The sequence below is a fragment of the Oryza sativa genome, chromosome 3, assembly GCF_034140825.1.
Source record: "Oryza sativa Japonica Group chromosome 3, ASM3414082v1".
Classification (NCBI taxonomy): Eukaryota; Viridiplantae; Streptophyta; class Magnoliopsida; order Poales; family Poaceae; genus Oryza; species Oryza sativa.
The window spans coordinates 6,093,760-6,163,551 of record NC_089037.1 but is presented as its reverse complement, the minus strand read 5'-3'; the positions used below and the strand labels follow the sequence as shown (position 1 = coordinate 6,163,551).

Below are 69,792 nucleotides of genomic sequence, written 5' to 3'. Positions count from 1 at the left end.
TGTATGATACTACATCCGGTGGGCAACCGTTCTGGATCATCGTATCGACTAATCTCCCTGCGTCGAAGAACCTTCCCTGCTCGCAGTAAGCACGTAGAATCGCTGTGAAGGAGCGAGCGGTGGGTCGCGGTCCGTTCTCGAGCATGTGGTCGAGGAACCCCAGGGCCTCCTGCACCAGCTGGAAGTCGCAGAGCATCGAGATGACCCAGTTGTAGACGGCGGCATCCGGGGAGCAGCCCAGGGCCTCCATGGCGCGGAACACGCTGTCCACGAAGTCGAGCGCGTCGCTCGACGACCTGAGCAGCGCGGTGAAGGCGGAGGCGGTGGGCGGGACGCCGGACTTGAGGAGCGAGGCGAAGGCGGCGCGCGCGGCGAGGGGCCGCCCTGAGGCGGCGAGGGAGGAGATGAGCGTGGTGAAGAGCGGCGCCGTGGGGGCGAAGGGCAGGGAGCGGAAGAGGCGGAGGACCTCGCCGTGGCGGCCGGCGCGGGAGTAGGCGGACATGAGGGCGTTGTAGGCGGCGGGGGTGGGGGAGGCGGGCACCGAGCCGGCGGGCGGCAAAGGGGAGGAGGAGGAGGAAGAGGGGGAGGCGGTGAGGGAGGCGAGGGCGGAGAGGAAGGAGGAGAGCTTGGGGTCGTGGGAGCACCGGCGGGGGAGCGTGGGGCGGAAGGGCATAGGCGGCGGCGGCCGGCGGCGGCGGGGGTGTGGGGAGCGCCGGTGTTTGGCTGGCCGTGGGGGTTTTTGACTTTGGAGGGGTTTTGGGATGGCGTCTCGAACTGGGGCCGCTCTATTGTTTGTGGGCCGAGATGGCTTGCGAGTTTTGAGTATTGGAACAAGTCTACTCTGGGTACCTCACCTTTTGCCCCTGATTGAATCACCTCCCACAACCACAGTAGCAGATATAACGTCTCCTATATCTTCGAAAACTGGAGCAGATCGAGTCCATCGGCTGTTTGGATAGCATTTTTGTCCTACATGGCACTCATGGGACCGACATGTCAGTAAAAAAAAAACAACCCACATGTTAGTCCTAATCTCTTTTTCTTTTTAACTCACCTTTCTCTTTTCTCGTTCTCTCTCGCGCATACTGGGCGGTGGAAGCCAGCGGCCAGTGGGAGTTTCGACTTCGAGACCGCGACCGGAGAGCTCCTCCCCCATACACAGCCGGCTGGCGTCCTCCTAGGCGTGCAATGCCATTGGGAGTTGCTGCACCGACACCGCCGCTGTTGCCTGCTTGCTGCTATTGTTGTTGCCAGTTGAAGTAGAGCACACCGTATTAGACTCGTAGCTCCTCCGCCTGCTTCGCCATCTCTAGTTACTGCAGCAACGAAGACATAACCGCTATGCACATCTGTGCGTCCCATGAGCTTCATGTAGGACGAAACCACTATCTAAACAACCGAGTGACTTAATTTGCTTTGGTTTTCGAAGATGTAGGAGATGTTATACCCGGTTTGCGGTTGAGGGAGGCGATTCACTCAAGAGCAAGAGTTGAGAAAGCAAAATAGACTTATTCCTTGAGGATGTCAGCCTGGATTCAAAAGGGACCTTAGACTTAATTTGCTAGGCTTGTTCTTTTTAGCAAGGCGTGTTTGAAATATACTCGGCCCTATTTCTTCCGGGCCCAACCTAATACAAGCAGTCAAATTTTAAAATCGTGAATAATTTTGATATAAAAATAATAATTCGTGCAAAAACAATTTCATGTTGTTATACTTTTATATATCTTATAAACATATTAATTGCAAAAAATGACTATTTGACACGTTCGTTGAAGCTTACTAATATATTTTAAGCTAGCAAAATACACGTGTTTTACAATGGGAAGAAAAGATAAGGTAGTTGAGGAAAAGGGCATATGGCTATGTTTTTTTGAGGGGTTGGGAACCCCTCCCCTCCGCACGGAAAACGAAACGATAGATTATCATGTGATTAATTAGGTATTAGCTATAAAAAAAATTAAAAAGGGATTAATATATTTTTTTAAAGCAACTTTCTTATATAAACTTTTTATAAAACGCGTACCGTTTAGCAGTTTTAAAAACGTGCACGTGGATAATAAGAGAGGAGTTGGGAACATATAGGAATGAACACAGCCGGCTCAGCCAATGCAACCAAATTAAATTAAATAGAGGACACCAGAGCAACACTCACATACTGTTCCGATAATAACATGGTGAGGTGGCTCACCCAAGGGAAGCGATAGCCCGTGCAGGTGTCAGCTCAAGGGCTGGCTCAACTATGGGTGTGTTTAGATTGGCCAAAGTTTAAAATTTGGTTGAAATTGGAGACGATGTGACTGAAAAGTTGTGTGTGTATGAAAGGTTTGATGTGATGGAAAGTTAAAAGTTTAGAAAAAAAACTTTAGAACTAAACACACCCTATGATCGGATTTTAGTAGGATCGATCGTGTCGTATATATGACCTGGTTTCGAGGACGGAACGATTTAGTTTCAGATAGTGAAGTACCATGTTGCGTGATCGATCCCTTTGAGGTTTCCAATCCCACGAGCCACGGCCCACGGGCAAAAGTACAAACACTTCATATTATATATTTTAAAAAAATATGTAGTATAAGATTTTATTTTACCGCTCTAAAAAATGGAGTATATAAATGCGCTCCCTAACGCTCGTATATATAGAAAAAGATACACCGATCTCTGCCGATCGAGAAAAAGAAAATGGTTAACTCAAAACTCCTGTTCCCAGTCACATGGTCATAAAGTCATAATTAATCTCCGTAGAACCTTTTTCTCCGTTTACAAATGCATATGCGTGTTGTCCAATTAAAAAGAAGGGAGGTACGCATGCACTGCACTGACGATAGAACGTGATTGCTGTTGGTCGGTGAATGGAACCAGAACACACACACAGTACAGCCACAGGCCGGGTGCATATGCCAATCAACAATCACGTTGCAGAAACCGCACTGTTCCATGAACAGCTCCCCGGCCAGGCCTGCATCTTTCCCTATCGCGACAGCTAAATGCCAACTGAAAAACTAACAGGCGCACTCGCGCGATCTCTCACGAGCTAAGCGCAACGCGCGCGCCAACATGTACACGTACACCGTACGACCGCCACGCCGAATCGCCCGAGCTCTCGCTCTCGGTCGGGCCGGGACGCGGCCATGCTTTTGCATGGTCCACGGAATTTTGCACCCAACGAACGGACCGGACCGGCCGCGGCGCGCTCAGACGGATGCCGCGCGCGGAGGACCAACGATGCCAAGCGGCGCGGTCATCTGCTGATGCCGCGAGCGGTGGACCAACGACACGCCAAGCGCCGCGGCGCGGCCATCTGCTCGCGCAGCTGCCAAGGTTGCTAGGATCACGATACTAGCATAGTTCTGCTCAAAGTAATATCGTATCGTAGGATCGTATCGTAGTATCGGGATACTATGAGATTTTCTTTTTTAAGTTTAATTAATATTTATATTAATTATATATAGCCATTCTGTATAAGAAAAATGTAGTAATGATATATATCATGTAAATAGAGACATTTATCAAGAGAAACCACGTTGGTTTTGATATATTTAACTGATTTTTATATAAATTTGAGCATATTTAGTTACATTATTTTTAAACTATGTTATTTAAAATAATATTTTGTAGTATCGTAGGGATCGTAGAATCGGGATATCACCTAAGATTTTGTATGATCGTGTAGTAATGAATAGTAGGATCGAGATACTATGAAAATTAAGATACTAGATGGGATCAGTATCGTTTCGGCTTAGTATGATCATAGTATCGTAAAATACTAAGATACGAATCGGGATACCGACAACCTTCGCAGCTGCGGTTTTGCCGCCGGTCAGTTACGTACGTGTCCATGTCCGTGTCCGCGTGTACCAGCTAGGAGTAGTACGATTTACTACTATAAAGCTTGTGAGTAGTAGGTGGTAAACCGGTAAAACCCATAGGTCGACAATCGAGATGATTGCACCTCAGGTGAGCGTTGATTCACTCTCGTATAACGAAATCTCAACTGTAATGTATACTCCGCCGTCAAATGTAAATGTCAGGTTTGATTCTAAGAAAAAGGAAAACTTGAGCGACAATATTTTCTAATATATTTAACCTCACTTACACTAAGATCTGGAGTAGTATCTGTTTTGATCTTGATTACAGAGTAATGTCTATGTGAAGGAGTCATTTTTTGTGTTAAAGATACACTTTATAGATGTGTACGTGAATGCGATGTACGTCTTCCGTGTAATAAAGAAAAAGACGATCTACCTTATCAAAACCGAGAATTACGGAGTACTAGTATTCATGAAGAGAGAACTATACTTAAAGAAAGTGAGATCACGAAATGACCACGTCTATTCCTGGTCGGACGCCATGCCTGCAGGCGGAGAGCGAGATCGAGCGTCCTCTGCACTGCACGTATAGCAGGCGAGACTAGTACAGAGTGGCGACCCGACCGACCGTACGCTGGCGCGGATCGGAGAGGATAGATACAGCTCGGCGTGCCGGCTTTTCCAGCTAGCGAGAGCTACTCTAGTATGGCAGCGCAAATTTTAAATTTTGGTTGAAATTAGAGATGATGTGACTGAAAAGTTGTGTGTATAACAAGTTGATGTGATGAAAAAGAATTGAAGTTTGGATCCAAATTTTAGATCTAAACACAGCCTATATACTGTAGCGCGGTATAGTAGTACTTGACATACAACATCATGTCAGTTTCGAGATCGTCGTCAGTGAGCCAGCCAGTACATCGATCAAGCCATGGAGGGCCCGAGAGAGCTTAGGGCCTGCTTGCGAAACAGGGACTTATTTTAAGTCCCTGTCACATCGGATGTTTATACACTAATTTAGAGTATTAAACATACATTAATTATAAAACCTATTCTATAACCTTGGACTAATTCGCGAGACGAATCTTTTGAGTCTAATTACACCATGATTTGACAATGTGATGCTACAGTAAACTTTTCATAATTATGGATTAATTAGGCTTAAAAAGTTCGTCTCGCAGATTAGCTTTCATTTATGAAATTAGTTTTTTATTAGTCTATGTTTAATACTCTAAATTAGCGTCAAACATTCGATGTGACACGGACTACACACCCTTAGCCAGCCGTGCCAAATACTATATGCACATACACATGGCTAGCTAGCGCTAGCTAGCTCAAATTATTGGCTATATATATGTATATTTTCGTCGTTCTGTCCAGTCATGCACCCCTCTCCATCGATCGATCTCAACTAACCAATCGGCCGATGGGGAAACCGTAAAACTGCCGTGTCAATCGATGGCGTCCTTTGCCCCCCCCTTTTTTCCCTCCTTTTTCTACAGTTATCTGACGGTGACGATTAATTAATTAATGATCTCGACAGACGGCCAGGTACGTACGTACGTATACGTATGTGTAGAGGGGTAAACCGACAAGACGTACGTGTACATTCAGTAGAGGACTCGATTGTACATGCGTACGTACGTCGAGCTCGATCTATAATGTACGTACACATGACTGTACTACACATCACATACAGAGGTAAGCCGGCCGTAGCGAGTAATGGCCACACCGGCCACATGCAAGCTAGCTATTAGCTATAGCTTGGAGTATTATGTGTGAACGAACTCGTATAAGCACCAAGCACACTGTGACACACTGTACATATGCAGTAGCATACGTACTACTTACACTATACACTACCACGTAGTACACGGCAGTACCGCAGTTACCACCTGACAACATGACGACGCGCAACATATCTACACGCCTCCGCACGTACATACAACCTGTACCTGTTGCGACCCACGTCTCGTACCTACTCTACTGAACTCATTCCATAATATAAGAGATTATTTTTAATTAGATAAAATGGTAGGATGTCCCTATTAAATACTAGTTATCACATTTATCCTAAAATATTCACAATATAGTTAGGATAAGATTTAACCCATCTTAGGCTCCGTCCAGTTTTATTATCATAGAATGGATCAAATCTTATCCTATGTTATGATATTTTGGGACGAAGAAAATACTATTTCCTCCGTCCAAAAAAACTCAATCTAGGATAATGAATTTGGACTACCCTTTGTCGAGGGAGTAGTTGTTGCTTGATGGATAGTCGAGGGATAAGATTGGAAGAAATTTGAATTATAATTGATTGATGTGATAATTAATATACTAAAATTATTTATATTGGGTTAGACAGGTTAAGAGAAACGACAAAGTTTAGGTATAGTATTCCCACATGCTGGAAAAAACCTCTCTGCAGTCTGCAGCAATAGCTCTACCAGACTACCACACACTCCATTTATATGGAGCATGCATGTTCGTCAGAGGCTCAGAGAGCGAGCTATAACATGGTTGCATGCATGCGAGCAAGCAGATACACAGCTCGATCTTTGCCGGCCACCTGCTGCTGCTACCACAAACAGTCGTCTCGAACAGTGCCCGGACTATACGCATGCATGGAGCAGCCAAGCCGTGGTATGGTATATAGTACGGCCACGCTCCCCCTCCTGCAGCTGCACGGTCGGTCTGCATGCTACTCCCTCCGTTTAAAAAATAATCTAAAATAAGACGTAATATATTTTAAGATAATAAATCTGGATAATGTTTATATTCTTTATTATTCTGTGTTGATTTTTTTATGAAGAAAATAGCTACGACGACACGGCGATGGGCACGGTTCGGTTGAACGGAGGGAGTAGAGGAGATGGTGTGTGTGGTCCTGCAGGGAGGGAAGGGGGGTAGCTAGTGAAGGAGATGAAAGAAAGTTTCGAGATCTCGACCCCGACAAGCCTATAACGCCGTGCCCATCGGCCGCAGCGCCCAAAGCCTGTGACGGGGGATCAATTCGGACGCGTACTACCCCCGCGCCCGCCCACGCATTGATGGATCGATGCATGGATGGGGTCATACGCAGCAGCAGCAGCAGCAGCCAGCAGTTATAGGGTCCCCCTTACACAATGCGTGCATATGCATCGCATGCGGATTTCGCACCGCTAGCTAGCAGCTAGCTAACCGCGAGATCGATCGATCCATCACCCGATCGTTTGCGGCCGCGCGCGCGTACGTGGGGAGGCTGCGCAAGCGCAGCCGCAACGAACATGCGACGAGAAGGCCACGTATCGATCGCCTGCAGCCACGTCGCTGCAGTTAGGGCCTGGGTAGATCGCCTGGAAAATTTTTTCACCCTGTCACATCGAATATTTGGATACATGAATATAGTATTAAATATAGACAAAACAAAACTAATTACACAGATTACGTGTAAATTGTGAGACGGATCTTTTAAGCTTAATTGTTTCATGATATGATAATGTGGTGCTACAATAAATATTTGCTAATGATGAATTAATTAGGCTTAATAAATTCGTATCGCAGTTTATATGCGAAATTTGTAATTTGTTTTATTATTAGTTTACGTTTAATACTTTAAATATGTACTGTGTCCGTATATCCGATGTAACACACCAAAACTTTTTGCCTCTGGATCTAAAGACAGCCTTAGTTAGGTGACACCTCCGGTAGATGTCTCATGTCATGTCCGTGCATGCGCGTGTGCGTTCTCTCGTGCATTTTGAGGGGGAGAACGACGCACTACTAGAAAAAGCATTTTTGCAGGCGGACAAAATTAATTTTCACAGGCGGGAGAGAGGTCCGCCTCCACCACAACGACTGCGAAAATCATCCATCTTCGCAGTCGGGGCAACGGCCCGCCTGCGAAAATAGAAGAATCGAACAAAAAAAATCGCCGGCCTGCGCCGGGAGCCGCTGCCGCCGCCGTTCCACGCCGTCGGCGCCGTCGCTGGCCTCCCCCTTCCCTCCTCCGGCCAGATCTGGGAGGGAGGGGGGAGGGGAGCCGCCGCCGCCGCCTAGCCCGCGCCGTCGCCGCTCCACGCCGTCGGCGCCGCCGCCGGCCTCCTCCCTCCCACCTCCGGTCAGATCTAGGAGAGAGCGAGGGAGGGGAGCCGCCGCCGCCGCCCGGTCCGCGCCGCTGCCGCCCGGCCCGTGCCGTTGTCGTCGCCGCCCGGCCCGCGCCGTCGTCGCCGCCGCCGGCCTCCCCCCTCCCTCCTCCGGCCAGATCTGGGAGGAAGGGGGGAGGGGAGCCGCCGCCGCCCTCCTCCGTCGCCCTCCTCGGACACGCCGCCTCGCCTCCTCGCCGCTGCCGCCCTTCGCCGCCGCCGCCGGGAGCTGCCGCCGGGGAGAGTTGAAGTGAGGGGAGGGGGGAGGAGGAGAGGGGAGGGGAGGGGCCGCTGGTGAGGAGAGGTGAGGAGGAGAGGTGTGGAGGGGAGGACTGAGGACTTAGAAAAAATTGCCGCGCGCGTGTATTTATATTCAAGTCTATTTTCGCAGGCGGATCACTTAAGCGGCGCCTGCGAAAATGATTTTCACTATCGCCTCTTAAGTGCTCCGCCTGTGAAAATTATTTTCGCAAGCGCCGCTTAGGTGATCCGCCTGCGAATATTTTCGTAGGCGGACATCAAATTTCACCCCAATTTATATTTTTATAGGCGGTCATTTGGCTCTAAGGGTCATATCCGCCTGTGAAAATAAGACCCCTACATCGGGCAAAATGTCTTTTCTATTAGTGACGTACGCGCGGCTGCATTGCAGGGAGAGGGGAAGGGCTAGCTAGCGCTAGGCGGCTACTACTGTGGAGTATGTGGGATTAGCACGCGGATTGTTATGGGAGCCAATTACACGTACTGCGTAATGATGAAAACTGAATAGTTAAACGGGGTACGCGTAGTACTTGGCCGATTTAATTGGACAGTCGACGACGATAGATCAATTAATTGTTCGATCGATCCATGGACGACGGTCGGGCCAAGGTTGCATTAATGCATCAACAACGTCGCGTCGTACATTAGCTGCATAGTTAATGTCGTTATGTTTGTTCCCAACTTGTGGAATATGGGGGCCAAGCCGCCAGCCGGGCGAATTGGAAGTTGGAACTCTCAAGTCTCAACTCTCAACCAAGATATCTCCAATCTAGTAGCTAGTTTGATTTAACTCTAGTAAATCAAGTACGAGTACATCAACTGAGAACGATGCAAATGGGCAAGCCCTGTCAACTGTCAAGGAACATTAGTGGGTCAACATGCATGTGGATTGATTTATATATATTAATTAAGTGGGTTAACCCGTGTATTATCTATTTGTTTGTTGGTGGGTCAACCCATTTACACCCTTACACTGTAAACAGTAGGAATGGATGTGGATCGATCTAGAGGTAATATTTGATCTACTATAATCCAACTAAATTACTGCATGCTATCATCTCTTACATATTAATCGTAGAAAAGTGTTAGACCATTTAACTTAGGAGTCGTTTTCTTTATGGAGGTTCAATGCTAAATCATACTAGTATGCCACAAAAGTTAGGGTGCACACTCCATATTGTTGAGTGGCTTTGCCAAACTGCCATAAAGTGTATATGGATACCGTATCCTTTTGCCACACTAACATGAAATGACAAGTTTATCCCCACCTCCTTCCTCACTCTTCTTTATTTTCGTACCTCTTCTCTATTCTGATGAAGAAATAACATGCACTGCGAGTAGAGCGCTGGTGAGGGATAGTGGCTACGAGATATAGTGGTAATAAAAGATGATCACACACTGGCTAGTGGAGGCGGAGGAACACCAATGAGTAGTGCAACAACATTACATGAGTAGCTATGTACAGAACTGCGGTGATGACGTGTGAGCAATTATGATGATGGGCAAGCAGCTATAGAGCAAGTGAGCATCAAAGGCCAGTGCACAAGGGCTGCGATAGAACTGGTTGTGGTGTGACGATGATCAAAGTTGAAGATGAGAAGCCATGGAGACGAAGGAAAAAGACAGGGAAGAGAAAAATGGTAGTTTGGTAATTCAAGAGACAATGTGGTTAAATGAGAGGGGTATCCACCTCTAGACCTTATGGTAAATCTGCAAATACACTTTAACTTTATGGCAAATCTATCTGAGTATGCATCTCAAATTTGTGAGATATTAGCAATTTTCCCTTTCCTAAAATATTCTAGTCCAGTACTACCAAGATATATATGAATTTGAAAAGAGAAAAAAATTACCCCGATAATTAGGACAGGTGGGCACACGGCTAGCACCTTATCATGTGGATGTGGGGTTTGATGGGGGCTACAGGCAAAGTACCTTGATCGACCATGTCGCAGTCACAGCAGAGAGAAAGAAAGAGAGAGATAAGGGTTGCAGTGAAGTGCAGGTGCAGCTGTTGCCTGAACCAAGTAGGATGGTGTCCGTCTCTCACGAGCTATGGCATGAGGGATGCAAATCCACTGCTGTACTGCACCTGCAGTACGTTTCACTGACGTGTGGGTCTCATCTATTCCGGTCCAAATGTCAGTGGCACTTACTGCACATGCATTACAGGAGAGGATCGTAACTCTGGCCTGAGAAGGTGGATGGGAACTGCAGAGAGAGAGCAGAATAAAGAGGGTGTGTACCGTTACAAGAGGAGGAATAATTGCCTACGAGTCAGGCATTGCATCAGTAAAGCAAGCAACCACCGTTCTCAGTTTAAATGATCACCAGCTTCGTACACAAAGGTTGGCCACTGCCCGGTAAAATTAACATAGGGTTCATCATGGGAGCATCTAGCAACAATCAAACTCTATATAGCATTCGCAGTTGATCAAAAGGTGCTTGCTCCACATTTAGCAAAAATCATGATACCGCCGTTGATAATTTTTGGGAACTGACTGTACAAACATGCATTTTAATACATAGTACCATGTTTATTATGCCAAAATGTCCATAATATCACTTGATTATTGGCTTCAATCCTATGTATATGCTCACGGAATAAAATGCAAGGGCGGTAACGCTAGTTATGGAGTGAATTTCGTAAAACTAAATATACTTTATTAAAACCACACCAAAAAACTACAGAACTATGGTCCCTTTAAATCGTAGAAATGAAAAAAAAAGAAGAAATAGAAAAAACACCGGATTCTAACAGGTACGTAGGGGTGAAAACGGAGCGGATATTATCCGATCCGATCCGATCCGTTCCGAATCCGTCCGAAGTGAGGATATGGTAAGGGTCTTTAGATATCCGTCCGGATGCGGATATGGTATCGATAATATTCGGCGGATACGGATTATCCGCTATTTTAAGCGGATTATCCGATAAACGTTTTGGCGGATTATCCGAATTTCACAGCCCATATAACCACTCAATTTGGCCCATTTGACACGAGCATTTTCATCGTGTAAAGATTCAGTCCATCCATGTCCACCTTATTCATCAATCTATCCAGGAGTTCAGTTCATGACTCAAACGACGTCACGTCAACCAATTTTTTCATCGAGACTTCTCTTCTTCCAGTCCTCCCACGCCGCCACCTGACGCCCTGACTTACGTGTGGAACTTCTATGTCTTACGTGATACTGTTTTTTCTAACATTTGTGGAACTTTTATGTCTTGCGTGTTATGTGAATGCGATATATCGTGATGTCAATACTGTATGTGTCGATTACATGCTTCTGGACATAAGACAAGTCAATGTTAACTTGACATTATATTATGATGTGATCGGTGCTTTCATGAGTCATGTGAATTGTGATATTGGTACCTCATTGTTGCTCATTGCATAGATGATAAGATGTTATATCGATTGTATATAAATATCACATCCGATTATTTTCATCCGTTTCCGAGCCGAGTCCGCACCATTTCCGACATCCGAAATAATCCGCTCCGCATCCGCATCCGCACATTATCCGCACCGCCTCCGAATCCGATTAAAAAATATGGTATAGGATATGGTATGACTAATATCCGTCCGAATCCGATCCGTTTTCACCCCTACAGGTACGTAAGTGTAAAACAAATTATTGCAAAAAAAAAGAAATAATCGTTTGATTGGACCGTAGGAAAAACATATAAATCAAATGAGAGAGACACTCAAAGGAATTTTTCCAAGAGGTTGGACCTCTTGCTAAATTTCCTCCAAAACCAAGATGCAACGAGCCATTTCATAGAATTTTATAGTATTTCGAAAACTCTAATCCTTTGAATCAAAGGGCTACATAGGAAAAAAATCCTATAGGATTTCAACCATATGAAATTCTTACGTAAATTCTTTGATTCGAATCATTGTATCATATAAGGATCTAGTATCAAATCTATTACGATACAATATCATAAAACTAGTACATATTTAAACAACAATACCATAAAACTACTACATCTTTTCTATTGACTTCATCACAAAGCTACAGACGAGTACTTTCAAAGTTCCATCAGAATTAGGATGAAACCTCTATAATTAATATGTATGATGAATTATAGCTCTAAACCTATGGCCCATTTTTTCTGATTAAGATGCAAATCTTACCTCGGTTTCTGTTAGCAGACTTCTCAAACAACTTAACAATGCATTTTCATGTGAAAATTTTTATATAAAAGTTGCTTTAGAATATCAGATAAATCTATTTTTCAAGTTTAGAATAATTAAAACTTAATTAATCAAGCGTTAATTTCTTTCTTATTTTTCGTGTCCTATGTACTTAATCTTCATCTTCATTGAATTTAAACGGGCATAAGTCGATAATTTTAGCTTGGATAGAGTATTCGTAGTTTTGTAAAATTTACTTTAGATTTCCAGTAACTTCTATGTCTCATCTACTCGTTTTTACTACAACACTGCAGATTTATTTCCTTGCAGAGTTTTAGACAGTTGGATATATCAGACCGAACAGTCAAAACTAACAGTTTCACTTTACTGAGAGAAATTAACTACTATGTGCAAACATAAATGCCTTGTGGGATATTCACACACTTAGTTGTTGAGCAGTGTACGTGTAATTATATACTGGAGGCCCCATGAGTTAAATGATCAAGTTGCTGTTTTGGTAGGAACATATCTAAGGCGTAACGCAGTTAAAAGTCAGTACCACCTCCCTACTGGGCACATGCGTATGCATGCATGGGAATCCGTTGTGAATGAGAGGAATGATGTGCAACAATTCCCAACAGAAAGTGAGGAGCTGGAATGAGCAAATTGCACAAGCAGAAGTCTTTTAATAAACTTGCTCCATTGGACTACTAACAAAACTGACAAGGATTTATTTTTCCCCTCTCTCTCTTCTCTCTTTCATATGTATGGTCCCAACCTGTTGCAAAGCAGCAGGTTTCTCCGGAGGACAAGGATGGTGGCATTTTCCCTGGGAATGGCAGGAAGGTCCCTTTCTGATTAGCACAAGTAGCTATTGAGATCAAGTGCTGGTGAGATCTAGACCTGTAACCAACCACTAGGATTTGTATGTTTTTGGTTCGGGTCAAGAGAGCCCTAATCAATCGATTAGCGACAATTCTTTCTGTCCGAATCATTTAGTACGACTAGCTTGTAGCCATTAGTACAACGTACCTAGCACAACTTCGATCTCAGTCTCCGCAGAATATAATGAATATATATCTGGATGGTGCCGCTCCGCTGCTAAGCTCTGGATCTGAATTTCTACCTGCACAAATATTGATCCAGATTCATCACCACCATACTGTGAGCAGCTTTAAAATTTTCACACAAATAAGAAGGCATATATATATGTACGACGTACCTACACATAGGTGGTGTATATGTACCTCCTTGCATGCCGTAACAAGCGTAGCCCCCATAATATCTTTGAACGACCATGATGAGTAACTTCAATTCACTGCAAGCTTACGCTTCATTTTTCAGGCTTCAACTCCAGATCAAACTAGAATTGTGATGATGCCACATTATGATTTGTGTGACGACAGTGTAGTCACTGCTGAAAAAACTGACCAATCAATGCAATCATGCAATCTCGATCTGGGGCTTCGTCCCCAGCTGCTGCTGCCGACTATTCCCTATCCTTGGAAAGCTACAAACGATCTCCTCAAAGGCATGGCATGGAAAAGATGAGAAAAGTACTTACCTAATTGATGTTTCAACAAAGGTTATTATATACATCACAAAAATTAAACAAAGGATGTTAAGTAAGTAGCACACCTTTCGATATATATAGCAGCAGTAACGGACATTGATGCATGCAGAATTGCATAGCAGAACTCCAATTAATCGCCATGAAGGCAGTAAGGTGACCAGCCGGCCGGCGAGAGAAACAGCGATCTGCCTTTCTCCGCCATGAAAATCCTTTATCATCATATCTGGACATATAAATTGTAGTTCTCATATTTATGTTTCATGCCATTAGTTTAGCCATATATATAGTTTGGGAATATATGTATATATATATTCTTGGTTGCAAGATCTAGGCAAATTGCGTGTTCAAGCAAAGCAAGAGAAAATAACCGTACCCACTGGTGGAAACATGAAACACATGGCACTCGATTATATCCCTCTCGATTCTCGTCGTTTCCGTCAGTCATGATGGATGCTTATGCAGGCGTAGTTTAGCAAAGTGGAACATTCTTTTCTTCCTCCTGTAAGGCCAGGCACCTGCAAAGCATTTGCATGCATGTGTAGTCCGCTACTTCAGCTGACGAGCCTCGCTTTAACCATAGGGACAAAAAACAAAGTGAGCACTGATGAGTAGCTTGATCATAGCAAAAGAACAAAGCAGATCCTAGAATGATGAACCTAGTTATTACTACTATCTTGTTGCATCAATTGATGATCGATCAGCTGGCTGGAATCAAGCAAATATATAAGATAGGTGATGATGAGCAAGCTGAAATTAATTAATAAAATGGTTAATTAAGCAGCTTGTTGCAACTTTCAGATGAATAGTAGCAGAGGTGCTGCAGAGAGAACAGATATTTTAGGATGTTCCCATATAAGGTATAGCTTAAGAAAAGGGAAATCAAATAGTAGGATGAGAAGCTAAGACGGCCTGCACTGGCCTGTTTGGAGATCGATCGATGGAAGGCAGTCACGCAGGCAGCCAGTGTAGCCACAAGGCTACAACTAGATCTGTACGCAGGACCACTTCCAAACACAAGCCTGCAGCTCCAGATGTAAAGAAGCCAACAGCAATAAAGAGCCTCCATAAAACAGCCAGTACCACCCCCCACACATAGCTATATAGCGTCGACAGGCCCACGCTCAGAGCTTGTCACGTATTCACTGATGCTCACACATGCATCAAAGCCAGAGAAATGAAGAAAGCAAAGAAGAAAAAAAAGAGAGAGAGAGATGAGCAGAAGAATGTGGAGAGAGAGAGAAGAGGAGAGAAGAGAAGAGATGAGATGACCTTTGCTACCCTCAGAGACAGGTACTTGGTTGTTATGTGAGAGCCCAAAAGCCTCCTAGTGCAGGACTACTTGCCAGAGCTTAATGTGTACTATGGGTTTCCCAGCCCCTCTTCCACTCAAGAATTTACCACCATGGACGATGATGTATATATCCACACATCTCTTTTCTACACCCCCTCCCTGCTGGCCCTACCCTCCCTCTCCTAATAACTAACCCACAATGTAGTACTCCCTCCGTTTCAAAATGTTTGACACCGTTGACTTTTTAGCAAATGTTTGACAGTTCGTCTTATTAAAAAAATTTGTAAAATATGTAAAACTATATGTGTACATGAAAGTTTATTTAACGATGAATCAAATGATATGAAAAGAATAAATAATTACTTATCTTTTTTAAATAAGACGAACGGTCAAACACATACTAAAAAGTCAACGGCGTCAAACATTTCGAAACGGAGGGAGTAGTAGTATGGTGACAATTATCCTGCTCCATCAGTGCCCCATTTGCCTCAGCATGCAAAACCTATCACTCGTATACATTTGGCACTCCTGCCAGTGCTTTCTGCTCTTTCTATTCCCTCCCTCCCTTCTCCCTTCATAGTTCCACCCTCCTTCCATTCCTCTCTGCTGGTCAGGGACGAGAGAAACGTAAACCCAGCCGTGACATTATATTGCCTAGCTAGTTGATTAATTTGTTGCAAGAACTGGCTAGCTAGCTCGAGAAATTCTGTGTACCTGGCCGGGTGCATGGGCAGCGGCGGCGAAGGAGGTGGTGGAGCAGCGAGCGTACGGGATCAGCCGCCGCATGACTTCGCCAACGTCGCGTCCTTCTCCGAGTTGCCGTTCCTGCGGCCGGCTCCGGCGCCCAGGGAGAGCCCCAACAACTCCGCCATCCGCCTCTTCGGCATCGACGTCCCGCACGCGTCGTCGTCGCCTGACGGCAAAGCCTCCAAGGAATCCGTCGTCGTCTCCACCGCCGCCGCCGCGGCGTCCACGCATGGCGCTGCCGCTGCCGCCATTGCCGCGGCCGCCGACAGCAGCCGCAAGTTCGAGTGCCACTACTGCTGCAGGCACTTCCCGACGTCGCAGGCGCTCGGGGGCCACCAGAACGCGCACAAGCGGGAGCGGCAGCACGCGAAGCGGGTGCAGATGCAGACCGCGATGGCCGCTGCCGCCGCGGCGGCCAGCGGCGCGCACCACCACCACCACCACCACCAGCTGCTCGGCTACCCGCAGCATCATCACCGCTTCGGCTTGGCAGGCCCCACGGTGGCGGCATTGTATCAACACCCGTCGTGGCCGACGATGAGCGGCGGCGGCGGCGGTATCTCCTCAATTGGCCCTCAGTTCTATAGCGGGATCGGATCGGTCACCCAGCCGATCAACGGGAGCCCGCTGCCGGCGGGGCTCTGGAGGCCGGGCCCGATGGCGGCGCCGCCGCTGCTGGCCGGAGAGCGGCGGCCGGTCGCGGTGTCGACGTCGTCCGTGTTCCGAGGAGACGAGCCAAGAGCTTCAGCTTCTCTTGTGGCGTCCCAGACAGCTTCTTCCTCTTTGCTGCTGTCTCCGCAAGGTCAGTTCGCTTGTGAGCAGCCGCCGGCGACCACCGCAGCTGAGGGCGTGAGCTTAGATTTGCACCTATAATTGTTCTTTTTTCTTCTGTTGGTTTTAGCGGATTACTACGTACAATAACTGATTTCTCGCTACCTTTTCTTCCTTGCCTGGGAATGAGATTGCCCTTTACTAAATTCAGATGAATCGTGCGCCTTTTTTTTTTCTCCTGACACGTGCAAAAGAATTCCATTTGCCAAACTTTGATCCTTTTGTTAATGTGCATATATACACATGACAAAATAATTTGGGTACATTGTTAGGGTTTGAATTATCATAAATTACGTCCAATACAAAACGCCTATGCATTTGAAAATGTTTACTAAGTAGTTAGTTGAGGAACAGTCAGGTTTCATGCTGTTTCTAGACAATAAATGTGCATATTAATTCCTACGATGAAAGAGAACAGAAATTACAACTGCATGCATTAACCAATTTCAATTTCGGATTGCAAAAGCACCAGGGACAATAAAAGAGTAAGATTTTAACTGATCATATTTTTCACGGAATCGGTCACATATAAGTAAGCTGAAAGTGCACAATACTTTTTCAACAATTGAAAAAAAAAATCATAATGCATATACTTTTCATGCGGCCCAGTAAACTGCTGCAGCTTGCAGGGCCGGCCTGTACGTATGCACACGCTAAAAAACATGAAGGATATAGACACTGTAAAATTCTTTCTGAAGCGGGTGCAGAGTTTTTTGTTTTTTTTAATCCTCTGTACGTGCGTACCTATGGGCAACAGTTCTAGCAACTGCTGCTGCTTGTATGCAATGAGGCTGTAGCTTTATGTGTAGCTTTCGCATGTCGCTAGGGTCAGGTATATGCACAACTGCAGATGCATGATAAAGAAAGCTGCTCGAACGTATAGCTAAAGTACGACTCGAAATCATAAAAAAAGAAAATCAATATCATATATCAGTTGACTTGAGGAAGTTGACGGCGTACACTGTTGACTCTACCTGAAAGCTGAACTATATAGTTTAAATAACCTGTCCTAAAGAAAGATAGCATCGCCTGCTGTTTTAAATATGAGTTCTTTTGCCTGGGCAGTTATATTTATATTGCAAAAGTATAAAGTGTATGCACAGATGCAAAAAAGAAAAGCAAAGGGAAGTACACGTTTGATAAGAGGAGCAGAAGGGGATAAGGAATTCAGAAAGACCAGGCACATGAGAAATGGCAGCTCAATTGATGACAAAAGAAAAAAAAAGAGCTCATCAGAAGCCTGCCATAGTTACTGCTCTGTTAAAAAAAAAAACAAAACAAAACAATCCTAGCTATAACCTGGACATGTATATCAGTATATATCCAGATTCGTAGCTAGGATTAGGTTTTTTATGCGACGAAGGGGTATTGTCCACACTCAGCTCAAAAGTGGTGTTCATGCTAGATTATGAAAGCAATGGTACTCGGAGTGAAAGGCTGCTCTCGCTTGCTATCTCCTGCAACAGTGCAGCCTGATGTTGCCGTTGCCTAGGGTTTCGCTCTCAACGAGGCAAGAGAATGTCAGGCCGGGAGGACATTACCAGCAGTATATAAGCATCGTCTAACTGTTTTACTACTACCAGTAGTAGTTATTACTTCAAGAAATTTTATGGTACTTAAAAAAGAAGTACCTCGAGATATTTTTATATATCTCAAGATACTTAGTACTTAGAGGTAACAATTTTTACACTATAAAATAGGGTATCTGTTGGTACTTCTCAAGAATAATAAAATTACCTTATTAACATAGAGTAGGGTTTTTCTTACCATAAAAGGTGAACCTTAACTGCGTGGTTACTGAGTAAACCTAAGAAAAAACAGATAAATTGTACTAAAATTTTAATTTTTTAAAAAATATTTGGTCGATAGACTGGGCGGTTTCTGTTACCCACCTCCCGGCAGTAAAGCTCGGTTACCACACCGGAAAGGCGAAGTGTTACAAAAGAAACTAAATTCATGTGTATAGCATATAGGAATAAATAGCCAGGTTCTATATAGGAGTAAATGAGAGTACGTAGCTAGAGACTTAATTACTCCCTCTGACCCAAAAAAAAAGCCAAATGAACCTGGACAACTCTTTGTCCAGCTTCATTGTACTAGGAGGGGATCCCTCCTAAGTTAGTTTTATTTGAAACGGAGGGAGTAGACTGCTTCCACCTCCTCTGTTTTTCACGCACACGCTTTTTGAACGGTAAACGGTGTGATTTTGCAAAAAAAAAAAAACCAAAAGTTGCTTTTAAAAAATATTTTTAAAAAAAACTAATACTTAATTAACCATATGCTAATGAGTCGTTCCGTTTTACGTGCGCGAGGGATTAGCTCTCATCTCAAGCTGCCGAACAGGCGAACACAGCCTTTGGACTGAACACAGAAATTTACTTACCTTGAGGCGTACGTGTTAGTTAGAATGTTACTGCAGCCAGTGCGAACCATCGTACCGCCAATGAGCCATTTCCACCATCACTGTGTGACCTTCATTGCAAGAAACATTACCCGTTTGCACATTAGTGCATGCATGGATGATGAAAGAAATAACATGAAGTAAATGGGAGTTTACCAGCCATGCATGCATCAGGAATCTGGCACGCAGGCAACGATCGCCCTCTTAAGCAAGTGGTCGCAGAGAAGGATATCGTATGAACGTCCTGAAGCTTTTAAGGTGTCAAATACTCCCCAGTGCTATCATTTTTGATGTTGCTGCTGCTGCACTGTCGTTCCTGTCGCTATTATTGGTGATAGATCCAATGCGACTTCTCTGGATGTGTCGTTTTATCCCTTCTGCATGCAAATAAGAATTGTCCACAAAATTCAAAGTCGCTAGGTACAACTGCACTTTAATTTCACATGCAAGAAATCACTGTGTATTCTTTGGACACGACACTCCGTAACTAGATAATCTATATACATTAAACACCGTAAGTGAATATTCTCACAGCCAAGGGTCTACTCAAGTTGGTTGTCTGTTCAAGCGACACCATGAGATGAAAATCCAAAGCAGGTACTCTGTGAAGGACAACAAAAAGAGGGAAAGAAAGAAATACCTAGAGAAAACATCTCCAGCTAGATAGACCTCCCGTCACCATTCACCACCAATTTCCCAGTGCAAGATCGAAGGGGTAGAGGCCTAGCTAGCCCAAGGTGTCGCTTGTAGATATGTGGCAACCGCACCACCCCATGTTATACCAAGCTAGACTTTTGAGTGTTCATCATTTTCCTCCATAGAACTGATACACAATTACACATATAGGACCCTCCTATAGGTCCTTTCCTAGACAACATGCCTTTATTTTCCTCCAGGGTTACACACCTACACAGGTTTGCATTCTGTACTGCATATATAGCTCAATCAATCAGTACAGGATCCAGCTATGTACAAGTAGCCTAGATAGGTCAACACCGCCTACACATCACGTCCATTCTAGGTAGTAGGGGGATCGAGATCCAATGATCCTTCTCTGATATAGTGCGCATTCCTTATGTTCAGATTGAGGAGGCATTTGGACTGGAAAGCCTAAACTCCGAAAACCTTCAGAGGCAGGAGCATCTTTGTGAGGCCCAAGCAAAGGGTGGAAGAGCAGTACAGATTGTACAACGATTGCATTACTGATGGCAGGCTTTGGAGCAAGGTGCGCCAGTTAAATCCTGGTTCCTCTGTTCTAGACACGCAAGAAAAAGCTGGGCACCTAAACAGGCTTCAGCACAAGAGGAACCCACGGGGTCTCCTGGCCACATAACTATACATGCTCTATCCCCAGCAGCGCAACAAAACAGATCACCCACACAGTTTTCAGGTCAGAGATTGCAGGGGCTAACCTTAGTTTCAGCACCAGCCTATGATGGCCGGCCCCTTTGGGACACACCCATGTGTGGTCATTGGACAGTCTATATGATGCAGTGCAGCCCATCTGCAGCAGCCAGTGTTCTGTTCTGCATGCACACAACGAAAATGGTTAATTAAAGACCAAGCAGCATCAATTAGGGAAAATACATGTCAAATTGAGTATAGCAAACAGTTGCTTCTGCTAATTCAAGTCCCTGTGGAGGTCCCGGGCTTCCCTGGAACAAAGTGTACATTAAGTTTCAGATGCCACGCTCTGAGAATCTTAGCAGTTACTTCTAGGCCGAAGCTATATGATCACTCCATGTCAGTGTCATCAGAATATGGAATTCAGCAGTTTTCAACCCATTAGCCTGAGCATCAGAGCACATAGATTTCTCAATGCTACTGCTTTCCAGGTGGGATGTAAAAGTTAATGAATGATTGATTCCCCATTATTCAGAAAAATGTACTTAAGTGGCAAACTTAGCATGCATTTATACTTTTTACGATGTTATCATCTGATCCTTCTAAACTCTGTGTATTATAATAGACGAAATTTTTGTGAAAATTATGATTGCGACTTCACAGGCATGCAGAAGCAACCACTGTATGTTCATTCGCGAGAGGTCCGTGGAGATACACCAATGGTACAGGAAAAAGTACCATATATCCTCAGAGAAAGACAAAAAAGTCTTGGGCCCACGTTCCTTATTCTCTCAACTGAGAGGAATCCAATGTGAAAGACACTAATTCAATCATCTATTTGCTATTTTACTTTCATTTTCGGACCTTCTAGTTTTGTCGAATTGCCTAAACAAGTGGGGTATGCTTGGACTGAAAACATTTAGGCTTGTCAAAACTAATAAATAAACCATTCCCCCTTCAGTGTTCATAGGTAGTCAAGTCAATTTCACATCTCTAGACTGACAGTTGACGATATTTGTTCACATGTACAACAGCAAAGGAGGAACATACCACTAGCAGTATTTTTTCCTGAACCCACTAGCACTAATTAGTGCTTACAGTCACAAGCAATGAAGATAACAACGATACTTATGATTCAAAAGCAAATATCTCTTTCTGATTATGTATGCTGTTACTTGTAAGAGATGTTGGCACAATCATATATGGTGGTTAGTGGAAAAGGCAAACATCTAGCACATAGAGTCATGTGATAACAAGTGAGCTTGAACAAGCATAATGCAGAAGGTAGATTTTAAATATATACACATTATATTATGTAATGGAATAAATAAGCAATTAAATTAACTCGACAAATTACCTCATAGGTGATATGTAAAATGTAGACGCTGATGAGTTCAACATTTCAGATTGCCTTGTTTTAACTGAGTATCGTCACCATGACACCATTGCATATAATTATTGTATTGCAGTGCTATATAAATATTCTCACTACGAGTCTATGACCATGCCAGAGATAAAGGGAATTTCACTGACTGAATGAGTTGACGTAGTACTGCTTCCAGGACAATGGAGAAACACACAAAACCCTGTGATGATGTTCCCCAGTTCCCTTTGTTTGAAGCCATCAATATTCATGATAAACATGAGCTCACGCTTGGTTGCAGCCCAAATGATTAGGTACAAGATTGCATAGAGATAATGTTTGTAGCTTTAAGCTATTAGCCTTTTTTGTGTCCATTTCCAAGAGAGAGAGTCTGTGCATGCTCTGAAAATAGTCTTGTGCTGTTGCACATTTCATCACGAGGAGCTCACAGCACAATCCAAGGCCTGGATTGATCAGTTAAAGTATACTATAGAAAGGCTCAGTACCCAAATCCCCTAGGCGGTTTTTTTGGATTCAATGTTGGCATTCAATGGATGATAGATTTATGTTGGCATGTATGTGTTTTTTGTAGGATCTTCTATAAAACTTCTCAGATTTGCATAGGTTTTCAGTTGACCTAATGCGAATTATAAAGCGCATAACTTGTTTTTCCTTCTGATATAGTATAGTATGTTCACTTTAGCATTTTATTAGTTATTTACAGAGTATGTACTTAAATCCGTTGCAAGACACAGGCAACATGATATAAAGTTAATAAGCAGACTATCCATCTGGGACTAAAAGTTATCTACGATAAGCTTAAGTTTATTCCAGACCAAACAATCCTTAGCCCAACAGCATAGCTCCAAATTTTCTAGTCAAAAATAATATTTTATCAAATATCAGAGGCCTAGGAAAAAACGATTTACCTCTAATAAAAGAGCCAAAATTTATGGACTAATTAAGTTTTCTGACCTAAACAAAAAGTAACCATGCCACAAAAAGGAATCCAAGAATAATCTTACAACACTGTCACTCACAAATCGGAAGAACCTTTTACTAAGCCTACTTACCAATGGTTGGATCATCCTTACAGTCCTACTCCTAATGCTCTACTGGTTGGTCCATTTTGAAATTGCTAGTACCATATTTCTCAACTAAGGGTGAATGCAAGCATTTAAGATGCTTATTGTTATTGCAATCTCTATTTATATAACCAGTTTTTAACTTTGAAGTAGCTTGAAATTAACATAGTAGTATAATGAATCCTTTAGTGCAGACATGACCAGGAGGTACTGATATCACTACTCTCTGTTATCTCCAAGATCCTTCTTTTCCAAGTCTACCATCCAAATTAACTATGTGAAAGCATATAGAGTCATATGAATAAATCCTGAATGCTACAGCATATTCAATGAACCCTACCTGGTTTGCAACAAATGCTCTAATGGAGCTGCCTATGTATGGAAGATTTCATCTTATGAAACAAAACTTATAGTGGAAAATAACACCAGAATCAGAATGTTTTGTAGCTGACTAGATAATTCAATCTACAAGGGGCGCCACCTAGCAGTTCTCATCGGTATCTTGGAATACCAAATTAAGCATATGCATTGAGATGCCTTTTGCAAATGTACTAAGGCTTTTAGTCATATACTCCCAGTCATGGTCCTCTGTAAAATGGCAAAGCAGAAAATGCACAGTTTGTAGTTGCGAACATGGTTGATTAATGCTATAATGTAGTAACCCCCATAAGGAGTGTGATTGTAAGCAAAGAGCCCTGTTATGTTGACTGGTGCACAGTGTCATCACATGGATTTAAGAAATTATTTTGATAATATGGAGTTCACACTTTCATGGTAAACATACTTTCCAAATCCTACAATAATTGATTGAATCAAACACAGAAAGCAGAAAAGTTAAGAGTAAAACAACTTACTGGTGTAGAAAATGTGGGCCGCTGATATGTGATAGCCTTGAATTCGACCGCAATAGGCCATTGTAACCTGCAAAACAGCAGCCATTGCAGATAAGATAGTCCCAAGTACACTAAGTTCGCAATACAGAGATTATTACCAGGAGAAACACTTGTCGCACCTATTTCGTCGAACACCTAGCGCGCCTCCCTGCGAGCAGAAGATTGGGCACCCGTCGGAGCCCAGTCACACCGCCGTTTCCGATCATCCAAACCACAGGAACGCCCTACACCAGCAGCGCACGATGGTGACAGCACGCCCCGTGCCTCGGCAGCGAGGGGAGATGCGAAAGGTGGTTCGCTGGCCAGCCTCGCCGCCATGCGCGGTGGGAACGGGAGGAAGACGTGGAGCGCGTCGAGCGGGTAAGGTTGCGATGTCGGAGAGACCCGTGAGAAGTAGGCCTGCCGCGTTGCCGCCCGGCGCTGAACGGCGGAGGCAGCGGCGACGGCGCCGGCGGCATCGTCGCGGATCGCGAGTTCTGTGCGGCCGGCGGCGCGGCGTGCGGTTGTTTTTTGGGAGTTTGGAGTCTCGCGGGGAGCGGGAAGGGCGCCGCGGCGCGGTCTCCTATTGTGCCTCTCCTTCATCTGATCTGTCACTGACATCGCGGGCCCACAAACTGACACCCTCCTCGTCGCCACACTCCTCGCACTAGCAGTCGCGCTCTCTCCCCTTCTTCCCCCACCCAATCCACACAGAGAGAGCATCGCGCGGCATGGCTTCCCCTTCCTCCCTCCTCTCATGGCCTCACCGCGCAATCTCCCTCTCCTTCCAACCCAAGAACCCCTCTCCCTCTCCGGCCACCGCCCGTGTCTCCGTCCAAGACCCGCCGCCGCCTCCCTCCGACGCCAATCCGAGTCCGGGGAGGTCGAGCAATACGAGCAGGTACGTCTGGGTCAACCCCAACAGCCCGCGCGCCGCGGGGCTCGCCCGCGCGCGCGCCGGGTCGGGCCGACGCGCCCGCCTCGCCGCCGCGGCGGCCGCGCTTGCCGCCTGCGAGGCCGGGGAGGCGCCCGTCGCCGCGGCGCTGGAGGCCGCGTTCCCGGAACCCCCGTCCGAGCAGGACGCCGTCATCGTGCTCAACACGACCTCCGCCAGGCCCGCCGCCGTCGTGCTCGCGCTGTGGTGGTTCCTCCGGAACGCCGAGGTTCGCAAGGAGGTCATCCTCTACAACGTCGCGCTCAAGGCCCTGCGCAAGAGGCGGCGCTGGAGCGACGCCGAGGCGCTCTGGGAGGAGATGCTGCGCGAGGGCGTGCAGCCGGACAACGCCACCTTCTCGACCGTCATCAGCTGCGCGCGCGCCTGTGGCATGCCAGGCAAGGCCGTGGAGTGGTTCGAGAAGATGCCGGACTTCGGGTGCTCGCCGGACATGCTCACGTACTCGGCGGTGATCGACGCGTACGGCCGCGCCGGGGACGCCGAGACGGCCCTCCGCCTGTACGACCGCGCCCGCGCCGAGAAATGGCAGCTGGACCCCGTCATATGCGCCACGGTGATCAGGGTGCACTCGAGCAGCGGCAACTTCGACGGCGCACTCAACGTGTTCGAGGAAATGAAGGCGGCCGGCGTCAAGCCAAACCTGGTCGTGTACAACACGGTGCTGGACGCCATGGGCCGCGCGATGCGGCCGTGGGTGGTGAAGACCATCCACAGGGAGCTAGTCAGCCAGGAGGCGGTGCCCAACAAGGCGACGTACTGCTGCCTCCTCCATGCGTACACCAGGGCGCGCTACGGCGAGGACGCCATGGCCGTGTACCGGGTGATGAAGGACGAGGTGATGGACATCGACGTCGTGCTGTACAACATGCTCCTTTCGATGTGCGCCGACATCGGCTACGTCGAGGAGGCGGAGGAGATCTTCAGGGACATGAAGGCCTCCATGGATTCCCGGTCCAAGCCTGACAGCTGGAGCTACTCATCCATGGTGACCCTCTACTCCTGCACCGGCAATGTCGCGGGTGCGGAGGGCATCCTGAACGAGATGGTGGAGGCTGGCTTCAAGCCCAACATCTTCATCCTCACCTCGCTCATCCGTTGCTACGGCAAAGCGGGGCGCACCGACGACGTGGTCAGGTCATTCGCCATGCTCGAGGACCTCGGCATCACCCCGGACGACCGGTTCTGCGGCTGCCTCCTCACCGTGGCGGCCGGCACGCCGGCGGATGAGCTGGGCAAGGTGATCGGGTGCATCGACCGGAGCAGCGCGCAGCTAGGCGCCGTGGTGCGGCTCCTGGTGGACGCCGCGGCGCCCAGCGAGCCCCTGAGGGAGGCCGCCGGCGAGCTGCTGGGCGGCGCGCGCGGCGTGGTGAGGATGCCGTACTGCAACTGCCTGATGGACCTGGCGGTGAACCTGAGCCAGATGGAGAAGGCCTGCGCGCTGCTGGACGTCGCGCTGCGGCTGGGCATCTACAGCAACGTGCAGACGAGGACGCAGACGCAGTGGTCGCTGCACCTGAGGGGCCTCTCCGTCGGCGCCGCGCTGACGACGCTGCACGTCTGGATGAGCGACCTGTACGCGGCGCTGCAGGCCGGGGACGAGCTGCCGCCGCTGCTCGGGATCCACACGGGGCAGGGGAAGAACACGTACTCCTACAAGGGGCTCGCCACCGTGTTCGAGTCGCATCTCAAGGAGCTCGACGCGCCGTTCCACGAGGCGCCCGACAAGGCCGGCTGGTTCTTGACGACGAGCGTCGCGGCCAGGCACTGGCTGGAGACAAAGAAATCGGCAGAGTTAGTAGCGGTGTAAAACGCAACAATGGAGTAGGAATATATAGGATTTTTTTTTTGTTGGGCTTTTCGTAGTATCTCAATTTATGCAGGTGTTCTCAGGTTTTCTCCCTCCACAGATTTCTTCTAATGGTAGATGCTCAGACTTGCATATACTGTTGCCTCTGCTTCCATTGACAGAAGAACATCAGTCAAATTCCTCATTCAATTGAAAATAAAAAGCGCTGTTAACATTAGGTTTGGCATGCAGTCAATAACACAATCTACAGCTTCCATTCAGATGTATCTGCAAAGAGAGTGGGCACTGATGAAGAGAGAATAACTGAATAAGCTGGGGCAGGACCAATGACCAAATAGACCTGATGTCAACTGACAAAAGCAAGCTAGTGCTAGTACAAAATTAAACACCTGCAGAATATACATGAAACAAATTGGTAACTTGGCCAGTGTACAACACATGGATTTCAAAAGAATAAATGATCTCCCGAACAAATTCCCAGTCTCTTAGCCAAAAAACACTAATATAAGATTCAGTGGGAAAAAAACATCCTTTTACAGTTTACTGAATACATCCTAATGAAATATGCCAAAACTACAAGAAATGCAGGTTTGGCTATACCAGCCCCTATCAATGGCAATGCCAGCTAATTAAAATACATCACAATGTATTTTGAGGATAACTTAAAGCCGTACGACAAAATTTTTGTACCAATCCAGAGATGCAAGCAGTTCTCTTGCTGGATGAGATCTGCTATGTTCCAGCTCGTCAGTATTCACCAGCTATCAGGGCAGACATCACATCATGAAAAACTTGCTGAGACTGTATATTCCCCATGAAATTTTCTCATCAATCAAGAAATTCCAGACCGGTAGCTGTTGGTGTCAGGCCATGGTTAGCCAAATATTGGTCATTGAAGAACTTACTTAGATGCCTCATCCCACTGTCACAGAGAATTGTCACAATTGTATGTCCTGGACCTAAATCTTGAGCAACTCTTACAGCACCAACACAATTCATGGCTGAAGAACTCCCAACGAACAGCCCATCATTTTTCAACAAGAACCTAAGTTAATATTTACAAGTAGATTGAGGTTAGATAATTGAAATACATTTTTAGCTTTTCTTTGAATTATCTTAAGATAAGAGAATAAACAACTATGAGCTTCCTGCTAACTATGACACAGAAGACTGATTCTTTTCATCCTTTTTGCTTCAGTACTTGTTTATTACAAGCGAAATGTGCAGAACTTTGATTAATGCTTATGATGATTTGTACTAAACAATAACAGTTCTTGCATGGAAATTTCAGATTGTAACTCCTAAGAGTCAGCGAAAGCACTCGGTAAGTACATACCTTGACATCTCAACAGCTTCCCTATCTGTTCCCCGGTAAGCTCCATCCAGTTCCGCCATCATAAAATTTTTTGTAACCCTGTTGATTCCAATTCCTTCAGTAATAGTGTCAAAAGGATTCTTCAGCCTTTTGCCCTCAGCTTCCTCTTTTGTGTACATCACCCCTCTAGTAACCTTATTGAACAGACCAGATCCAGGTGGGTCCATTAAGAAGCATTTGATGTTTGTGTTCTTTTCCTATATTTGATTATAGCATAGGCATAAAAAAGGTCTACATGTGAGAAAGAAATATACAGAAGAAATAACATAAGAAGCATGCAAACCTTAAGATACCGTGAGACTCCAGCAATTGTGCCACCAGTGCCAGCTGCAGCAACAAAGGCATGCAGTGTCCCTTTACTTTGTTGCCATATCTCAGGACCAGTCCATTCATAATGGGCTCGGTAGTTTGCCATATTCTCAAATTGGTCAGCAAAGAAACCTCCCTTTGAATCAGAGTCATGATCACACTTCCCGTTATATTGTATTTCAGAATTGGCTGAACAGTTAGTTAGTGCCTTGTTTGACTCCCCTTTGCTTGCTGTTATCTTGCTGTGCATTATTCTAGTATTGACATGCGCTGAACCATTAGTTTCTTTGTACCTTGACTCTCTCTGGGCCGCTGCTGATTTGTTTGCTTCTAAAGCCCTTCTTCTAGCAATATTGACAAAATGGTCCCTATGTGTAATTGAAACAGGGCGCACTCGTTCAACTGTAGCCCCGAGCGCCTCGATTATTTGAGACTGTGAAAAGAGTTTTAGTAAAACTAAACATACAGGAGCATAAGCAATTACAGGCTTTCTGATGTTGAAATACTGTTTGTACTTTGGAACAATCTTAACAGAAGCATCTAGCATAGTTTAGTTCAGCTAGCCATGAAAAAAATGGATAACTCAAGTAGCAATCACAGATACTACACCATGGAGTATGTTATAAGAATTATGAACAGTATGTGACTTACTACCTTCTCAATGGCAGCATCATCAGGAATAACAACATGACATTTGCAGCCATAAGCAGGAGCAACAATGGCCAAGCTAATAGCTGTGCTTCCAGCACTCCCCTCTGTTACTGTACCACCACAGAGAAGATCACCAGATTCCAGAGCCTGGTAATGACAAGAGTTCCAGGATCAAATATAAAGGATATGATATACGGTTGTTAGTATATAACAACATCATAGGAACCGAAATTACCAAACAACATGACACGGAGCAAACTATCTCATGAATCCATGATTCATCTGGTGAAATTTGAAACAAAAGAATTTAGATAAAATCCTATTACCTGTTTGTTTCAATCCAATAATACTAGAAATAAAACCGCATAATGTTTTTCCCATGAGTGCTTTTTTTCAGAACTGCAATTCTAAAATTGTTGGGTCACTGACAACATAGTTTTACAGGTTCCAAAAGATGATGGAAAAATCTTGATACCACCCTGTTATCGACTTCCACCTTACAATTGCTTTTTGAAGGATAGACAACTACAGGCTAGAGTTAATACAAGTAAGCATTTATCACCACATCTTACAATAAGGAGGAAGTCAACTAATTCCTGCTCTCAACCTCACAAAATGACTGAAGTAGAAAGTCCAGAGGTAGAGATTCTCAAAAGATGCATATACAGGTACTTTCTCAAAAAAAAAAAGAAGAAGAAGAAGAAGAAAAGGCAAGTACATGTAGCCAACATTACATGAATCGGTCACGAAACCTCAGAAGGCAGTATAACAAGAAAGTTCTGTTGCAATTCATTCTACGCTTGAACAAGGTTTTGCCGCAATTCATTCTACAGTTGAACGAAGCTGAAACTTTTGAATGCTATGCAAGAGTAGTATCTGCGGAACTAATCTGAACATACCTCATATTGTATCTCACTCAAAAGAAATACTCCATTTTATGCAGCTTTTCATTAAGGAAATCATACTCCAGCAAAGTAGCAATTCTGAAACTTTTCTCCGTGAGCTGTACTTCTCAGCTACCCCATTCAATCTATCTACAAATTTGGATCAATTTGAACCAACATGAACAAATTACCTCTTCGATGATCTTAACTGCCACACGGTCCTTCACGCTGCCTCCGGGATTCAAGAACTCGGCCTTCCCCAGGATCTGCAACCCAACCAAAAGCAACACCACCACTTCATCAGCTCAACCGAACCAAACCAAACCAGCCAGTAAAACCGGAGCCACAAACACGGACGCACCCCCCGAGTCTACCTCGCACCCTGTGGCGTCGGAGAGGCTGTTGATGCGGATGAGGGGCGTGTTTCCGATGGCCTCCACGAGGCCCTTCCGCCGCGTCCGCCGGCCGCTCGAGCGGGAGGACCTCGTCGTGGGCCCGACCCACGGCAGCTTGGCGCCGTCCCTGTGTAGGAGGAGGTAGCACGCGAGCAGGGATACGGCGGCGGCTGCTCCCGCCGCCGCCGTCGCAGCCGCCATCTCGGCGGGGGGGGGGGGGGGGGGGGGGCGGTTTGCGCCTTCTACGGTTACGGGTTTGCACGGGACGAACCGACTTCGGTTCAACTGAGAATTTTTTTCATTTTAAAATTTTTACTTTTTTTAATATTTACAGAAATATTGTACCGATGAAAATATATTGACCCTACCGCTTTCGAGGAGGGCAGCAAGGTGACGTGAGGAACGGACAAGATGAAAAAAAATTTAGAAAAAATACATTTTTGGTAGGGCAAAATTTGCATTTGCCTCCTTCAGCCCTTGCAAAGAGTGGCAAGGGACCTCATTGCAAAATGTGCACACCGTACCGCCCTCCACTTGGGCGGCAGGAGCCATTTCTCTAAATAATTTGGATGATATAATATTTCTGTAAATATTAAAAAATAAAAATTTAAAAATGAAAAAAAAAACTTCAACTGACGCGGATCGTGTTGGGCCCAGTGGTCAGAGTCAGAGTTTGCATCCACGTTTGGAATTTGGGCCTTCTTGCAAGCTTGGGCCTGAAATCGCTGTAAAAATTCCAGCCCTAAATTTTCGAGTTGGGCTGAAAACGACTGCTTGAATTGGATGGACCTTTTTTTCTAATAAAATACTCATCTATATCCACAAATATAAGGGATTTTGGGTTTGCTCACTTTTATGCCAAAACTAAAGTTTAGTTCACGCCAAAATTCTAAGTTTAGTTGAAATTGGAACGATGTGATAGAAAAGTTGGAAGTTTGTGTGTGTAGGAAAGTTTTGATGTGATGAAAAAGTTTGGAAGTTTGAAGAAAAAAATTTGGAACTAAACTTGGCCTAACCCTTTCAAATTTTGGTAACATCAAACTTTTGATAATTTTGATAATACCAAACTTTAGTAGGGTAGAAGTGTCTGGGTGTTGTTTGGTTTGTTACCATGCCAACCATTCTTGTATAGTGCCATGTGGAGAAGTTTTAAGAAAATCATCAAATTTTGGTAGGTAAGGTGTGGTACAGTATTTAGGATGTGTTTAGATTGCTACTTTGCGAAAAATTGACAATGCCAAAGTTCGGTATGGTTGAACACAGTAAGAAACTGAAAAGCCCCAGTTCGTTTCATTTATCGAAAAAATATAAGGGATTCTAAGATGTCAAGAAAAAAGTACAACAAACTTCACCTTTGTTTTTCATTCAATACCTCAACCTAACACTTATTTTATTTACTTCATTTCTGGTAAATATGCCAAAAGTACAACATACAACTTGTAGTTAACCTGCGCGAACACACGAAAATTACTGACTTGTAGCAATAATTCTGGAACAATTCTTTGCCAAAAAAAAAATCTGGAACATCTGAAACAAAAAAAAAACAATTAAGAGAAACACCCTTCACTTATATTTCTATTTGCATTTTTGTTACATTGCATCAACTTTCTTTATTTAATGAAACAAACCTTTCCTCAAAACACTACAAATTGAATCTGTTTTTTTACAGGCACAAAATGCACTTGTGAAGCTTATGGCATGATTTATATGTACAAGATATAACAAAGACGAAGACCATTGCCGGTTCTGTTGTCCAAATAATCTCCAAAACTAAAATATTGAAGAAAGCTTCAGAGAGGCTCACACGCTTTTCAAATAAGTCGCAATGATGCATCTGTATGAAACAAAGAAAGAACAATGTCAGAGAAAAACAGTCTAGAGTGTCCTATATTTTTAACTTTGTTAAAATATTCAAAAGCAGAGAGATCTCATGTGCAAATTAAAAAAGCAGAGAGATCTCATGTGCAAATTAAAAGGAGAAGTTGTATACCTGTACATGGTAAGTACCATCTGTTTTCTATTATGCATTATCCACAATCCAAAAGGCAACCTTCAAATTTCACAGCTGTCCTTGGTACTTTTTACAGCATCAGAATCATCAGCCTTTCCCTCGTCCAATTTCCTCAAATCCATGGCTTCTTCATGTTCGCTGCACTGCACCCCACAGTCACCATCTGCATGCGAATCACCCAAATGCGCCTTGTAATTTGGGTTCTGTTCTTTGTTCTCCTTGCCAGCATCATCAGCCACCTTGCTCCTATGCGCCCACAGATGGCTTCTCACAGGACGTTCTCCTCTGCCACCAGCAGCAACGCTCTTTGCTGATCTCGGGCTGTCAAACCGTTTAGCAGCAGCATGCCTGTTCTTCTCTGCAGCTTCGGTTTCAGAGCCAGGTTGCTTATTCAGAACTTTCCCTGACACCGATGCCCTTGGCTGAGACGCCGGCCTTCTCTTGTCGGCGCCGTCAGCTGAGATGATTGGTCGTCTTGGCTGAGACGATGACCTCTTTGGAGTGGCTTGCTTGCTAGTAGCGTTGTCCTTATTGCTAGCAGACGTGTTGGATGATTCATTTCTCATGTCATCTTCCAACGCCTTGAGCTTCCTCCTGAGCTTGTCCTGGAAAAGGAGCCAAAGTTTCAGACAACGACATGGAGAAATTAATTGGGTGAAAAATTGATTGAAGTATCTTTGCCACGTTTCTCACATTCAGCTGGGCTTCTGCCTTGGCAGACTTCTCGGCCATGGCAATCTTGTCGCGCAGCCGTTGAATCTCTCCCTAGACGGTCATTGTGAAAATGACAAATAATCAGATGATAAATTGAGAAAAATCTAGTACAAAGGCCAGTAAAATTTGGAGGCGCCACCGTGTGGTGTACTTACCTGCAGGAGCCTCCGTTCCTCGAGCCATCTCTTGACAGGCATCAGCTTGTCAGCATCGTCCTTCCACTCGTTCGCGGTCGTCGACGCGACACGGTTGACGTAGACCTTGGCGCGAGCTAGCTCCCTCTCGAGCGTCCTCTTCTCTTCCTGCAGGTTGAAAAAGCTCGTCAGAAACTAACGTAATCAATCCGTCTTCTGAATACGCTACCCCCTCCGTCCCCAAAAAAAACTCCTATGGGACCTCTCCTAGGACAACGAATCTGAACTACCCTTTGTTTAGATTCGTTATTTTAGGAGGAGTTGAGTTTTTTTTGGGACGGAGGGAGTACATCGCTACTCATGTCACTCACGTTCAGCTTGGCGGCCTGATTCTGGTAGAAGCGGACAGCGTTGGCAACGTCTCCGGTGGAGAGAATGGACTCCTCGAGCTCGGCGATGGTGTGCGTGAGCCTCTCGATGTCCAGCACCTGCTGCCTGTTGCTCTTCTCCAGCAGCTTGTTCTCCTCCTGCAGTCACAAAGACCAAAAAATCAAAAATCAGTTCAGGCTGACGAAAATTAATCTAGCTGATGTGTCAGTGATGGATTTGCATGTGTGCTAGCTCACATGGTAGATCTCCATCTGTTTCTTGAGCTCGATGTTCTGGTTCTGGACGTCCTCGACGATCAGCGCCCTCTCGAGCGCGCTACGCAGGATGTTCCCTGCCTCCACCAGCGCCGCCTCCTTCAGCTTCAGGTGCCGCTCCAACGCCTTCTTGTCATCCTGGAGCAATGCAATCTGACAGCCGAGACGAGCAGCCACAATGTCATCATACAGAACTGAAGTTAAACTGAATTGTCCTGGTAACTGATCGTCAGGCAGCTGCTTTAGTGCAGTTTCAGGTGTTACCTCGTGCCTGTATGCTTTGATGTCAGACTCCAGGGGCGCGATGATGGCGTCGAACGGGACGACCTCCTCGTCCTTCTGCGACGAGTGGATCCGCCTGAGCGTCGCCTCGGCGGCGAATTGCGCAGACAGCGCTTCTTTCCTCTCGTTGCTTAGCCTCTTCACGTCCAGGTTCTGTTGCACCGAGAGAAAAGCTCGTTAGTATCGTAGAACCGTAGAATTGGTCACCTCCCTCCGTATAATATTATGAATTGTTCCTAATCAAACCTATTTAAATTTGATCGAGTTTACAGAAAAACTTAGCAATATCTACAACAGTAAATTAGTTTTTATTAAAACTAACATCTAATATATTTTAATAATAAGCTTGTTTTGTGCCGGAAATGTTGCTATATTTTTCTATAAATTTGATTAAAACTTAAAAAGTTTAACTACGGAGGGAGTAGCAATTAACATATTTAATTTAATAATCAGTTGACTAACTAACCTTCTGCTCGAGCTGCTTCTCCAGGCTACTCAGCTTCTCATCCTGTTTCTTCAGCTCCTTGGTCAGCTGCAGAGACATACACAGTACACCGAAGTGGTGTCAGTACAGTGAGTAAGCTAGTGACCGGGGCATGGCTTGCCCAATGTTGCATCGGTGTTGATTGTTGGAGTGGAAAAGTGGGGGTTTAGCTTGGAAACAACTCAAGCAAAATGGTAGTTAATTACATTAGTTAGCTCGTGAAGCAAATTACCTCAGCAATGGCCTTGTCCTTCAGGGCTTCCGTCACCTTTAGGCCTTTAATTTCGCTATATGCATGTCCTAGCTCTCTGTCCTTCTCTGCAGGTTTAAGCACGAGCTAGGCGTGAGCATGAAGCTAGATTCTAACATTAATTTAGTTCAACTGCTAGTTAAAGACTTAAAAGTTTGAATTTCTGAGACCATGTCGATGTACAAAACGTATTATTTGAGTAACTTTTCAAATTTCATAGTTATAAATGATGGACTAGAAGATTATACTGATAGCTTATTTCTCTTGGGTCTTTGACCCAAAACGAACAAAAAAGGATAAATTATTAATCCTTTTTATGTTTGTAAACAAAAAGATATTTTACTGCTCCTTGTTTGGACTTCAGAGTGAAATTGAAGTAACTAGAGTCATCAATGAACTGATTGAATGAGACAGATGACAATAACAGCTTTGAACAAGGACCTTTTGTGCTAAAAAGTGTAGAGTTCAATCTAAACATAGTATTAATGACTGATGCAGTGTGAGAAAATCTTTAGGTAATTCTGCTACCGGGAAAAGGGTATATCAGTAAAACGTTTAGGTCACAACTAAATTGAATGGCAGTTTGGCGCCATTTAGATCATGAAGAAATATTTTTAGTTCCTAGAATGATGCATGATGAATATCATGATTCAACAGTAGTACTCCTATATGTCTGACAAAATTGACTAGCTAGCCTGAAATATTTTCTGCAAACTAGAGTTCTAGAAACAAGTGCATTCTGCCATCCAACCAGGGCTTAAAATTTTGGTTCTTTTTTTTTTGAGAATTTCGGGCCCCTATAAGAACCTTTTTTTTCAAAAATTTTACCGTTTTGTGAATTTAATAAAATTTATTGAAATTCAGTCAAAAATTTTCACAAAATTCAAATTATTTTTGTTCTGAAATATTACAAAATTTCGAAAATTTTGGTCCTCCTGGTAGATTGTGCTCACCGAAATTATAAAGCCTGCATCCAACACCACGTTAATTCTTCTTGCCCTTTATTGACGTCCTACCAACCGTCCAACCAGCCATACTAAAATTTTCAGGGTTTTGTCACACCTATATCGTAGAATCTGAGCAAATATCTCTTGTAACCTACAAGATTGGGTTACTTAGACCACTTTTTGGTGTCTATTTTTTGTCATAGTTGGAAAAGCTTGCATCATGGATAAGAAAAGGCGGACAAAAGAGAGATTTTTTCTTTCTTTCTGAAAAAAAATATGGAACTGTAGCATGCCCTGATTCCATCTCAACAAATTGGTGCTTGTCAAGTTAATGTATCTGTTCTTCTAAAGAATACTTAAAAAAATGACTTAGGTACGAATAGTTTATCTAAAACTACATAGTACATATTCACGCTCAATTTTTCTATTTCCTACTTCACCAAGACGATCACAGCGATCGTACTACGTTATTGTAATGAACTGATGTACTCAAATTTTCAGCCTACTTGTGAACTACAAGTGTCTGACTATGTCTCAGTAACTGATACAGGGAAGGGGATATGTGTCCATTTCGCTTACAGTATCACTACTGGTACAGTAGTACTTGATATGACCAAAGCGTGAATTGAATGACTTATGTTGCAAGGTCATAATTAACTAGGGCTTCAGTTTGATCAATCAGTATGTCATATGATTAACCATTTCAAGCTGGCGAGATGCATTGAGATGCATTGCACCACGAGGCTTAAACACAACGATCAAAAACTGACGGTGGTTTATTAATTAGCTATATAGCCAAACGAGCAAATTAATTACCTCTGAGGAGATTCTCCAGCCTGTTGAGCTCGTCGACGACGGGATCAGGATGGCCATCGAACGGAAGCATATCCTTGCTGACGCCATGCTCGACGACCTCTCCCAAGCTGCCCATCGTCGCTCGATCGACCTCCTCCTGTATGTCCTCCTGCCCTGCCTTTTGTACACCTTTCTTGCAGTTTTGCTAGCTGCTAGCACCTAGCACACAAGATAAACCCAATCAGCTACACTCTATCTGTCTATCTATCTATCTATCTATCTATCTATCTACCTAGCTAGTTTTGTTTAGCTAGCTATATATGAAAGCCCAGTTGATGTTCTTCTTCCCACCTAAGTGGAAGAAAGAATGCTCGCAAAGATCACGGCTGCCCCCGGGAGCTGAATACTTGCAGTGGTTGCAGTGCTGCACGACTAAGCGAGAGTGGGTTTGGTTGGATTTTATGGAGGCGCAATGCGTGGGGTTTCTTGAGGAGCACCCCATTGCTGGGGCTCGCGAGCGCGCGAGAAAGGAAGCCGACGGTGCAAGCAGCGGATGGATGGATGGATTGGATGGAGGCGGGAGGAGTGCGGTTGAAGCAGAGACAAATGGAGCCGCGGCCTCACGCCGGCTTTGCTGCTGCTGCTGCTGTTGCATAGTCCAGAGCTGGCACGAGAGCGACGCCAAAAGTTAACTTCTGCGATATGCCGATGTATTTTCCCTTGGAGAAAATCCAGTACTCCTGCAAAATAAATATGATTGTGGTTAAATATATGTGAAATCTGAGTAGCTAATACTCCCTCCGTAGTTTTAGATTATAAGACGTTTTAACTTTGGTCAAAATCAAACTGCTTTAAATTTAATTAAATTTAAAGAAAAAAATTAGTAACATTTTTTACCCAAGATAAATTTATTATAAAAATATATTCAATTATTGATTTGATGAAACTAATTTAGAATTATAAATATTATACTATAATTGTTTATAAACTTAGTCAAACTTGAAACAGTTTGACTTTGACCAAACAGTTTGACCAAAGTCAAAACGTCTTATAACCTAAAACGGAGGGAATAGCTAGTTAATTAACTACTGCTGTATATAACTTAATTAATGGTGTGGCACTGTAATTCTCTTGCTAATGATCGGGGTCAATATAATATGGTCCTAACTCTCGTCGGTGTGATACAGGGGTAACAAAAATCTTAGTAGTAACTTACTACACTAGTGGTGATATTTGTGTCCTTTTTGTATCTGTCCTTCTCAGAAGTTCATCGTTTTGTTGAAAAAAAAAATATGCTAGCATCATGCATCTAGTTAATGAATTAATTAATTGGTTGTTTGGTAAGACCTGGCAGTACAGGAGGATATGGTTAATTGAATGATAATCTCCTATTATGAACACGCCGGTTTTGACGAAAAGAAAGAAACCGTGTTAAATGCAATTAGCTGTAGCTGGCTAAGCTAAGATGAAGTGATATGAACAAGGCCTTCTCACATACACTGCACTGTGCTGAAACTGAAAGCATATCCATTATCCGTGTTTCGTAACCGTCACCGGTCGAGGGACAAACTATAATGGTGCGTGCACACTGGAAGGGTGCAACGGGCCAACGGCCCATGCTGATGTTGACCATGGAAGGAGCCTTCCCTTCGCCGTCTGCATCGCCACAAAATTACTCATTGGATGAAGTGGTGGCAAACTAGCTTAGCTTGATTAGCTCCTATGTGTGTTCCAAATGGCAGCTAGCTAGAGATGGAGGAAGCATTGCAAGCATTAGTCTTTAAGGGTAAGAAGATAATAAGAGGCTTTGCTTGATTGCTTCTGCTGTCATAACACATTTTGAAGCTTTCAAGCTACTAAAAACGAATCAACCTACCCTCTATATGACAGTCTTCTTCAGATAACCAAGTAACTGGGTACTGATTGGTGTGTAGTTTTTTTTTTCCTACTTAAAATATTGAATATCAGCAATCAAAATGCTTCAAATATTATAAATCAAGTCCAGGGTGTTCAACTAGTTTAGGTGGTCAAACTAAAACGTGTGAATATGTGTGAGGTTATTGTGGCCTGCCTTCTCTAGGTAGAAGCTTGTGTTAGTTAGAAGATGACAGGAGGAAGAGGATAAGAAGTTAGAAAACAAGCTTCCTGAATGGCCTGATCGACAATTCGACAAATATGATGTTATGATGTTGGAAGCATCGAACAGTTTTGTGCTGGACGGACTGAGACTACACAGTTCGTTTCTTCTCTTTTTTTTGCCTTTTCTAAAGGAGATGCTTCTGGCAACTTGAATGAAGTATTCTTCTTGTGGAAGTTTTAACTTCTCATTAACATCTATTTTTGCCAAAGAAAAACATAAAGAGAAGTGAAAAGAGGAAGAGCTTAATTATTCGATTATTACATGTCTATATTTTTCAGCTTGAAAGCAGCACTTGACAACTCCTTGAGTACTTAATTTGTTCACTAATACAGCACATTTCCAGGAAGTACCTAAACAAATTAAAAAATACTTATAATTATAGCTCTTTAGGTTACTTAAGTACAACCGGCTACTTCAACTCCCTCATGGAGCTGGACTAACGATAAATACTTACCCTATTTTACCACAAATTGAGCTAACTGGCTTTCATATATACTACTACTAGCCTATTGATGACGCCGCTGCCAGTTGTTAATGGTCAAATCAAGATTAACCACTAATCATGCTTGCCTAGTCAAATAATTTTGATCGTGAAAACGTGATTATTTTTTTCTAATTGCGACGCAGACCTAACCGCATGACGTGTTACTATTCCTGACTGGTTCAGTGCATTCCGCTTTCAATCCTCTGAGGCAGCCTCTGGATAATAGTTTTATTGGTGATTTTTATGATTAGAGGTGATAGTGCAGCACAAGAGGGTTAATTTGTAGGTGAAGCTCCAGTAAAGCTCATGCTGAGCCCAATGAAAACCAATTTTGTCACGCATTCAGGCTCACACATAGGCTCAGCTTTAAGAAATGTGACATGGACCTAACCCCATGATGTAGCAGTGTGTTAAATGCTCTTAGTGCCTTTTTCCTTTTCATTCCATTGCACCATAGGCTTTATCTACTGGGACTAGTATTGAGTGTTCCATTATTGTGAGGTTATGTGCTTGACAGTGGCGTTAATTTGTAGGTCAAGCTAGGGCAGTGCTGCTCTGAAATCTTCTAAGTATTCTAAACATATTGTATTTGTCAGGAAGTGCTCTGTATGCATATGCACTAAGATAAAGCATAGCCATGGTATTGCAGTGGTTTGGTGGATGCTTAAGTGGTCAGGCCAGGGTATTGCTTAATACTCATGGTAAGTAGATAACTCTATTCTGCAAATCTGTAATCATGTCATGCTTACAGAAACAAAGCAAAACTTTGTACAAATAATTTTCTAGAAAGCTTTGTGTAAAATAGCTGTCCAAACATCGACTGAAAAGAAGAAACGGTATTGCTATGACTGAGGTAACGATAAAAAACAAACTTACAGGTAGCATGTCTACTCTGATCCTAGGTAAAATTCTGTGCACCTCAGCAACAAACTGTTTAAAAATAATAATAATAACTCTCAATTTTTAGACCAAGTGATAGATTGATAGATAGGACATAGGAGTAGAACATGTACTGACCTCTGTTCATCAGATTTCACTGAACATGGCGCGGCCATCATCAGATGAGACAGGGTCAATTTCACATCACCCTCTGCCCAGATTTATGCAGGGTTTGTTTCTGTAGAGTTTGCTTTCGCTTCCTTGGCGAAACCTGATCGCCAATCCAACCTTCACATACGCATCGATAAAAATTTTCGTTTATTTCAACTTTTCAACAGACGCAAAATCTTAGAAATTTTGAACGGGAGAAATCAAGCAAAAGAACAGGGGGCAAAAAACAAAAAAAATTAAAAATCGCCGGAAACGAAGGAGAACTGGAGAAGCAAGAACAAACGAACCGACGCACGGAGATCGGCCCCTCCAATGGCTGCTTTATTCCGGCGGCGGAGGCGAGTCGACGGCGAGCGGCGGCGGCCGAAGGGCCGCGGAGGAGGAGACGATTGCGTCTCGATGACGGTTTGACCCCACTACGAGGTGGTCCCACATGTCAGTGAGACCCATGGCCCCGGCGAGTTATCCGCTAGTCCCTTTCCTTGCCTGGTCCTCCTGAGACGTCCCATCCAAAATGTGCGGCTGAGATTGCGTAGAAGTAGGACAGTGGAGTCGAGGCAGTTTTTTCGCGGAGGTCCTTCGCTTATTCGGTATTGGCGGTTGACTTCATGGGCCTCAAAGCTAATCGCGTTGAGAGATTCTTGGGCCTCATGCCAGCCAAGTTAGTGGACCTCCGTATGAGCGCGTGCCGTTTGGGCTTGACTGATGCCATTCGCTACAGGTGCTTTAAGATTGGAGTAAATTCACTTTTAATCCCTCAACTTGATGTGGAGTGTTGAATCATGTTCTTAACCGCAATATAATATATATATAACACGTTCCCCCAACTTGCAATACTGGATTACCCGAGGTTATGGGTGGAAAAAAAGCTCGGGCTCGTGAGCTCAGCTCGGGCTTGGCTCGAGCTTGGTTAGCTTGGCTCGGCTCGTAAGCCAAACAAGCCAAGCCCAAGCCTCCTTTTTAGCTCGTTGCTGAAATGAGCCGAGCCGAGCTAGCTCGCGAGCCGCTTGTTTTGGCTCGCGAGCCTAGGCCATCGTGTGTTTATATTGATTATTTTACTTTATATAGTGTTATTATTTGTCAACTTGAAATTTATCATTAAGATTTTGAAGAATTGAATATAAAAACTTATTTAAATTTTACATGTTGATGATTTGTTTTTACTTTTTTTAATAATTATAAAATATATATGAAGAGGTGTTTCAACAGGAAGGCTTGCATAGCTCGAGCTGGCTCGAGCCAAGCCGAGCTTAAGTTTTAGCTTGTTTCCCTAACCAAGCCGAGCCAAGCCAAGCCTAGTTTTTTGCGAGCCACTGCAAGCCGAGCCGAGCCAGGCGGCTCGTTTCCACCCCTACCCGAGGTTCCAGCATAGTTTGTGTCCAGTTTCAACCGACGTGACTAATTAACTACGATCAACTCAACGAGTTAGCATGGGACCTACAAGAGCCCTACATGTCAATCACCCAGTCTTACTCCTCTCTCTCTCCCTCTCCCTTTCTTCCCCATCTCTTCAGGCTGCCATAGCATGAAGAGAGGAGGAAGAAGACTAGGGCTCTTATATGTGGGGCTAAGTGGTCCCACATAGACTTGGCCCTAGTTAACCATAGTAAACATACCACGTCAATTGAAATCGGACAAAATATTGTTTTGAGATTTCAAATACTCCGGTATTATAAGTTTAAACACGTTATAGTTCAATGACGTGATTTAAACTCGACGTCGAGATAAGGGACAAAAACTGAACATATTCCTTCGAGATTCCAACCGCGGCGCCCCAGAGCCCAGAGCGTTCAATGGATCTCGAGGCGTAGTACGAAACCTAGGCGTCTCCACGGCGTCGCCGCCACTGGCGCCTACGCTGCTGGTCCCGGGCCGACGCCATACTCAAACCGGCGTGCTGCCCTGCGTGAATAATGTCCAGCAACTGGGGAGCATCATTTCATCGTCCGAATTCATTCAAATCTAGCGATGAACCCATCCCAATATCCATTCAATTCGGATGGGTTGGGATGGAGTGGTTCAATACGAACTGATGACCTGAGGTAGCATATCCAGATTGCATTATTGTTATACTATATATAAATTCGTGTGATGCTCTCAAAATTTTTTTCCTCGTCCGTGGTGATTTGTGTTTGCATTTCGTTGCATTGGGGTGTTTGGTTAGTCAATCTGTGTGCATGAAGTGAATCTATTTCTTCAGTTTTGCAAGTGTTTGACAATTATATCTTCCATAATTACGAAATTTTGGCATTTACAAAATCAAGTGGGTAGTAGATCATTGAGTTGTAGTTTGCACACGAACGTGTGAGTTACTAATCTGCAGTGTGCTATATGTCAACATAGTATACTGTGCAAAATCTGCACAAATTACATGAAAATTGAAATCATTTTCCTTTCCTCAACAGACTGAATTTACCGAGCAATTTCCAAAAGTTGATTTAGACATGTTGGCGCAGAGAAATTATTGTACAGCAGGTACAACTAATTCTTGGTTTTCTACGGTTCTAACTTTTTTCCTTAGAGAAGAGTATTTTTTACTGTTGGATATATGGCATATTTTTAAATTAGTAACTTAGCCTATTAATTATGGAACTTACCTCTCAAATAATATAATCTGAAAATTGCTCCTATAGAGATTTGAACTCAGGTTTTTGGAGTGCTACGACTTAGGTCACTGCAACAACTATGCTACATCTATGGTTCTACCTGTATATTCATTCTCACATATATTGTACCAGTTACACAAATTTGTGCAGGCAGCCAAGATGAGAAGGAGCTCAAATGCACAATTAGCTGATGCTGAAGACATGAAAGGTGCCAGCCAGCTCAAGGATACAAATTTTTTGAACGACGAAAAAGGATACAAATTGTCTGGTAATTTTCTGGACATTCCTGAGTTCTTATTAAAACTTTCACTTGAATCAGAAGGGAGTATATTCTTCGTTCCTTTTGTTTCACGTTCAATAACTTGGAAATACTCCATGTTTATGGAGTTAATGGTCGGACACTAATGAATAATGGAAATGTGGATTCTGGAGACAGGCAAACTGTTTTTCATATTTCTTTGAAAAATAAGCATATGTTGGTCTCTGTCATGGCAGAATAAGGCCACATTTCTTATTTTATGTTTTGTCAGTTATTTCTGTCGAACCTATTGAAAGCATTTTAAAATTTGGTCAATTCTATGACTACTTTCCTTTTCAATACCTTATCCAGTGGGAGGTCCAGACAAAGAACAAAAGTAACAATCTGGTGGTTCAAAATTAAAGATCATAGAGGTGGATGCCTCGGTTAAAATTAAGTTGGATATTAAGGTGGGGCTTCAGAAAAGCGTCCAGATGCTTATTCACTTTATATTGAGGAGGGTCAACGTGGAGAGGAGGCATCGAGAACAGTAGCCTTTGCACACAAAAAAAAAACAAAACAAAAAAAAACACCCCTTTTATGAAGAGATGCAGGTTGATCTTTTTATCTTTTATTTGCATCATTTGCTGATGGTCTGGTTGTCTTGATTGACTCTGATTTAATATTCTTCTCCCAATTAGCTGAACTGGAAAGTTCTCACAGAAATCTGATACGTAGCATATGGTTTTGGACACATCAAGGAGGACCATACAAAGGTACGCAATCTGATACGTAGTATCTTCTGCACAATACACTGTTTGAATTGGTTGGGGGAATATCCTGATGCCTCTCGTAGTGCAAAGAACAAAACGTTATGGTGAGCCAAAAAAGATATATATTCTACGATTCTACGTACTGGAGTATGGAAGTTTGAGATCGACAACAACATGATTGAGAACAAAACTGAAAGGTTACCCAGATCACTGTTGATTTGTTTTTGTTTCTTAAAAAAAAAGAGAGATTTGGAGGGAGATCTATCCCTCCAAGGCTCCAAACATTTTAAAGAAGAAATTGCGAACGTGTTGAGAATTGAACACGAGAGCTCAGGGTTGAAACCACATGCCAACTTACCACTGCATTATCAATTGCATCTCTAGTTTGGTTTTACTTTAATTAATAATATTATTATTTTGAAATTTTTATTCCACCATTTGAAATTTAATTAATTTCCAATTGATCCACGGAGCAATTGTTGTGCCCCATCTAGCCCATTTCCAGCTGCACCCAAATACTCCTCGAGGCCCAAATGTACCTGAAATAAAAGAGACCGATGGTGCTATTTTCTACTAGGTTGCATCCTTAGGTCTGTTTTGCAAAGTACTCCACTATGGTGTGTTTAGTTCACACTAAAATTGAAAGTTAGGTTGAAATTGGAACGATGTGATGGAAAAATTAAAAGTTTGTGTGTAGTAAAGTTTTGATGTGATGGAAAAGTTGGAAGTTTGAAGAAAAAGTTTGGAACTAAACAAGTCCTATGTTAATTTTAGGATCCGTATATCGATAGATTTAACTCGTATTTTTTTTCAATTCTAGATATAATTTTGTTTTGCGCATTTCCTGATGCATTTTGTACTGTAGCTGAACTTGGTGCACTGGATAGTACAATTATAGTGATACTGGTTGAAAATTGAAATATATAGAACCACAGTAGTACTGTGCAGCTAGCGATGCCTGCCTAGTGGTTTGTGGAAGGGAGCAACAAAGTTCCACGCTACTTTCTTGTCTGTTTGTCATCGCATATCATATCTCACTAGGCATTCATTGCTCCATATTTCAATGGCCCTAAAAAACACATGCGTATACCCATCCTTTTTCTAATTATATGAGATACTATGAATTATAAAATTGTGGTGTAATAACATTTTTCAAGATAATAGAAAAAAACTCTTTCCAAATCCCCAAAGTTCTCCACTTTATCATGATACTCCATTCGTTTTAGGTTATAAGACGTTTTGAATTTGGTCAAAGTCAAATTGCTTTAAATTTAACAAAAATTATAGAAAAATAGTAACATTTTCAACACAAGACAAATTTATTATGAAAATATATTCAATTATTGATTTGATGACACAAATTTATTATATAAATATTACTATATTTGTCTATAAACTTAGTCAAACTTGAAACAGTTTGACTTTAACCAAAGTCAAAACATCTTACAACCTGAAACGGAGGGAGTACTATATATAGTATGTTCCCGTGCTTCCCCTTGCGTTTTATCAAATATGTATACACACATGTTCATACGCGCATATATACCCCCATCAATAAATATTAGTATTTTGTTTTTGTAATTTTTACCATCTCTAGTGCAGAACTTACTATTGTTAATTACTCTCTCTGGGTTGATAACACTTTGACCATTATTTTTCATTATGATATGTATAAAACTGTTAAAAAAATATATGATTTTATTAAAGTATTTTTTAAGACTACTCTATGCATACAATTACCATATTTGAAAGATGAATATTTTAAAAATGATCCATAATTAAAGATTCTAAAGTTTGACTCCACCCTTGTCTAAAACGACAAATATTATCAGCCCGAAGGGAGCAGCTGTAGTACACTGGAAAAGGGCACCATTGCAATACAATTGTAATACCATTATTATTAGGGGCAATTGCATCCGTGCCCCCACTTTCAAAGCCAATTGCTGTTTTACCCCCACTTTTTAGGATTTGCACTTTTACCCCCACTTTTTGAATCTGAAGCAGCCATGTACCCCCATTCCTAACAGCCACAACTAACGGTGTTAGTTGTAGAGAAAAGGACATATATACCCTTGGTGGTTATTGCAATTTTGCCCCCATTTTGTTCAGCTTTGTGTGATTTTGCCCCCTATTTTTTTCAGCTTGTGAGTGTTATGATGTGAGGCTTTGAACGGCCTAAGCACGTGCATTCATTATGAACCCCTAAACTACAGGTCAACGCTACATGGATAATACAACAGGGTTGTGAATTGTTCAAAAAAAAAATACAACAGCAGCTCTGTGTCCAGTTCATTGCATAGAGCAACAAATGAGCAGTCCATGGTCAAAAAAAAAAATTAAAAATCACAAATATGAGGCAGTTACAAAATTTGAATAAAATTTTGACAGCATTTCGGCAGCATTTCGATAGAATTTTGACACAATTAGCACAAGTCACATATATAGCAAGCATTACATAGTGTCCCATAGAAATAAGCCACGATACATATAAGTCATCGACCACAAACATTACTTAATGTCCACAAACATAATTGCACACATCACATGTCCACAACATAGAATACACAACACCACATATTACAGTCCACAACATAGAAGGCACATTACCACATATTACAGTCCATATATACACAAAAGTGCACAACAAATAGATGTCCAAAATCATGCAAACCATGAAGCCTCTTCCTCCCCTTCCCCTTCTCCCTTTCCATTTGCACTTGATAGTTAAGAAAGAAATTAGCAATAACAAAAATAAGCAAAATATGAATATAAATAGAGGAAAATAGCAATATATTACTCACTTTAATATGGCTGCAGCACTTGGGTCGTTGCTACAAAATCATGCAAACCATGAAGCTAGCCTCCCTCCTCTTCCTCCCCCTCCCCTTCCCCTTCCCCTTCCTCTCCCCCTTGCACTTGCACTTGCACTTCATAGTTACATAAAGAAATCAGCAATAACGAAATAAGCAAATTCTGAAAATAAATAGAAGGAAATAGCAATGCATGACTCACTTGGAAGTGGCTGCAGCACTTGTGTCGTTGTTCCCATCTCCTGTCCCAATTTCTGAAGATGAGTGTATCCTTTTTTGACTTGCCGTGGGACCTCCTTGGCAAGTCTTGGCCGTGTGGCCTAGCTCATTACATTCAGTGCATTTCTTTCTCTTACTAGTGCCAGCCTCATCACTTGCCTTCATCCTAGCCACTCGTGGCCTCCTAGGTTTCCTTCTCAATCTAGGCTTCTTGATTTTGTAGCCTAGATCAACATGTGTCCATCTATCCTTCGATGTCATTGGATTGAAAGTCCATGCATAAGCCTTCTTGAACTTCTCAACGGAGAAGCAATCATCCACAAAATCATCCATATGGACATCCGTGCTAAGCTTTGCAATGAATGCTAAAGCATGACTGCAAGGCATTCCAGTCACTTGCCAAACCCTACAAGAATATGTTTGTTGCTCCAAATGTACGGCATGCCTAATGGTGCCCACAGTTAGTTCAGCTGTCCCAACTCCACATATCAATACCTCATGGTCCTTGATATTCTTGCTTTGAGCATTCAAAGACTTTGTAATAGCTGGAATGATTCTTCCCTCCATCTTACCAGCAAAGTTGTTTCTTGCAACAAACTTGGTTATGATCATCTGTCTTATTACATCATGCATGTCCACAATCCGTCGATCCTTGGTTTTTGAGACCCAACTATTGAAGCATTCAGAAAGATTATTATTGATGTAATCTACCTTGCACTCTTCAGAAAACTTGCTTCTACTCCAAATGTATGGATGATTGTCATCCAACCAAGAAAGTGCTTCAGGACACTTCTCCTCTATCTTGCCCATGTGGTATGTGAACTTCTCATTTGTGAAGCTTTTGGCAGCCGCCCACATATTTTGGGCAAATAGAGGGCCATGGAACTTCTTCTTCATATTCTTCCACAAGTGCCTCATACATTCTCTATGTTCCACTCCTGGATAAACATCATCTACAACACTTTCTATTCCTTTGCATGCATCCGTACTAATGACCAAACCTACAATAAGAGTATAGTAGGTGGTTAGTCAAATATGAATTGAAATGATGGAGGATGCAAGAAACAACTTTAAGAATAGACATACCTTTTGGAGTACCAATAGCTTTCTTCACATTCTGAACAAACCAAGTCCAGCTTTCCTTAGATTCGGTCTCAATCACCCCATATGCCACTGGAAATAGCCTGTTATGACCATCAATTGCAATAGCCGAAGCCAACTGGCCTCTAGACCTTCTAGTCAAGTGAGTGGAGTCCATAGCAATGTAAGGCCTGCATCCTTCCAAAAACCCATCGATACAGGGTTTAAGAGCAACAAAGAACCTCCTAAAGCAGACATCACCATTGCACTCTTCAGTGTCCAGCTCAACTACACTGCCTGGCACTGATCTCAATAGCTCTTCACGATAGGTAGGCAGCAGATCGTAGCTGTCATCCCACTTTCCATTTATAATGTCAAGTGCTCTCTCTCTACCTCTGAAGACCTTGAAATATGGGATATCAATCTGATGCTTCCTATTCAACTCCTCCTGCAAATCCTTTGCTCCCCTTGAGGGGTTATCCCGCAACAAGTCCACCACTCGATCAGCTACCCACTTAGTGGTGACCATTGTTTCACCACACTTATTGAAAGATCCACAAGTGTGCTTTGGTCCACTTGTCTTAACCTACAAGCAAAGAATAAATAGCTCATGTTTCATCTTGAACAAAAATTCCAAACAGAATAACCATTCATAAATACGCATGTAAAAGTACCTTGCATCCAATGTACTTAGGGCTTGTAGATGCAAAAAAACACCACTTGCAACCCTCTTCTGCTCTTTTGCAAATGGCTCTAAACCTTTTCTTGTCATTCTTGACAGTTTCAAAAGCATGATCATTCAAGATAGCATGATGGGTAACTGCTAACTTGCATTGATCCACATCTGGGAACACTACACCAACATCAATACAAGGATCCTGAACATCATATGCAAAGACAGGTACATCATCATCCTTATCAACAATTTCTTGATCAGGATCAAACTCAGGGTCAGAACAATCAGAGTCGGAAGATTCGGCCAAATCAGAATCATAGCTGCTATCACTATGTGCCACAAGTGATTCATTGTCAGAGTATATGCCCTCATCATCAATGCCTACTGCATCCTCATCATTTGACCCCTTTTTTATGGAATTCTTGGCTCTCTTTTTTTTGGCTCCCTCATTAGTGGCTCTCTCATTCCTTGCACTCTTTTTTTTGGCTCCCTCATTTGTGGCAATCTCACTTATGCATGCTCTAGACCTTACTGAAGGATGAAACCTACACTTTGTGGGTGAAAATTGCAATGGACCATTGAAATCATTGATTTTGGCATCAATGCACACAACCCCCTTATCTATATTGAGCTGAAACCACTCCCGCAAATGTTCATCGGATTTTATCTCAACAAAACCATCATCCAAAGAACGCCACAAACTCACATATTGTTTAGATCCCCACGTGTAGTGTTCAGCAATGAAATTAACAACTTGCAGCAGATCATACTTATGCATGTCAATATTTTGGGTTGGCAAGGTTTTACCCTGGAGGTATTGCTTTGGACCTCCATCCGGCAAACTGAAAAAAGACTCAACTCTAACAACTAATTGCAAATCGCTGTGAGTAGGCCTACAAATCACAACACAAGTGGCACATTTAGGTAAATCGTCCTAAATAGCAAAGTTATATAGAGAGACGAAAAAGCAACCGTACTGAATGCAGCCCTAAGATTAAAATGCATACTAGCTGGTAGTTCAAGTATATCTAAGTATATGTAAGTATCTAACTCTAAGTTTCATCTAGGTTTAGCTAGCTCTAAGTTTTCATGTCCATTTTCATAAGATAGCATGACAAGAATCAAATTACCTGTTGAACTCTTCCATCAAAATTAGCTCCATTGATATGATTTCCTCCATTGCCAACAACTTCCCCTTTTCTGCCTTATCTTGCCCTCGGCTGTGAGAGGCCGCCTCCACGTGGAAGAGAACTGGCCGCCGGCTGTGAACCTCCTGCGAGCGGGCGCCGGCGCACGCCCTCGGCCGCGGCCTCGCGCACCCGCGGCAGCGGCGGCGGCCACCGCCTCCTCGCACGGCCGCCGCCGCCTCCTCGCGCGGCCACCACCGACGCCGCCTCCCCGCCGCGCGAGCTCCCTCCCGCGCGTGCCTCGGCCGCCGCCTCACCGCCACAAGAGCTCCCTCGCCGCCGCCTCCCTTGCCGCCACCTCCCCGCCGCCGCCTCGCGCGCCTCTCGCGCGCGCCTCGGCCGCCACCTCCGCGCCGCGCGGGCTCCCTCGCCGCCGCCTCACCGCCGCATGCGCTCGCCGCCGCCGTCGTCGCGCTAGCTTGCTAGGGTTTTGAGTTGACTCGACCCAGGGAGTCCCGACGCACGGGAAGAGAAGAACCCTATCCATTCACTTTCCCTCAGGGGTAGAAGTGTCATTACATAATTCCTAAAACCTTTTTTTTAATTTCTTTTTGTATTTCTTTAACACATAATGTGGGACCCACCAAACGGCTGTCACAAATGGGAGTAGACGGCTGCTTCAAATTCAAAAAGTGGGGGTAAAAATGCAAACCCTAAAAAATAGGGGCAAAACAACAATTGGCTTTCAAAGTGGGGGCATGGATGCAATTGCCCCTTATTATTATTAATATAGCCAATTTATCTTTTGCACATACTTAAGCATTAATTGCCAAAATTTTAAAAATATTGGTTTCATGGATTCTGGGACAGCGTATACTTAACTCTGTATGGAGTAGCTGTTAAATTTTTAAAAAAATCACACCAAGTAATTAATTAATATCTATGTCATGGATATGTGGCTGCAGCACATTAATTTCTTGTGAAATAGATATTTTCCTTAGAAATATTTTAGATAAATTGCCATACTAAATTTATTCGAACAAGTATATGCTGATGTATCAATTGAGAGAAATTTTACAGTCTTTAATAGATATTTTAGGTACTTGAGAAAGTCATTATAAATTATGCTACTATACCTCCGAATACTAAAGACGATGGTAAACTTACCCATTAATTAAACCATTTAATGTGATAGATAAAAACAAAATTACCCTTAAATGTTACTCTCCGTCCCAGTGCCTATAACCTATGACCGGATTGATACATAATACAAATACACATACTATAAAAATTAATTCGGACAGAAGGACCATATAGATTCATATATAGTCTAAAGATATGTCTAATTCGGTGTTAGATTGCTATATTTTGGGATAGAGAGAGTATAGTACATTTTTCCGTGCCACCCGGTGTGGCAACATATTTCGCACATCGCCACAGTATTTTCCAAATCTTTTTAGATATGGGTTTTCCTTAATATCATTATAATGTTAAAATTCCGAAAATCATGTTCTTCCTAACGAACAATTCTACATTGGATGAGAAGGAAACAAGATATATACTGTACATTCCAATATAGGAGTATATGGTGGTTCTCTATGGCACGACGCCATGATTGGTGGATAGCTGCGTTGCCAGCAAATGTCATTTTTTGCGTGTACCCCTGCGAACAGTGCTGTCCTTGCACACAGTGGCACTTGCTGTCCTTCCATAGTTCCATTCATTCTAAGAAAAACTCACTGTCCTTTCAATTCGCTCTATACTTCAATTCATGCGTGGATTTATTTACATCATTCGTAAATATAGATGCATCCTTAAGAGGCACAGTCGCATGACACCTGCACATATGTAGCTGTGTTATGTAGTGGTGTGTGTGCCCTCTTGTGCATCTCTTTTGTAATTGTAATTGAAAAAAAACGTGCAATGTAAATACTCCTTCCGTTTCAAAATATTTGATACCGTTGACTTTTTAGCACATGTTTGACCGTTTGTCTAATTCAAAAACTTTTGTGAAATATGTAAAATTATATGCCTATATAAAAATATATTTAACAATGAATCAAATGATAGGAAAAGAATTAATAATTACTTAAATTTTTTGAATAAGACGAACGGTCAAACATGTTTAAAAAAGTCAACGGCGTCAAACATTTTAAAACGTTAAAACGGAGGTAGTAAGTGATAATGGCTTCATTTCTAGTTAGCATTGCTGTAAGCGCGGTGGCAATGGATTTGGTCATTAACGCAATACTCCGTCTGTTTAAGAAACTCCAAATCTTAAGGATGAATCTGGACAAGTTCATTGCTAGATTTTTTTTTATTTTTAACAGAGGGAGTAGGTCACAAACAGTTTTTGCCAAATTGGTCCAATTAGGGTCATGAACAGTTTCCGCTCGAGATAGGTTAATTTAGTTTGTTTCTTGTGCCATTTATACTTGTATTTTATAGCAAGCCAAAAGCAAAATTACAAACTTCAAATATTTCAAGTTATAGCTAATAAAAAATTAGTTTTTTAAATGGATCCTGGTATAGATGAATAGCATCTGATGTCGTGGGCAAATGTGGTGCAACCACATAAAACAGATCGATTTGTTCATGTGCAAATATGTGTGGTGCACCTACAAATTAAAACATATGGATATTTGATTTATCACTTCAATCAGCTCTTTACGATGGCATTTAACATTATACCTCCCCTAGCTACTAACTGAAAAAAGGGAACCTTGCATTGCTCACACAGGTACAGTGTTGCCAAAGGGCAATATACCACAGTTTGTGCTCAAATGTGTATATCTGTAGCATGAATGTTCTGTGTTCATATGGGTCCACGTGGTCAAGGAACAGGAGAGAATATTGTTTCAATTAATATATCTGAAACTACAAATTTGTTGTACCACCTACCTAGGGGTGACAACACTGCACATTTGGCTATTTAGGGCCACGCATATATGCATGAAAAATTGACACACGACGTTACTTGAGAACCTATTCATGCAGGTCTATGAGAAAACCCCACCAAAAAAAACAGATGTGCAAAATAATGCTGGATTTTCATATGCTATAAATTAAGTACTACTTTAATCAAACACCACATTGACACACAATGACACAAATTAAATACTCTTACGAATTCAAGTCATATATACTCTAATACGCACGTGCAGCTTGTTACTCAAATAAAGAAACAGGGCAATACGGATCAGTATATCCAACCAGGCTGCATGTAGGCCAAGAACCTGACAATTCGTTTTCCTTGGAGAAAGCAAAGAACGTTTGGAACGTGTGATGTACATGCAGATCGAGGAAAATAGCTAATCCTGCTCTTTCCCTTTCCAGCACAAAAAAAGATTCCTTCGTAGTTCGCACTGCATTTATACTCAAACCTGCAAGGCTCCCAAACAGTTTGAACCAAGGCGAGGGAAAAAAAAAACATCTCCATAGCCAAGAGAAAACATACTGTACATGTCAAGAGATTCCCTCTTCATATTCTTACAATCCTATTTACTCAAATTAAATCTTCATATTTCACTTCGTAAATTCCAACGGCTAATTTGGTCAGCACAAATTCAGCATCTCAATCAACACAATTTCAATGCATGAAGGCGATCAAGCTCACCACTCTCCTGCCATACAAGATGGACCGCCACCGCTTGGAATTTCCGCAGTGACGGCAACACGAGGAAGAGGCAACACTAGCGGATGTATGAAGGAGTCTGCCAAGCTCGGCTATTTCCGGCGAGCTTGAGAGTATAATCGAGATAGAGGCCGGTGGAAAGACGAAAGGCGGCGTACTCTTGGGCTTAGTGTGGAGGCAACGGTGGCGGCCTCGCGGAGAGGTGACGACACCTTGGCTTGGCATGGCAGAGTTCCACTTCTCAACAGGGATGCATGACACTCCTAGGTAAGAAGGCGGCGGTGCTGGTGGGTGTGGGTGGAGGCACATGGACTTCTCTCAACAATAAAGTTGCTCTCGCTGTCAAACTATTCCCTCTGCCAAGTTTGATCACTCAATTTCTTGATTTGGCTAGTCGGATAAGATAGTCACCGACATAGCCAACCAGATGGGATAACCCCTTTTTTTTTAGCATGGAGAGTGGGACCAAATGTCCAAGCTATCTCCCATACTCCCTATGTCCAAAAAAAAATAATATTTTTTAAATTCATATCTAACATACGAAGATAATACTCTTCGTTGAAAAAAAAACAACTTCAGAATCTAGACACAACTTTATTTTTTATAAGACGGAAAGACTGTACTCCTATACTCCTACATTTCACCATTTTTTTCCCCGCGTAAAAACAAACCCCCGAATTGACCGTCCACTGTAGCATCACTCCATCAGACTTGAAGCGAGTGAGAGACAGAGCGCTGCGTTAAAAAGAAAAGAGGAAAGAACCGGACGCAGAGCCCTACTGTCAAACTGACAAGGCAGGAAGAAGAAAGGGAAGCCCCCCCTACCAAGCCCTAGCCTCCTTGTCCGTTTGCTCCCCCCCAGCGCCACCCCCCGTCGACACGCGTCGCCCACCCTCTGCCATTCCCTCTTCCGCCCTCCCAGCCACTACTACGCTTTTACTCCCTGCCGCGCGCGCGAGATCTTCACCTTCACCGTATCCGCTCGCGTTTTGCACGCAGTTGATTTGCGCTTTGTTTTTGCATCCTACGAAACTAACCGCACACCAATCACCTCCTCCACCACCGCACAGAGCTATAGCTAGCGAGGAGCGTGCTACAGTGCGCTGCGCAGGAGAGAGAATCGATCGATGGAAGAACGCGACAGGAGCAAGCTAGCCAGCCTAGCTGTAGCGACGTGACAGCAGTTTGATCTTTCTTTTTTTCTTATGATGGCTAAGCTTATACGTAAGCCGATCGATCGATGGCGAGATAGATCAGAGATTAATATACAGGGGTAATTAATGTACTAATTACAATTAAGTGTGTGGACGAGCGAGCCGTGTGGAGTTACAGCTAGCTAGCGCTTATGCTACTCCTACTTAAGGCGAGACCCCAAACTCCAAGCATACGATCAGGTAGCCAAACCACACCACCATAAAGCTAGCTTGCAAAGGGGATAGAGTAGTAGAGAGAGAGAGAGAGGAGAGGAGGAGGAAGAAGATGGGGAGGGGGAAGGTGGAGCTGAAGCGGATCGAGAACAAGATCAGCCGGCAGGTGACGTTCGCCAAGCGCAGGAACGGCCTGCTCAAGAAGGCCTACGAGCTCTCCCTCCTCTGCGACGCCGAGGTCGCCCTCATCATCTTCTCCGGCCGCGGCCGCCTCTTCGAGTTCTCCAGCTCATCATGGTACGTATAGCACCAAACCAACGCCGCCGCCGCCGCCGGCGTGCTTGTTCCGGCGCAGCAGCGCATCATCATCGATCGATCTAAGTCTAATAAGATAATCAATTAACCCTAACTAAATAAAATGATAAGAACAGTATATATGGTTATGATCAGTGAAACACTCGTCGATCTGAGGGAAAATCCGGTCGAGATCGAGGGAGTGGGGAGACAAATTGAACTGCAGGCTAGCTAATTTAATCGTGTCGATCGATTTCTAGCTTTTGTTGATCTTTATATATACGAACGCATGCACTTTCCCCTTTGTTTTTTTTTCCCTTCGATCTGCTTGGAGCTCATATGCTATAGATCTTGGGGCATATGTATCTGTCAGCTTTCGAGAGCGGCTATGTCCATCGATCCCTCTTTTTTTTCTCTTTCTTTTTGTAGTATCAGCTGCCATGCATATATCAGATTTCGTTTTCGCGTGCTTTTAGTGCTTCACTTATCTGTTCGCCATATCTGATTTCTTCTCATCCTTTGCCGACGTCGTCTGAGCAGTCTGACCTCCAAGATCTGGCGAAATAAACCTCAATCGTTGCTATTTCTTGCCTTGAATCTGCATAAACATGACAATAGATCCTTCTATTTTTTTTCTTCAAGACAAGATCTTGCTGTTTCTTCCCTTGCTATTTTTCATTCAAAGATTCTTCTTTTTTTTCTAAAAGAACTATATATATATGAATCGAGTTTCATCTTCATCGATCTGTCTCTCTCCTTTTGTTTTCTGTAAACACACACACGAGCGTACGTATATATACTCTCATCTCTACTTTTATCAAAAAGAAACACACATGTTCTAGCTTCAGATCCCAAAATAATCAAACAGGAAAATATATATAATATGCAATTAGTTCAGATCCCGAGGTAGATTTCTTGATTATTTCCATTTTCCAAAGTGAGGCGCGCGACAACTCGACGCGGTTCCTCTTTGCACACACACACAGTATAACTGTACGCAAGGGGTAAGAACAAAGGAGCAATCCCTTCTGGGTTGCTGCTTGCTTCTCCCATTTTTAGCTATTTCAGAATTTCACTTTCTGAGACTCATCTCTCTCTCTCTACCAGCTGCATTATTTCACTTCCCTTTTTTCCCATTTCTGCCTATTACACGGATGGCCTCTTTGTGGACTCGTCCAAATTGAGGCACGGTAGCTGGTGTCAAAATGAACCTGCAGGCCCAGCCCGGTTATGTATATGTATAGCTATATAGCTTTTCTTGCAAGAGGTATATACACTTTGTAGTTTTAGCCAGTGGTCCAGCTAGCCATGGATGGATATATTATACACACGTATATATAGTACATGTATGTACGAGTGTTAATTAAACTCGTTTAGTTAATTTCCAAAGTCCTTTTTTATTACTACAGCTAGCCTGATCTGTGTTTTAGTGTGTTACTGTTCCATTAGTTACTGTTCTATTGAAGAGAGCGCGTACACGTTGTTGTTTTATTTCTCTTTTTCCGATCCGGTGTTCCTTTTTTTTTTCTTTTGGTCATCTTCCTCGAGTCCCGAGCAGTAGAAATACTACTACTGCCCTGCAAAGCACACACATCAAGTGATGTGTTTTTCTTCAGAGCTTCAGACGTGTCATATCAAGCAGGTCAGCACGCATTACATGCAATATAATACTCCTATATGGACACGCAGAACTCACTTTGATCATGTGTGACCAAGCTGGATGAGCCGTTAATTTGTTGTTGGGACAGGGTATTGAATCATTAATTGCGGTTTTTCCTCTTTTTCCTGTCTTGTTCTACTCAGAGAATTGAACGGTGAACTGTATAGGCAGAGCTAGTCCTGCATGCATCGGTTTTCTGAAATTATTAACTATACACACACATGCACAATTGCTAAATCTGGTATACATGTCTTGCTGACTCACATATTCGTTCCTCCTAATTAAAGCACTCATTTATTTATTTTACACGGTTTTCAATGATATACTTTAAATATTAATTTGTTTGATGTTATATTTCTATGAATATGAAATTAGCATCATATGAAAATACTTTAAAACAAATATAGTGATATAACATGCATAATACTTAGCATATACTTGTATGATTAGCATGGTCATTAATCAAAAGTTGCCGAGCTTGAATTTTCTAAAGGACAGGGTGCCTTGTAATTTGGGACAAAGAACCATTGGAAAACGAACACAAAGAAACTTTCATTACATTAATTATCTGAAAAAGAAAGAAACTTTCATTAACCTCGTACAGTAAATAGAAAAGAGGAACTATGCATGTATAACGAAATAGCTAGGATCACAGCAATTAATTAGTTGTTCTCTGGCTTTACTTTTCTTTTGGAGTAACTTTAATTTTTCTTTGGAGGATGAAGTAGTTAATTATACAGGTTTCCAATTCTTGTTTGGTAGATCCTTTTTTATGTTCCTGGAAGAGCTACTATATTTTTGTACTTGAGATGGAGCTGAGGTACCGTTATCTAGCTATGTCGCATCTCAAGGAGTTACGAATTAACATATATCACCAATATCACAAAAATGCTCCATACAAAAAGATCATAAAAATTCTTGAATTTGCTTGCTGTGTTTTTTTACTATATATGCTTGGAATTAAAAAAATGACTGAATTAATCGTTTGCAATCTTTAACGGTGCGTGCAGTACCAAATTGGAAAGGTATCCACTTGTTCAAACTTAAAAATATTTTTTTTACTGATATTACTCTCTAAAAAGGTGCATGGGAAATGCTATTGGAACTACTAGTTTTCGGGACATTATAAGAAAATGTATGCATATATATATATATATATGGACTTATGATATGGGCCAGATACCTATATATATAGAAGATATATGTGTGCTACTACCTCCATTCAACAATACAAGCATTTGAGCCAGTTCTGGTCAAGGATATAAACATCCTGCACTATTAGCTTGTACTTGTCAAATTAATGATCTCTAATTCAAACTTTCTTGCTACTTTACCCCCAATCACCCTTCCCAACCATCTTAATCTTTGCTAAACATTCTAGAAATGCTTATTGTTGGATGGAGGAAGTAGCTATTAACTACTCCTATAGTTTTTTTAACTACCTCATATTAATTTTGTAATCCTAATAAATGCACTATATATGCCCACTTTTACCGTGTTTCCAAACTGGCATCAAGCTAAAATGAATGTTAATTTAGTTTCCCCATAATTTTATGAGAATCGCAAAATTGTACCTATTTTAAACAAATCAAAGTCACTGAACAAATGAACGGAGGTTAATTATTATATTCACCTGATATAGGCAGACTAGGTTGGGCTAAGAGGGACATTAATTTGGGCATCTAGGTTTTGAAATGGGAGATATGGAGAGTGAACCAAAAAAAAACTGTTAGTGAATTAGTACATGATATATACTAGTATTATTAGTGGGAACCTAGAGAAATGCAAAGAATGTTGCGCAAATCATCATTTTGTGTAAATTAAAATGGGATATACACTATGGGGAACTATAGCTGAGTGTCAATCCCCACCTTTTGTTTGTAATTAAACATGTGTTTATGCTACAAATTACTCCCTCCGTACTCATAAAGGAAGTCGTTTAGGACAATGTTTAAGTCAAACCTTGGGAATATAAATTATGAATAACTCTCAAGTTGTTGAGTTTGAAAATGTAAAAAATATATGAATAGATTTGTCTTGAAAAATACTTTCATAAAAGTATACATATATCACTTTTCAATAAATATTTTATAGAAACAAGAAGTCAAAATTGTGTTTTGGAGACCGTGTCACTGTCCAAAACGACTTCTTTACGAGTACGGAGGGAGTATGTTCTACATATTGGCTAATATTGTTGAACCCTTCGGATCAATCTTAGACACAGTAGCCATTTTACCCACTGATGCAGCAACCCAATTAGGTATCTACTAATTAGCATCATAGTGCAAATTTGTACTTTTCAAGTGGAAAATAGAAATTATTTGTCCTCCTTTACTTTAATTTCTTGATAATATGATATATGTAACATAATTTCTCTTTGCTCCCAAGCATATAAAAAACTTCAATTTGATATGTCCAAAAAATGTCATATATATAGCATGTAATCCTCTGTGGCAAACACGTTTTTTTGGCTCAAATTAAGAAGAGGAAAAAATGGTATATATGTATAAACCTAACAAAAATGCCCCAACAAGAATAGCTTTATTTTGTGAACAAGGTCATATAGACCAGGGAACAAAAACCCTGTACTGTGCTTCTATTTTGCTATGCATTTTGGATAAGTGATTCTACAGAAATATGACTATATAGGAGATATTCTCAAATCTGATCTTTTCTATTAATTAGCCCATACGATATGAAGACATATCTTCCTCTGTTCTGATTCTATTTGTTGTGCTAAGATAGTCTACAGGATTTGCTAGGTTGCCACCTGCCGTCAACAAAATTCAGCTCATCAGATTTTGTTATAGTTGCTAGCACAGTTATATTATACGTATATCTCTTTTGAGAATATATTATTACAGTCCATTGATTTTTCTTGTAGAGTGGAAAATATTATTGTGTTTTCTAACCGTAGGAGTTCATGTGGTGTTATTTATTTTGGATAATGTGGTGTATTTTTATGAGAAATCAGGATCGCGTCAACATGAAAGTTTCATCTAATACATTATTAAGTGCATCGTAGCAACAATTCATATATTAACTCAAAGGTAGCTTTGAAATTAAGATGCATGTCATTAATGCATAATAGAGAAATCAGGTTACCAAATTATATTAAGCCCATATATTAACTCAAAGGTCATAGCTTTGACAAATGCTCCTTACAGATTTCTCCTTGAACCAATTTGTAAAATATCCTCTCCTTTTTTTTTGCGCGAACGCTAAATATCCTTTGTTTAACAACCTCGTCAATTTGTCCATTTCATATGTGTGAACATCCTTGTACATTCTTTTTTGTGCCGTTTGAAATAAAACTTTGAATAAATATGCACAACTTAAATGCTTAAATGTCAATTGGATTTGGATGAAACAAAACCAAAGTTTTAGAATTTACGATCTATCATTATGAATTTATGTATGATATATCACACTCTTTCTGAATAAACTTCAGAATAATATAAATTGCTTAATTATGGTATACATGAGCATATATAGCTTGCGCAAATCAAAACTGTACAGTAGGTGTGTGTTCAATTCAGAATAGTATTCTATTTCGAATTTAAATTAATAATACCTTCTGTAGTAATTTCTATATTAGAAAATTTATACATACAAGGAGCACTGTTAATTAGCTAGCTAGCTTTATGGGTTCCACTAATCAATTTATATATAATAATGTGCTAAACTATACAGCGTCCATGCATTTTTATTCTTCATGCCTAATTAATTTGATTCACCATTAATTAATTCTACGTACAATGTTCGAATGTGTGACTATATATGCTGCATCTGCAGTTCTGCACCTCATTCAGTACTAAATTCAAGTTCAGGTTCATTAATTAATTCACTTATTCCTTCATTTTTCACTTCCAGCATGTACAAAACCTTGGAGAGGTACCGCAGCTGCAACTACAACTCACAGGATGCAGCAGCTCCAGAAAACGAAGTAAGCATCCTCTTAGTTTCTTAATTAACAATCTTTGACAAATCAATTACTTCTTACTAGCAGAACATATATTATGATTTATGAGTCAGTTATTCGCTTATAGTATTCTCTACTCACTAAAAAGGATTATGTTACCCTTTTTTTTCTTATGAGATGAAGGGTCGTGTTATCTTTGTTAATTTTTTGGGACATTGATGTTATCCTTAATGTCGAATGCATATATAGGGTTTTCTCTAGCTTCATGTTTTGCTCTGATATGTGCAGTGATGCTCATGCAAGTGAAAATGAGCTGGGCTCTTACCGTGCGTAGGTTAACAGGCCGGCCCATTAATAGCTAACAGTTTAGATGGGCCGCAATGCTAGATGCCGCGGGGGACGAAGGCCTTACATTCAATGGGCCGTAGGGCGAGATACGGCCCACGTCGGAGGTTGTGGGCCGTAGGGCGCATTGTGACTTTGGGCCGAATATGCTTACTTAAATTGGGCTTAGAATTGTGAGAGGTTTCTGTTCGGATCCGAAGAGATTGATGCCATGTTGTCTATGTTAACATTCCTCATGCATAAGTAGGTTTAGCTGATAGTCTAAAACAGGAGTGAATTTAGTAGACTTGGTTTGCAATTAGAATGCTACATGGTTTCCTGAATACTTTGTTGTGCCTACAGTTTGTTAACCATCTTTTTTTTCCCCTTCGGCCAATATGGTCTGATATCTTGTAGCTTCAGGAGTCATGAGCTAATCCGTGTGTCTGCAATTTTGTTGTTTAAACCAGATTAATTACCAAGAATACCTGAAGCTGAAAACAAGAGTTGAATTTCTTCAAACCACACAGAGGTAGTCTTCAGAGATGAATGTGGCCAATCATTTCAGCTTCTTATCTACTACAGAGTTGCTATGTTCTTCCTGAGGGACAGAGTTTCTATGACTTACTAGCAAGCACTTCACACCATGCAGAAATATTCTTGGTGAGGATTTGGGCCCACTAAGCATGAAGGAGCTGGAGCAGCTTGAGAACCAGATAGAAGTATCCCTCAAACAAATCAGGTCAAGAAAGGTAAAAATGTTTGTTCGCCATGTTACCTATGCAAGCAAATGGCACTTTTTGATATGCTCTTCTTAAACACTGAACCTAGATTAGATTAATAATGAGCTTATTATAATTTTTTACTGCAACTATCATGTAATTCGGTACTTATTACCCCTCAACTGTATGGATTTGTTTATGTGCATGGCTTTTAACACAGGCTCAATATTTCTGCAGAACCAAGCACTGCTTGATCAGCTGTTTGATCTGAAGAGCAAGGTACTGAATAAATTCTGGTTCTTTTCTTTTTTCCTCTGCACCTAAATTAAATCTGTGCACATATGACAAACACTAAAATTGATTCTGCAGGAGCAACAGCTGCAAGATCTCAACAAAGACTTGAGGAAAAAGGTAACACAGCCATCGATCACCCTGAAAGTCATTGCGTGCATCAGTATTCGGACAACATACATCTTTTTCCTTGCTAAAGTCCCAACCATGATCTTTTCATGGCTGCTAAAATGTTTCACGAAAGTTACAGTATTTGCACGGAATAAACCTTTTTCCCCGGTACGGCTTAAAAGTTAATCAGCTTCTCATACCGCTGAAGCGTTTGTTTGTTCGTGCAGTTACAGGAAACCAGTGCAGAGAATGTGCTCCATATGTCCTGGCAAGATGGTGGTGGGCACAGCGGTTCTAGCACTGTTCTTGCTGATCAGCCTCATCACCATCAGGGTCTTCTCCACCCTCACCCAGATCAGGGTGACCATTCCCTGCAGATTGGGTATTCTTCTTTTCTTCCAGTTACAGTTAATTTCTTGCCTGAAAAAATTCCCAAAATGCAGAGGTCATGTTCTTTTTAAACTATTCACTAAATTATTAAACAGAGTATTTGCTCAAGTTCGAACAATACACTTTCTTAAAAGATGGTTTGCTATGTATTACTTAGACCACTTATCTCGATTTACTTGTATATTTTATTTTTTTTCAAATATTTAATTTATAACTATATAATCGAGTATATCGATAATCCTGACAATAATTCGCCCAATAATCTAGATCAAATTGGGCCTAATTTTGTCTTTGTTATTCAGTAATTTAAAATTTATGTATATATACTCCATCGTTTTCATAGCTTTAATTTAATTTTTCCTTGGTGAAGGTATCATCACCCTCATGCTCACCATCACCAGGCCTACATGGACCATCTGAGCAATGAAGCAGCAGACATGGTTGCTCATCACCCCAATGAACACATCCCATCCGGCTGGATATGATGTGTGTGTTCAGTTCAGGCTTCAGGCTTCAGAGAAGCCAATGCAAACAGTGTCCTGTAATCCAGTAATTACAGGGCATATGTAATGTAATGTAATGTAATCCCTGATCTATATTTTGCTAAGTACGTGCGTGCTCTCTTACGACCTTCTCCCCCAAACAGTTAATCAGGGGAATAATAATTTCGTTTGATGCACGTACTGTATGTCTGTATCTGTCACTGTATCGTAGGACCGTCCATGTATAACAATTTCCGTTTTGGATGTGGTAACAAGTTAATTGGCACTTAAATTTATATTTGTGATGATCTGGGAGAGTACCTAATCTCAAAAACTTGTGGAGATTATGTTAGGGAGTAGTGCAAGAAATGTTTTAAGACGGCAGCTGTTATCTCATGAGATATTGATAATGATGTTGTCTCTGCTGCTGTCGCGATCGCCAAATTATGCTGTTTTTTTAGATTATACCGAAATATGCTGATGGATACGTGGTTTTGATCTGTGGCCGTTGCGAAGTAAGCGCGATTTATTTCTGCAGGCGTTCGAATCACGTTTTACTGTTGGCGGTAGTTACTGCACGGTGACTGTTCGACGAAATGCCAAAACAACCCGCAGGCTGCAGCCAGTCGACATGTGCGGCGGCCGTCGCCCGATCGCGCGGCTAGCTAGTAGCTGTCGGCACCGCCGGTTGGTTACCCGCACCACCGGGCCCTCGCCGTCGCCGTCGGCCGTCCTTGCGCTGCACGGACGCGTCACGCGCACTGCCGCCTGCCTGCCTTTGCGCTGTCGGGCGGGCGCGCGGGCAGAAAGCGACCGCGCGCGCGGAGGGGGGCGCCCTCTTCCACACGCAGCGATGCGGAGGCGGCACTGGCACGGAACTCCCACCGAGCCGACGGGCCCGCCCGCCCGGCGGCCGGCCGCGCCGCGCCAGCAGCTGGACGAACATGCGTGCACAGCGCGCGCGCAGGCGAGGCGCGGCGCGACGTGGTGCTTCGGCTCGCGTCCTCGCGTACGTACGCCGCCACGGCCACCACCGCCATCAGTGTCGCGTTATGCACTTACTCATACTGAACACTGGACAGAGCACGATATGCAGCGGTGTTTGTACCGCCCGGCCCAAGGGACGGCAGACTCGCCGGCAGAAAATCAAATTAAAATTGCAATGTTGCAAGTATATGCAGAAGATCATGCATGATCTACTGAAGCAATGGATTGCCTGCAGTTAGCCTGATTTCTACCTGAAAATCCTACTCCCTCCATCCGTTCTAAAATAAGTTCATTTTTTATCCATCTCACACGTATCAATACAAAATCAAAAAGATTAAATTAATTTTATTTATCAATCACAATGTACTTGTTTTCTATATATTTTACCCTACTCTCAATACATTTATCTTCTACTTTAAATTTTGATGTAAGGATTACTTAAAAATAAATTTATTGTCGGATAAACGAAAAGAACTTCAAAACAAACTTATTTTTCCTATTTTGTAACGGAAGGAGTACTTAATTTCAATTCGATCGCCACTGAAAATCTTACTGCACAGACCAACAGTGCATGCACACTGAACTGAATTTTGACGACGCTACCTGAAAATTACTTCTCTACCGTCTCGATCTCTCAGGTTCTCTGCGCATCCTTCTGGAGTTCTGGTAACGGACTGATTATTCAAGTAATCAACTGAATAATACTGCCATTAAATTAACAGCGCAATATGATCTCGTGGAACCAAATTAAAGCGAAAAAAGGCCATGCAAATTGACACTCCAACATACATCATGGAACGAATTCGCACCAAGAAAACATATGGTACTGTAATATAGTACTATCTGTCTTAATCAGGCTAACTTTTGTGACTTTAATTTCTAGACAAAAACGTATGGGATAGAGACGGAGATACAAAGGAAAGAGACTACACCATCGAATGGTACATCAGAATATCTAAGCTGATGTATATCTGTGTCCAATACGGATCACTCTATAAACTGGGTCAAAAGATGGTCCTCACACTCTAACCAGTAGCCAGAAATCCAGAATATCTCAGATCGATGCATATATATATGCGTAGTACGCATCACTAAAAGTAGTGGCCTGGCCGTGTGGCATATGGTCCGCAGTCCTCACCATGGTTTAATTTTGCCCTATCCAGTTCAGGGAGGAGGACCAGTAGTGTTCTCCTGCAGTGCTGAAGGCTATTATTGCCTTTCGTTTGTGGGTTTCTTAATTTGACAAGTTGTTATTGGAGCTGGCCAGTGCTTTACATATTTAGAAACCAGTTCGTACCATTATCAAATTTTAAAGTGGTGGAACAGTATACCATGGATTAACACTGTGATAAAACACAGTAGCATGCAGTAAGTGGCGGAGCTAGATTGATTTTTAGTCTTCAATTCACAAATTTCAATATAATTATTATTTACTAAAGAAATTAATTCCGTCATCAATTTATTCATCTCTAACTCTACTATTATAAAAATTGAAGTTGTTTTTCGCTGATACTTTGGTACATCGTTTGCATTTGAGCAGGTTTTTAAGTTCGTTCACTTTTGACAAAAATATAAGGTTTTTAAGAAATCATTTTAAAATACTACATGCTAACCTACGATGAGAATGAGACTTCTAATTGCTTAAGAATTCTTGCCAGACAATAAGAAAACAACGTACAGGATATGGCCATCATCCCAATAAGAGTTCCAAATAGATATCATTACTATCAAATAAAAATCCCATTTACTTTTTAGACAAAAAAAATCTAATAACAATATGATTAAAATAGCATTCACCTGTTGCAATGCACGGGTATTTTTTCTAGTCAATATTAAAATTTAATGGAGTTTTCACTGGCAAGCCTGGGCAACTGCCTAGGCTAGCCGGGCGGTGGCTCCGCCACTACATGCAGTTAATTCAGAGAAAGCATATATCCTACTAATAGTTGTTTTTAGATGTATAAGGGCTTACGTGTTTGGTTACCTGCTTAGAGGGTGGCTCGCACGCACATATAGGTGCTCGGTAGGGGAGGTTTCATGGCATGCACGACCATCGGGGCTAGGCCGCACTTGTGCAAAAAGCGCTCCTAAGCCAGGCCTGCGAGTTGCGAGCTTCATTTGTTCCATCTCCACATGCATGTTGTTGTCGTCTCTCCATTGGTCGTTCAGATCTAGCTTGGATCCGATCGACTTGGGTTTTCTTCATCGACTGGATTTGGCCGGCCGCAACCGTCATCGCTTTCGCCTCCACCTCTTCGCCGACGGCCACCCCCAACTAGATCTGCCATCCTCGTCCTTCTTTGCTAGATGCCACGCCCCTAGCCATCTCCACCATCATCGCTGGCTACACCTACAAATCCGACGATGGAGAACCCCCAACCAGCGGATTGGTTCTATGATGGTGGTGAGCAATTGGGCAGTGAGTGGGTCTGGCTCAGCGGCGGCGAGCCCACGAAGTTGCCCCTTGTTTTTCCTCCCCCACCCCCTCCCCCTAGCCCTTTTCCTCTTCCTTAATTTTTCTTTTCACCAATCAAGTAGTCATGTACATATGTGATGATGGTTTTGCTGTTCATGGATATATGGATATGAATTCAATTTTTATTTTAAAAAAACAATGAATTTATTTGACTTAGCTGCATTTATATCTGAAATGTGTGTATTTTATAATAATTTAGAGTATCTTGCACTTGGTAATATTTCTATTTATGGGTAGTAGGGATAATCTTACCATCCACATAGAAAGATGAGTATACTCAAGGTTCATTTATCCAACCAAACGAATACCATGCATACAAGTTTTCACATATCGATCCAACCAATGAAACAACACCTCATATAAAACCAGGTTAAACTAATACATGCAACCAAACAACCACTATTACACCTTGCTAACCACACCAAGGTCAGCCTGAATGATGCACATATGTAAGGCAAGCTGAGAGTATTTGAGCAACCGGCCCCGGCCCTATGAAACGCAAGATAGAAAAAACACAAGAAAAGGAAAAAAAATGCAGAAATTGTGTAGTTGCATGTTTCTTTAATCGTACAAAAAAAGCGCAGGAAAGATGAAAAGGAGCTCTTCGCTAGCATTGTAGGAACTAACAAAGGAAAGCAAAGTTTCCAAGAGATTTGACCTCTTGCTTATTTTTCCCCTATAAAATTGAACCATAGCAGTGCAATCCTTTATGAAAAATTTCCTATCCTTCCTATGAATCAAAGGGCTCTATAGGAAAATTTTTCCTTAATTAGGAAATTGAATCCTCCAAATTACTTATGGCAAACATTCATTTCAAAGTGGTATGGTGCTATCTTCAGTAAAATATCTCCTTTATCTGAAAAATAAATTTACAGATAATTGTATTTCACATATATAGAGATAGATCTGCACTGACTACTGATTGCGTGTTTATATATGTGAAAACCTGCAAACATGCGTATTTTACATATGATAATTAATTATATCAGTTGTCAACTATAGTATGAAACTTGAACACATGACATATACTTTGCACACGATTTATAAGATGACAAATATATATATATATATATATAGCATACGTACGTATATCGTACGGTAGCAGCAGCTGGGTCTTATAGGGGGTACATACTCCATGCAACAACAAATTAACAAGATCAAACATAATTAACTAATAAACACAAAACGAGCACAGATATATGCTAAAGGGGAACGATGAGCATGCATGCATGAGCTGAGCTGACGACGGTGATAATAAGGGGGATCTGAAATTTGGTACTCTCCCCAGTGGCCGGCCTGCAGGCTAGCTAGCTTCATACGAGCTTCACCGCCGATATAGATCGCCGCCGGCTCCGGCCGCCGCCGCCGCCCTAGCCGCTGCGCTCCATCTGCTTGAAGATGTCGAAGCTCTCGACCACCTGCTCGTTGGCCCTCTCCTGATATAACATCAATAATATAGCACATAATTAAAGAACAATTCCACGGTGAGATCATATCACACAAGAACTATCTAAAATCATAATCGTTTTGTGGTGGCCATGCATCAAATAAATCAAATCATATAGAGAAACTGCCTTAATTATACTCTCATTTTGTGTGTATGTATATATGATCGGTGTCTCTGTTGCTATGGCAAGTTAATTATCGTCAATATGATCATCACCTGATGAGGAATGGGAGCAGCTACTACTCTGGGCTCGGGGTTGCTGTTGGAGGTGGAAACCGTCGATGAGCAGCGGGGGTCGCACTTCGCCCACTGCATAAATGCAGAGCTGATCATCAGACACTTGCATCTCCATCGGTGCAAGTAATTAATATTATTGTACTAGTAATTGATGTGTAAGCAAGGTGCGAGAGATCTAGAGACCGATGGATCGGTTGATTATAGCTAATAACTGTCACAATTATCACATGCAAATTGGGGGCCGGGAGATATTGGGGATGAGTAGAGCTTACGTTCTTGGCAGCCATGCTGAAGGCCTCCCTGTGAGGGATATCTGGCTTGGCAGCTTTGATACGCTGTATTTCCTCCCTGCATCATCATATATTAATTATAATTAATTGATCCGCTAAAATATCCATGTGCAGATTTATTTCTGAGAAGAGAGTGTAGTACGTACGTAGGTACATGCAATGCATATATGCATATGGTTGTGTCGATTAGATATAAACTGGCATTGTCTACATATATATCCCAGTTTAGTTGTCCCATGCATATTTTATTCCCTTTGGTTAATTACTTCATCGATGATATATCGAAGTACGGGTCTGTAAAAAGATTAATTGATACTCTCTCCATCTCAAAATATAATAATTTTCAGCTCTTAGAATTTATCCTAAAATATAACAACTTCTCCACCAACATTCTCTTTCCAATCAATCACAAACTTCCACCATTCACTTTTCCCACCTATCTCCACTACTCATCCAATCACAACCCTCCACCACTAACTTCTACCTACTTTCTTAATAACCGTGTTCAACTCTAAAACTTCTTATATTCTAGGACGGAGGGAGTACTAAATGTGATTTATATTACAGTAGCATTAGCATATGTACAATAATTAGCTCGCACACATTGGATAATAATGCATGTGTGGTGTTTTGCTAATATATCATATGTTCTACCTTTTGATACTACTTATTTGTGTTCAAGCTAGTATATTGTCCCATTTTAATTTTCCACGAATCTGTGAAATTTCCCCTGCATCCAACTTTCACCATAAAAATATATAGATTGGTCCTAGGCTTATTCAGTTTTAGTGAAATAATTGGTTTACTAACTCAATTAGTATTTAATTAAAGAAATGGTCAATCTAGTAGCAATGCAGTATCAAATTAACTTAAATTTATAGCACCCACTATTTTATGGAAGGGTCGGTTAATTTAATTAAAACTATCCCATGGATGGGCATCTAAGAGCATGCTGAAACTTCCATAAGTTGTACACGTTAAGATGGCACATATAAATTAATGTCTTTTATTCAAAATGATCTAGTTTTTTTAATAAACTGTTATACTACAAGGGCGCACAAATTAACAGCCCCATCTTTTACAGTTACGTTAGTAATTTCTAACAACAAAACAATGAACACTTAAAAGGCAAGATGGCTTGCATTATCAGGAATTTAACATCAACAAGTGTGTGTTACTTATAGCAGGTAGGTTGGTAGGTGAAACTACTTTTAAATTAAGTGTGTTTAATTTAGTTAAAAAATTTCAGAAAAGGATACTCCCTCTGGGCTGATAATACTTGTCGTTTTGGACAAGGGTGAGGTCAAACTTTAAAATCTTTGATTATGAATCATTTTCAAAATATTTGTTTTTCAAATATGGTGACCACATGTATAGATTAGTCTTTAAAAGTACTTTAATAAGATCATATATTTGTTAATATTTTTTTACATATTATGATAGAAAATAATGGTCAAAGTTGTTTTTTTGAAGACCGT

The 69,792-nt window shown here is 42.3% G+C and overlaps 8 protein-coding genes and 2 long non-coding RNA genes across 15 annotated transcripts in view; 3 read left to right on the top strand and 7 right to left on the bottom strand.

The window, feature by feature from the left end:
• LOC4332065 (pentatricopeptide repeat-containing protein At1g09900) overlaps positions 1-750 on the bottom strand; it is a 3,447-nt gene extending 2,697 nt beyond the window's left edge. For all 3 annotated transcript variants that reach the window (XM_015772857.3, XM_015772858.3, XM_015772859.3), the window contains exon 1: positions 1-750. This exon is cut by the window's left edge and continues 1,035 nt beyond it. In XM_015772857.3, coding sequence (XP_015628343.1) covers positions 1-673 — 673 coding nt within the window. In that variant the 5' untranslated portion in view covers positions 674-750.
• A 12,249-nt stretch (positions 751-12,999) lies between these two features.
• LOC136355891 (uncharacterized) lies at positions 13,000-14,474 on the bottom strand. The gene is made up of 4 exons (XR_010740441.1): positions 14,280-14,474; positions 13,972-14,129; positions 13,556-13,747; positions 13,000-13,459 (listed from the first exon to the last, which is right to left on the bottom strand). It is a non-coding gene; the product is annotated as an uncharacterized lncRNA (long non-coding RNA).
• A 1,217-nt stretch (positions 14,475-15,691) lies between these two features.
• On the top strand, positions 15,692-16,951 carry LOC4332064 (zinc finger protein 8). The gene has a single exon (XM_015775808.3). It carries the CDS (start codon positions 15,924-15,926, stop codon positions 16,815-16,817), a length of 894 nt encoding a protein of 297 aa, XP_015631294.1. The 5' UTR covers positions 15,692-15,923; the 3' UTR covers positions 16,818-16,951.
• Positions 16,952-19,414: 2,463 nt separating this feature from the next.
• LOC136355892 (uncharacterized) lies at positions 19,415-24,391 on the bottom strand. Its single transcript, XR_010740442.1, has 4 exons — positions 23,981-24,391; positions 23,823-23,889; positions 20,589-20,702; positions 19,415-19,553 (listed from the first exon to the last, which is right to left on the bottom strand). It is a non-coding gene; the product is annotated as an uncharacterized lncRNA (long non-coding RNA).
• Positions 24,392-24,504: 113 nt separating this feature from the next.
• Positions 24,505-26,819, top strand: LOC4332063 (pentatricopeptide repeat-containing protein ATP4 homolog, chloroplastic-like). Its single transcript, XM_015775803.3, has one exon. The coding sequence runs from the start codon at positions 24,572-24,574 to the stop codon at positions 26,600-26,602; it is 2,031 nt and encodes a 676-aa protein (XP_015631289.1). The 5' UTR covers positions 24,505-24,571; the 3' UTR covers positions 26,603-26,819.
• A 229-nt stretch (positions 26,820-27,048) lies between these two features.
• On the bottom strand, positions 27,049-30,428 carry LOC4332062 (cysteine synthase 2). Its single transcript, NM_001417378.1, has 6 exons — positions 30,196-30,428; positions 30,013-30,087; positions 28,941-29,084; positions 28,261-28,719; positions 27,939-28,174; positions 27,049-27,647 (listed from the first exon to the last, which is right to left on the bottom strand). Exons 1-6 carry the CDS (start codon positions 30,415-30,417, stop codon positions 27,431-27,433), a joined length of 1,353 nt encoding a protein of 450 aa, NP_001404307.1. The 5' UTR covers positions 30,418-30,428; the 3' UTR covers positions 27,049-27,430.
• A 1,114-nt stretch (positions 30,429-31,542) lies between these two features.
• On the bottom strand, positions 31,543-40,648 carry LOC4332061 (microtubule-associated protein 70-4-like). Of its 3 annotated transcripts, XM_015775806.3 has the most exons (13): positions 40,439-40,648; positions 40,119-40,268; positions 36,829-37,217; positions 36,499-36,696; positions 34,718-34,803; positions 34,468-34,533; positions 33,984-34,154; positions 33,702-33,872; positions 33,447-33,602; positions 33,097-33,243; positions 32,921-32,992; positions 32,207-32,832; positions 31,764-32,050 (listed from the first exon to the last, which is right to left on the bottom strand). In XM_015775806.3, the coding sequence occupies exons 4-12, from the start codon at positions 36,611-36,613 to the stop codon at positions 32,269-32,271; spliced, it is 1,548 nt and encodes a 515-aa protein (XP_015631292.1). In that variant the 5' UTR covers positions 36,614-36,696; positions 36,829-37,217; positions 40,119-40,268; positions 40,439-40,648; the 3' UTR covers positions 31,764-32,050; positions 32,207-32,268. The 3 variants fall into 3 exon arrangements, with proteins under 3 accessions (NP_001404304.1, XP_015631292.1, XP_066164221.1); NM_001417375.1 differs by lacking the exons at positions 40,119-40,268; positions 40,439-40,648 and having other exon boundaries at positions 31,543-32,050; positions 36,829-36,907; XM_066308124.1 differs by lacking the exons at positions 40,119-40,268; positions 40,439-40,648 and having other exon boundaries at positions 36,499-36,686; positions 36,829-36,956.
• Positions 40,649-46,776: 6,128 nt separating this feature from the next.
• Positions 46,777-49,733, bottom strand: LOC136355518 (uncharacterized). The gene is made up of 5 exons (XM_066308211.1): positions 49,684-49,733; positions 49,028-49,446; positions 48,552-48,937; positions 47,884-48,463; positions 46,777-47,798 (listed from the first exon to the last, which is right to left on the bottom strand). The coding sequence occupies exons 1-5, from the start codon at positions 49,731-49,733 to the stop codon at positions 46,777-46,779; spliced, it is 2,457 nt and encodes an 818-aa protein (XP_066164308.1).
• Positions 49,734-54,700: 4,967 nt separating this feature from the next.
• On the top strand, positions 54,701-63,318 carry LOC4332059 (MADS-box transcription factor 1-like). The gene is made up of 8 exons (NM_001417365.1): positions 54,701-54,978; positions 60,509-60,581; positions 61,352-61,413; positions 61,534-61,633; positions 61,841-61,882; positions 61,973-62,014; positions 62,233-62,387; positions 62,766-63,318. Exons 1-8 carry the CDS (start codon positions 54,794-54,796, stop codon positions 62,878-62,880), a joined length of 774 nt encoding a protein of 257 aa, NP_001404294.1. The 5' UTR covers positions 54,701-54,793; the 3' UTR covers positions 62,881-63,318.
• A 4,062-nt stretch (positions 63,319-67,380) lies between these two features.
• The window catches only part of LOC4332058 (protein DROOPING LEAF-like), a 7,443-nt gene continuing 5,031 nt past the window's right edge, over positions 67,381-69,792 (bottom strand). For both annotated transcript variants that reach the window (NM_001402090.1, NM_001402089.1), the window contains exons 5-7: positions 68,297-68,372; positions 68,004-68,096; positions 67,381-67,776 (exon numbers count right to left, since the gene is read on the bottom strand). In NM_001402090.1, coding sequence (NP_001389019.1) covers positions 67,711-67,776; positions 68,004-68,096; positions 68,297-68,372 — 235 coding nt within the window. In that variant the 3' untranslated portion in view covers positions 67,381-67,710. The remainder of the gene's footprint in view (positions 67,777-68,003; positions 68,097-68,296; positions 68,373-69,792) is intronic.

Excerpts from the sequence above, each read along its gene's own strand:
- LOC136355518 (XM_066308211.1), bottom strand. The coding sequence starts at position 49,733 with ATGGAGGAAATCATATCAATGGAGCTAATTTTGATGGAAGAGTTCAAC. Across the intron at positions 49,447-49,683 it reads TTGATGGAAGAGTTCAACAG|GCCTACTCACAGCGATTTGC; the intron begins GTAATTTGATTC and ends TGTGATTTGTAG. Across the intron at positions 47,799-47,883 it reads AGCTATTGGTACTCCAAAAG|GTTTGGTCATTAGTACGGAT; the intron begins GTATGTCTATTC and ends CTCTTATTGTAG.
- LOC4332062 (NM_001417378.1), bottom strand. The coding sequence starts at position 30,417 with ATGGCGGCTGCGACGGCGGCGGCGGGAGCAGCCGCCGCCGTATCCCTG. Across the intron at positions 28,720-28,940 it reads ATGATGCTGCCATTGAGAAG|TCTCAAATAATCGAGGCGCT; the intron begins GTAGTAAGTCAC and ends CTCTTTTCACAG. Across the intron at positions 28,175-28,260 it reads GAGTCTCACGGTATCTTAAG|GAAAAGAACACAAACATCAA; the intron begins GTTTGCATGCTT and ends AATCAAATATAG.
- LOC4332059 (NM_001417365.1), top strand. The coding sequence starts at position 54,794 with ATGGGGAGGGGGAAGGTGGAGCTGAAGCGGATCGAGAACAAGATCAGC. Across the intron at positions 61,883-61,972 it reads TGTTTGATCTGAAGAGCAAG|GAGCAACAGCTGCAAGATCT; the intron begins GTACTGAATAAA and ends TTGATTCTGCAG. Across the intron at positions 62,388-62,765 it reads GACCATTCCCTGCAGATTGG|GTATCATCACCCTCATGCTC; the intron begins GTATTCTTCTTT and ends TCCTTGGTGAAG.
- LOC4332061 (XM_015775806.3), bottom strand. The coding sequence starts at position 36,613 with ATGGGCAGCTTGGGAGAGGTCGTCGAGCATGGCGTCAGCAAGGATATG. Across the intron at positions 34,804-36,498 it reads GCTGGAGAATCTCCTCAGAG|AGAAGGACAGAGAGCTAGGA; the intron begins GTAATTAATTTG and ends TTAAACCTGCAG. Across the intron at positions 34,155-34,467 it reads AGAAGCAGCTCGAGCAGAAG|AACCTGGACGTGAAGAGGCT; the intron begins GTTAGTTAGTCA and ends TCGGTGCAACAG.
- LOC4332064 (XM_015775808.3), top strand. The coding sequence starts at position 15,924 with ATGGGCAGCGGCGGCGAAGGAGGTGGTGGAGCAGCGAGCGTACGGGAT.
- LOC4332063 (XM_015775803.3), top strand. The coding sequence starts at position 24,572 with ATGGCTTCCCCTTCCTCCCTCCTCTCATGGCCTCACCGCGCAATCTCC.